The 60,948-nt window shown below is 47.2% G+C and overlaps 2 protein-coding genes across 3 annotated transcripts; one reads left to right on the forward strand and one right to left on the reverse strand.

The window, feature by feature from the left end:
- Positions 1 to 29,515: 29,515 nt before the first annotated feature.
- Positions 29,516 to 52,159, forward strand: DELE1 (DAP3 binding cell death enhancer 1). Of its 2 annotated transcripts, XR_010606939.1 has the most exons (13): positions 29,516 to 29,818; positions 29,949 to 30,060; positions 30,368 to 30,488; positions 30,816 to 30,956; positions 37,427 to 37,482; positions 38,993 to 39,086; positions 39,782 to 39,924; positions 40,672 to 40,830; positions 41,684 to 41,776; positions 45,301 to 45,457; positions 45,675 to 45,933; positions 49,577 to 49,978; positions 51,852 to 52,159. XR_010606939.1 is itself a non-coding variant. In XM_065644014.1 (12 exons), the coding sequence occupies exons 1-11, from the start codon at positions 29,718 to 29,720 to the stop codon at positions 45,923 to 45,925; spliced, it is 1,428 nt and encodes a 475-aa protein (XP_065500086.1). In that variant the 5' UTR covers positions 29,516 to 29,717; the 3' UTR covers positions 45,926 to 45,933; positions 49,577 to 52,159. The 2 variants fall into 2 exon arrangements, 1 of the variants encoding a protein (XP_065500086.1); XM_065644014.1 differs by having other exon boundaries at positions 49,577 to 52,159.
- On the reverse strand, positions 49,166 to 59,757 carry PCDH12 (protocadherin 12). Its single transcript, XM_065644016.1, has 4 exons — positions 56,675 to 59,757; positions 56,109 to 56,203; positions 54,554 to 54,705; positions 49,166 to 49,953 (listed from the first exon to the last, which is right to left on the reverse strand). Exons 1-4 carry the CDS (start codon positions 59,561 to 59,563, stop codon positions 49,589 to 49,591), a joined length of 3,501 nt encoding a protein of 1,166 aa, XP_065500088.1. The 5' UTR covers positions 59,564 to 59,757; the 3' UTR covers positions 49,166 to 49,588.
- Positions 59,758 to 60,948: the final 1,191 nt, after the last annotated feature.

Below are 60,948 nucleotides of genomic sequence, written 5' to 3' on the forward strand. Positions count from 1 at the left end.
TAGTCAGGAACTACATGTATCTCTATTATACATGGATGTATTCTGCACGTTTACCTGCTCATATCCTCCATCCAGGAACAGCACAGCAGTGTGAGGAGCCTGGTGTGAACAAAAGATAGAATCATAGAACCATTTTGGTTGGAAGAGACCCTCAGGATCATCAAGTCCAACCATAACCCACGCCTGGCACTGCCCCATGTCCCTGAGAACCTCATCTCCGTCTGTCCAACCCCTCCAGGGATGGTGACTCCAGCACTGCCCTGGGCAGCCTGTTCCAATGCCCCACAGCCCTTTGGGGAAGAAATTGTTCCCCAGATCCAACCTCAGCCTCCCCTGGCGCAACTTGAGGCCGTTTCCTCTGGTCCTGGCGCTTGTTCCTGGGGAGCAGAGCCCAACCCCCCCTGGCTCCAAGCTCCTTTCAGGCAGGTCAGAGATCAGAAGGTCTCCCCTCAGCTCCTGTTCTCCAGCTGAACCCCTAGCTCCCTCAGCCGCTCCCATCACACTTGTGCTCCAGCCCCTCGCCAGCCTTGTCACCCTCCTCTGAACTTTCTCCAGTACCTCAATGTCAGTTTTGATAAAGGAACGATGATCTCTGACATAGGGTGATGAAGCACAAGGTATACTAGAATCTGGGGAGCACAAATCAATTCTGAAAGAGAGGGCAGATTAGCCACCTGAACTTCATAATCCATATGAATCCACCCTAATCTGCAAACTCTCTTTTACTGCCTGCCTCACCTCCAGCCCGGCTGAGCTGGCATCAGAATCCCTCTGCAGAGGGAGGGAGCTCAACGGAGCCCTTTCCCACATACTGCTGCCGATGGAGACAGCATTATGGGTCCTCATCCCCTTCTGTGGCCCGGTATCTACAAATAACAAGGTTACTGATAACAGTACGATGTTGTCATCCTTTATAAAGACCTTACGTGTGCTGGTGGTTTCATGTATTGCTGCCAGCACGGCACAGTGCTGGGCTCCGTTCCACATTCTTAACAGGCAACATGCTTGAATGAGCACCGATCTTTCCATCTCTGTCCTGTGGACTTTCCCTGGCCCCACCTGTGCCAGTCCAGCCATTTTTCCTTCTCTTCCTACCTTACATCTGGTTACCTGCCTTGCCGCTGAGATCTGCCGGCACGTAGCGGCTCCTCGGACAAGGTCTCTGTGCAATATGCAGCCAAACGCTGGCACGTCTCAGCTGAACACACGTGGACTGACATGGTGAGAGACTCAGGACACCTCAGATTTCAAAAGAAAAGAAAAAATGCACATCTTTCACCTGGGTTATTCCTTTCCTAAATTTCAAGCCTTTAATTCAAATATTAAGACTCTAGTTTGTCAAAAGTGGACTATACGGCATTGCTGTTGGGAGTTTTATTTCTATATATACATTCAATATTAAACATATATTTAAAAGATACATGTATGTATTTAAAGGATTGGGAAAATGGTATTTTTTCCTAATACTTTTGCCATTTTATCCAACACTTTAAAAAATGTGAAAAATACCAGGCTGAGTCAGACGCTCAACACAAAATCTTAAAACAGTTGACTCATGCGGTTAAAGTTTGGTAGTGATATCAGCAAAGAAAAACAGAGATGTCAAACACTAGTACTGCACATAACTATTTGTAAATTAATAGCCAAGAAAATTCCTGACCTACATGAACAGAAGCGTGAAACAAATAAACCTCAGAATAAAATCCATGGCTGATAGAGCTTAGCACAAGAAAGTTGTGTTTGCAAAAGAAATCCTAGCAACGGTACGGGGTCACTGCTCGGTGCAGACAGGAGAATTGTGAAGGATTATGCAGAAAATGCAGAAGTGTTCAGACTTTTATTCGGTATTTGGAAAGAAGGATGGTTTGCTTTCATTGCTTGAAGATGATGAAATACTTTCCAGTCTATTAGTAACTGAGAGAGATGTTAGAATCTATCAGCAATGAACATTTTTAAATCAGCAGGCTCAGAAGCTCCAGCGTGGTTGGCAGAGAAGCTCTTGGGTCCACTAATACTGAATGTTAATAGCAGCAGATCTGTAAATGCCCAACTTATAAAAATCTATTAAATGAGAAGGGAAGCAAAGGGAATCAATGAACCATCAGAGGAAAGAGCAACTCTGGGTCAAAGCAAAGGAGGGTTTTTTTCCATCCTATCTACCGTTAGGACTGTCAAGGGTAACGCGGAATCTGGTTCTCCTAACGAACTGAAGCTGTCATCCTTCCTAAGCTCATTCAACCTGATGGCTCTGAGATACCAAGTTGTCACTCGGCAGTCAGGCAGATCAAAGTTTTCTTCCTGGTAAGAAACCTTTGACTTCTGGGTTAGCTTGAAACCTTCTGCCTGAGTTAAGAGAGTCAAACGAAAAAGCATAAAGCGATATTGGCTCAAGCCCCGCTCCCTGTTATTGTCCACATGCAAGAGATTTCTAACCAGGATGTAGTTCTTTTGTGCAGCTTGTCATGAGGTGTGTGCTTCTCCCAGCGGCTGTGCATGAGAAGCAGTTGGTTTGTGGCCACAAAACGTCCCAAACGGGCACAGAGGAGGTTGGGGTGTGCGGTGCCATGACGTGGCTCTGCCTCCCAAACCCCGCAGGCGCCTGCACCTCTGCTGGCTTCAAGTGCCAGCAAGAGACTTACTTAAAACAAGCTTGACTCCCTCTTCTTTGTAACCAGTTGCAATTAGAAGTGAATTAAATCAGTGTGTACTATGCCTTGCACCACTATGTAAGCTGATTCAAACAACTGAGTGGGGCTAGAAAGCATTATCAGCTACTAGAAGCCATTGCTGCTTCAGGATAGCACCCAAATACATTATACATACGCAACTCTGCACAAAACTTTGTCTTTATAACTTACCGGTGTTTTCAACCCCCCAGAAAAAGCGTTGCAGTAAACAAGCTGGTGCATAATGGAAGTTGTAATACACTCTGTTTGATCTCCCATTTAATGTAATGAGGCTTCACTGAAAAAAAGAGGGGGGAAAAAAAAAAGATTAATCAAAATCCTATGTGAATTTATTTATGGATCACAAAAAAATGTTTCTAGAATATCCAAGACATGGTGGAGGGATAAAGTTAGATGAAGTTAGGATTTATCTCGATTACCTAACCTGGCATTAAAATCCTTTCCACTGATCAGCAAACAGAGGGATAAAAAGATTTTAGAGACATTATGTAGTTCTGGAATAATTCCCAGTACGAGTTCCTATAAGAAGAGGAATTGTGGGAGGAATACAAATATTAATCAGAAGAAAAGGTTCTAAATTGGGAAACTGTTCTGGCAATGAGACAAAAGTCTAAGTCATTAGTGTAACAACCTCTAATCCCTATCAGAGCAGCTAGTCTCATGACAGAGATGGACGTGAAATGGCTTTCTCCATAAATATTTTAGTTTTGATTAATTCTAACATTCTATGTCTGGACCTAACAAATATGTTGTGAAACATATCATGAAAAAACAGAGATATTTGGCTGAACAATCCGAAACCGTGTAGGAAACTCATTTTCTAGGAAATGAAGAAACAAATTTTAAAGCTGTTTTCTTCTTAATTCAATGCAGAAAATTCCCCAGTGTCCAACTCTTTAAAATAACATCTCCCAAATAAAGCAGCCTATCTAATTAAGTCCAGAACCATGCTACCATTTTGACCCTGATTTCCATTGGCAACTCCCTGACAGGCACCAAAATACCTTATTAAATTTTTCAAGGGACAGCAGTTCTGATTTATAAAAAAAAAAAAAAAAGTAAATATTTTCTAGGTCAGAACCAGCAAGAAATGCTGGGAACAGTCCTGCGGTCACAGAATTCAAATGGAGCATCAGGCAGTAAAGCTCAAAGTCCTGCTCTGGTGACAAGTACTCATGTAAAGCAGATCATCCCTACCCAGAGACGCAAGAACATCCATATGCATACCAAAGCTTGGAGATTATTCGGAGCATTCTCTTTTTTGCATGTAATTACAAATCTTTTCCTTTCAGAGGCTCTGCCAGTGTAAGAAGCTCCTGTGACAGCCCCACAGTTGTGACAGTGTTGGGGCTGAACACCAAAGTGCATCGAGGTGGATCCCAGGTAAGAATTGCCCTGTTTTGGGAAAAGTATTTTTTAGGCAGCCCCATTCTCTGAGCCCGGATCCTGGGCAGCACCACCGTGATCAAAAGCGATTTGGGACAGAGAGGATGCAAACTGCTGTAGTCTCGTGCTGGCGCTGGAAGAAATGCACTTGTAATTATGGTTTTTGGTTGAGGTGTTCAATAAAGCAGGAATTTGACATGGCTGTTCATGAGGCTGTTCCTCTGCCAGGCTCAGGGACACGAGACTTGGGTTATTCTGGCTGAGGACGCTGCTTCCTCAACACGCAACAGCAACTCCCACCAGAACTTGCGTGTTTTTACAGTAAGTTTCACTTTGAGCTAATGAATAGTTCCCGACTTTAAAAAAAAATGTATAAAAAAAAGTCCACAAAGTACTAATGGGTTTTACCATGTTGCAGCTCCGCACGCTTTACAATAAAGGATATAAAGTTGCCATCAAATTTACACTCATTTAAAGGTTTCCACTTCTGATGTTATTATGGGCTTCTTATGTAATACTGAAGGGTGTTTTAAAGACAGCTGCATTCGATTCCAATTTTGCTTTTCAGTTGTGCTACCAATCTAATTAAGTCATCATCCTCCAAGTTTGCACCCTGCAGACGAGCAATCCCGCTTTCCAGAGTGCTCTGAGACCTTCTGAGGGCTGTGGAGCCGCATTCCCGGCTGCCTGAGCACACAGAAAATACCTGCAAGCGTTTGAGAGCCAGGTGGAAACACCCTGGGGACAGCCAGCTGAGTCACTCCAAACACAAATGAGGCTTTTTCCTCAAGCACAAAATGAATGATGAAAATATATCCAAACAAAACGGAAAACTGAAAGCAGGATTGAAAGAGGAAAGTTTGGGGCCACTATAAGCAGCTTTATACTAAACTGAACTTAACTACAGCGGGAGTCACATTCATAATTCAGTTCTTTCCCAGACCCAAGAGCTGGAGATGTTCTCCAGCCCTGCTCTCCACAGCCCTGTGGATCGTGTTGGCTGCTCCTCTGAGAGAACCCATTCAAACTCACCACGTCTGGACCATTACCGATTGCATTTGGGATCTCATCTGCAACTTCAGAAACGACTGAAATGCCACTGGTCAGTGAAACCCAGGGAGTTTGGACAGAGCGAGATTAGCTGGGCTGAAGGTGGTTGTTAGCAATTTAAGTCTTCAAAAACCACTAGAGCATTGCTGTAGTAAAAACTAGACTTAGCAAGTGAATTCTAGAACCTATATGTCAAGTCCCAGGCAGGAGTGACCAGCCACAAGCCCTGGAACAGCTGTACTGCTTTTTTGTCTCCATCCAGTCAACTCCAAGGTGCTGACGATCATGAACAATGAACGTGGCTGCTTGTTTCCACGTTCCGGACATTACCTTGGACAAGTGGTGGAGTCACCATCCCTGGAGGGGTTTAAAAGGTGTTTAGATGAGGTTCTCAGGGACATGGCTTAGTGCTAGAGTTAGGTTATGGTTGGACTCGATGATCCTGAGGGTCTCTTCCAACCAAAATGATTCTATGATCCTATTGGTTTATGGCTATCGTCAGTCTACCTCTTTCCTAAAATTTCTGTGCACGATTTCTTTCCCTCTCCTTCCCCCAGCCTATGCTGGAGTACGTCACAGCTTCTACCCCTGAGATCCCAGTTGCGGTTCTCCATGGTGTCCCTCCATCCACAAGAAGAGCTGTTGGTGGGGTGCACACCAGTTTCTCACTCATGCTCTCCGTTCTGGCCTAGAAATTGCCTTTTTTGTCCCACTTAGCTGCCTCGGAGTCCTTCCCATGCACCTCTACCTGGCTTTTGACAGTTGAATGAGCCTTCGTAATTCTGTTTGGCAGGACATTGGCTTCCCATCAGCCTCCCAGAAACTCTTAAATCATTTATACTTTTGACCTACACAATAGCCTCTGGCAATAAGTTCCACAATTTAATAATACGCTACATGAGAATGTATGACTTTCTGGTTTAGACCTGATGCCTAATAATTTCGTAAGGTATTCTTAACTTCCCCTACTCTTAAAAATAATATAGCCATCCCCTCCTCATTGTTTCCTACCTAGCTACGAGGTCTAGATATTTCTGTCCTATGCCTATTTTCTCTGCCTGATATGAAAACCATTCCATCCTCATCCACTTTCTGTGGGCGGAATTCAGATTAAAAAGCTTTGATTTAGTGTTGGAGTTTAGATATCTACCTCATAGATTGACACCTACAAGTAGAAACCTAAATTTAGGTGTCTAAATCTCTGAGCTAACTAACTCCCACCCATCCTTTTTAGTTCTATTTTATTCTTTATGGAGACAGGATGAACAGAGCTGCACATATTAATCAATATGTGGGTTTGCCAAACATTTATACAGTGACATAATCACATAATCGTGTTTTTCTTTTCCTTTTTTCCTTTTCTAAAAATTTCTCTCGTTCGGTTTGAATTTTTTTATTGCTGTGGTCACTGCATTAATGTTTTCACAGAGTTATCCTACAGTAGCTCTATTTCTGAATGACAATAATGTAATGTTCAATCCGCAATTGAATAAGTATAATATATCATTGAATATGTATACTCCCAGACAAACTACTTTGCATTTATTAGCATTGACTTTCACATGCTGTTTCTGACACAGTCACTCACTGCCATGAGAACCATCTGCTTCTCTTCTCAGGGTCAGATCTGATTTTCTCAGCTAATTTTGTGTCATCCACAAACCTTGTCGCTGCAACATTCATCCCCCCTTTCCAAATCATTTATAAAGATACTGAAAAGCACAGGCCTTAAATCAAGCAGTTGCACGACTAAGCTGTAGAGCTCCTTTCACTGGAAAAACTGGTCTTTTCTCCCACTTTTTGTCCCATTTTGTCTCCCTCTTATTTACTTACAAGAGGACATCTTATTATCTCAGCTTAACTACTTTAAGAGTCTTTGCAGAAAGACTTATTGACATTTGTTTGGAAGTCCGTATACACTTTATCAACTAGATCAGCCTTACCTACAAGTTTGTTGACATCTTCAAAGAGTTCAAATAGATTTACGAGACACAGTCTCCTTCTGCAAGAACTGCAATGACTTTTTCCAAATAAATCACATTTATGAAATTGTCTGTTGGTCCTCTTCCTTATTATTGTAGTTTTTTACCCACTTACTCAGTTTAGAAGTGAGATTTACTGATCTGTAGTTTTCCACATTTGTCCTGGAGTCCTTTTTCTCAAGGCTGAAGACACATTTGCCACTTTCCATCCTTCTTGCAGTGTGGTCAACTTAAATGACACTTTTCATGCTACATTTAGCTTTCTCTTAATCTAGTGTTTGAGGTCTTTCAGAACTCTTGATTGAGTATCACCTTATCTTGGTGCTTTCTCACTGTTCATTTTATTGATTTGTTCCAAAATGTCCTCTGCTGAAACTTCATTTAGGGACAATCCCTCATACTTTCTTCTGCTTCACCACTAATGTACCCCTTTCCAGCCGTCCTCTATAATTTGTTCCCTATTATTACAGTTTCCCACCCTTCTGCCAAGTTTCTGAGGCATTTATTATGTCAATAGCTTCCTTTAAAATCAGACGTTCTAGTTCACCTCTTTTAGGCTTCAGAGTTGCAGCATTTGTATAGATATATTTCTACATTTTTTTATTGATCTAGTTGCCCATTTTTCATGGGGCCTGCTTAGCTGGGACTTTAATTGCTGAGACCATTCTTTGCTATTTCCTTCCTCAATGTTATTGATTTCAGTTCCTCCCATTTTTCTAAATTACAAGAATTTTCTTATTTCTCTTGAAGAGGAGTTGCGATCTTGAACCGTGTGCTGTTGCTTATTTGGTGAGTTTCCACAACTGTCAACTATAAAAATACCTCATTGCTTTTCAATGCTAAAACCTTGCAATCCAGTTTCATATTGATTTATATAGCTTATCTCTCCTGTAAAAACTATCTCACCAATGGCTGAGAATCTGCTTGTCTGGTACCATGACAATTTATAACACTGTGATTCCACTTTCAAAACTTCTTTCCTACTCATTCCTCTGCCACGGGTACTCACATCATTCACATCACCGGCTCCCTCTAGCACTTAAATGTGGACACAAAAGTCCAGCAAAGGTCTCAACAGCACTGCAGAAAATGAGACTTTCTCCCATGTTTTAATAATACATTTCATTAACACCTCCTAGTATGAGACTTTTGTGATTGTTCACTCATGTTTAATTTTTAATTTTCTCTAATTCCCATATCTTTTCCTGGCATACTTCAGGCAGTCAGTTTTATCTTTTTTATATTTTAGTATTCGTTTCCTTGTTCGTACATGCAGCATGCAGCACTTGTTTCTTTTTGCTTCATACTGTTGATTTCTGGGTCACTTTCTCCAGTTTCTCAAGATCATCAGAAGACTTATCTTGACCTTCAAAGTATGTCTGTTTATCCACAAATTTTCTGAGTGAGTTCTTTGTTCAATCATATAGGTCATTAATTAAAAAACTGAATAGAACTGGGGCACAGGACATGTGCCAGCAGGACTTCGGTCAAAATAACCTCCCAGTCTGAGAGGTTTTATCACCTTACGATAATATCACGTACCTTCTAAATGATAAACCTCCAGCTATGACCTGCACATGGCCTGCCAGGACAATGAACTTCGCCGTGGTCTTCCTTGCTGCCTGCTGGACAGACTATTTTGAGTGCACCGCAGGCTGTCTTTGCTGGGAGCCCGCTCAGTGCCTCTGATCGCGGCAGCGCATGGGTCTGTCTGCACATCTGCAATAAATCTCATTGCCCCAGGAAGCACTGGCTTTTCTGCACTTGCACAGTACAGTTACGCATTAGAGGAAGGGCTGCAACATATGGTCTCTCCCTTATACAGAAACAAGGTAAGTGCCTCACCCAGCCAGAAACACTGGGCGCACTGATACAGACCATATTTCTTTAGTCTGCTTCTGAGAGAATCGTGTGGAACAGTTTCAAAAGCTTTCCTAAAGCAAAATATGTCCCATCTGCTGCCTCCTCTACTAGACATTATTTTCTCAAAGATGGAAATTAAGGTAAGATCGCATGATTTATTCTTGGTAAATCTTTTTTGTTTTGTTTTGTTTTGTTGTTGTTTGTTTTTCTTTTTATCTTCTATTTGCTTTAAATTGCTCATGTAATATTTTTTCAGACTTATTTCTAGGAAGAGTATCTCTAACTCCCTGATTTCTCTTTTTTCAAAACAGTAAACTGTGTTTGCCTTTCTTGAGTGCTCAGTGATCTCACCTGCCTTCCCAGAGCTTCCAGGGTAGTTGCTAATGCTTCAGTAATTGCTTCAGCTACTCTCTTCATTGCCCACATGGCTCTCACAGCACATACCCAGAGCAGTTTGGGGCCAGAGCTTCTAATCTGGAGAAACAAAGAGAAAACAAATATAAGGAGGAAAAAAAAAGTGTAAACGGGTATGAGGGACTAGGCCAGGCTCAGATTTCTTGCTCTCCTCTCACCTTTGAGGAAGCTCAGCCTCCTCTCGCAACGGATAGTTTAGCATAGCAGAGCACAGCGTAGCATTAACATAGCAGGAATCTGTCTTCCAGCTGAGGAAAAGCAAGCTGACAACTCCAGGAAGGCTGTATCTGAAAATACATTTTCAGTTGAGAACTTTTATTCTGCTATGCTGATGGGAATTTAAACACCAGGAGCACACCGGCAGCCATGCATGCGATGACAGAGATTTACTGACTTGTAGGCAGAATATGAAGGGGTCTTTTCTGAGATGCCAAGGTGGGTGCTGGAAAGTGCTGGGGAAGAACACAAGGTCCTGCTGCATGTCACGGATTTTAAAGGGAAACGCAAGCGAAGGATCCTGGACGGCAAAGTCAGGCTGCTGGCTTGAAGATTTAGCCCCAGGGTACTGTTGACAGTTTGTCTGAAATCCTTCCAGTTATATACACAACTCCAATTAGGCAGAGGGGAAGACGACGCTATCCGGAGGTGATGGTCTCTGTCAAAAGTCAAAAGTGAAATCAGACTTTTCATAAGGAAAACATATACGATGTGTTTAATTAAGAGGGAGCTGGGGGAAATCTGTCATGAGCTACGGCAAACAGATTGCTCAGGGTTGGTAAAACAAAAATACTCTGTGTATCCAGCTAGTTCAGAGAAAAAGCTTAGTACGGGGATAGGAACAGTTCATAGAGGAAATTCTATTATATCAAAATGACATTAGACTAAGAGGCAAAAGAAAGGTGCCCCCAAATTAAGAACTATAAATGCATGTATATAAAAACATTTTTTTAATTAAACAAAAAAGCTAGATGAAGTAAACCACAAGTAATATAATCAGATCTTGACACAGTAAAACATAGTAAATCCCAGTGACAAAACCAATGCTATACCATAGTATGCAGCCAAAAACTACAGAAAAGAGAGCATAAGTCCTGAAAGTGAAAGAATCTTTGTTATGTCAAAGAAAAAGTTTTAAGGAATCTAGTCAGACTAAAATTCTTACTGGAAAAGACTATCCACTGAAACTGCCTGGCAGTAAGAACGTAAATATGAGTAGAGTTATCCCATCTATCTCCACAGAAAGAAGACTGAGTGCTTAATGCTGAGAGGTGAAATACTAAACACGGGGACCTCTATTATTCATAAATAAAGCAAGAGAATGGCACAAAGGAAAAAAAGGTTAGAGAACCAATTTATAGAAACATAGTATGACTGCTTTTCAGAACTATTCGATCCTGAACATCCAAGAGGAGAGGCTGCTCTCTACTTAATATTATTCGAGGTACAGCAGGAGTAAGTTCAAGAAGAGGCAGTTCAATGAACCAACAGCAAATGTGGGCTGCACTTATGGAACAGGAAACTCTATTTTGGAGTGCAACGGTTGTGACTCGGGAGGTCTTAATGGGCCAGGAGCTCCCCACACACGCTCAAGGTAAAAGTGTGATAAAATAGGTGAAGTGATTAGAAATCAGGAATCCGTTCAACCTCTGGGTACCGCACCACGGAAACCGCTAGTACATCTAATTCTGATGTTCACATTTAAAGCTGTTGAAGGATTAGACTGGGGGCAGAAAAGAGCCATAAAAAGTATATGAGGAGAGAAGAACATGTAACTGACAAACTTAAACAGCTCAATTGTGGGGCAATTCGATAAATACTTTCACAATGGGGAAATATCAACCAGCACTTTTTAATCTAGCAGAGACAGAAGAAAGACTACAAGCTGAAAAATGAAAGTGATTCAAACCAGAAATGAAACACACATTTTTTAACAGCAGTGATGATTAAATTTGGGAACAAACTACCACCTGAAGTGATGGATTTTGCAACTCTTGACATCTGGAACATATGTTCCTGTGAAAAGTTCAAGTTTTGATAAATAAGATTTTTTTTTCCCTAAAAACAATTTTGTCAGAAAATTCTTAGCCACTACTTGGATTACTTGTCTATTTTAAAGTGCCAGAGAAAAGCTTTGTACACTGAAAGTTGGTCAAAATGATAATTAGAAGGAGAATAATGGAATTCCTAGATAAGGAGCACAGTACGGTAGGAACTAATTATCTCAGTGTCTGTAATGAAAACTTTGCATCACTAATATTTGAGAATTATTTGAACATATCTTTATAATAATGATCAAAAGAGAACTGCTTGACATAATCTACTTGCCTCCTGACAGCCTTTTTGAGGCCTGTTCCAGAAGAATCCAGCATGGCCGGGTCCCGCGGATGCTACCGAAAGCCGAAGCGCAGACCAAGATGCGCAGACGCCCCCAACGGCCAGAACGCTGCCTGGTACCACAAACTGATATTTCACTACAAGCTCTGGCTCTTCTGTGGAGGGAGGTGTGAAGCGGCATTATTCCAAGTACAATTTTTGTAATTGCAATCAAGGCGCCGAGAACTCTTGCATAAGCGCTTTTAATACACTGCAGGAATGAAAAATGACACAGAAGACACTGACAACTTGTAGAGCATCATTAAACACACCACGATCATTAACAAATGTGCCGAGGAAGGTTAGTACATCTGTATGTAATTCGAGCGGAGGAGTTGGGCTCCACATTATTTTTTTGAATAAAATACTTTCAAAGACTCCAGCTTATCCTGAGTCAATAGAATGTGAAGCATCACTGAAAAACAACATCCTCTTGGGATTTTCACTGGACTGAGAATTGCAGCGCTTCTCACTAAATGTCAGGCTTATCAGTGTTGTGAGTAAGCATCAGTTACTCTCAAACAAGCTGACTCTGTTCATTTTTCTCAGAACTGTATGTAACATTCTCCTGGCAAGGAATGGCTCCTTTAGTAGACTGCAGCACAAATTTGTAAAATAAGCTCACTTCAGCTCTGATCCAAAAACCAAAAGAGATCTGGAATAGATTAGACAGCTGTAGAAAGATCTGCTTTGTGACTACAAACCGTGGATGATTTGGAGTTAAAGGGATACAAGAAATACCAATTTCTCCTTTTCAGATCATAACAGATGCACTAATTGTAAGAAATTGTTCTTAATACTTGTTTACCTACTTCAAATCACATCAGTATCTTCAAGTGTATTTTTGACCTCCGAGTGGTTAATGACATCAATATTTGCAATACATTTTCATCCCTTTATAAAGATCCTTTCTTTATTTCCACCGTGTAGCTCTTCTCTTTATATTGCTAGACGAGACCTAGCAGCATCGTGGTGAGATCTTCATTAGCATTCAAATAAAAATTCATTGTTTGCTTGTATAGCAGGGAGATGAGTTCAGCGTTCACTGTTCAGTGTTCACCGTTACCATCAGAAGTGTTTACATTCATATCTATGTTTCATTTTCTTTTGACAGAACATAACAAAGCACAAGAAAACCTGCACTGGGTCAGATCGAAGGTTCCTCTACTGCAGCATCTGGTTTTCAATACAGATGCCTGGGGAAGGAGTTTAAAAGCATCCCAGGCAGCGGTGCTTTCTCAGAATATTATTCTGTTTTCCAGCAATACATGTCTTGGGACTTTTTGAGCCACAATCCTTGGTTTTACTATTTAACAGGTTACGCTTTAACTTCTCTCCATTAACTTTTCCTGTTGCCCCCAGAGCACAAGTAAACTTTGAGCATCCATTATATCCTATGGCAAGGGATTTTACAGCTTAATTACAAGTTTTGTAAAGAACCATCAACCAGGTTAAATTGCTTTCTAGTCATTGCAGTGGAAGAGACACTAAAGGGGCTTCTCACTTTGGAAAGAAGGTGGCGAGGGGGATATGAGTGAGACTTATAAAATCATGGTCACAGGCAGATGGACGCTGCTCTGACCCACTAGAGCATTTATTGCGTTGTTATGACTAACTCATCTTAGTTGCATCTTCAGGACCCTTTCAAGAGCTCTAGCAAATTTGGGAAATGTGCTTTCTCACTAGAAAAAAAAGCCCCAAACTTTCCCTGATAGGTTGGGTTTTATCCATTTCATCATTTTATTCTTCTAATTTCTACTCACTTGCTCCACACAGACTCCAGTGTGACAGTCCACAGTTCTTCGCTTCACTCCTGGGGACCTTCCCAGGGATTGTTGTCACATTTACCATCTTCCATCCCTCCTGCAGGGAAACTGATTTAGGTGACGGGTTACACACTATAGTAGCTCCATAATTGCATATTTGTTTTCCTCCAGAGCTCTTGAGTGATTACCATATGGTCTTGGCAATTTCTGACTCTTCATCTTACCAATTAGTCCTAAAATGCATTTTAATGTCATTTAATTTCAGACAGTTCCTTACACTTGTCCCCGTAAGTTTGGCTCTCATGGGAGAATAACCTGCCCCAACCATAGCAAGCACCAACACAAAGCTTCAGTTTATTTTCCAGCAGCACTTTTCCTCTCTTACAGCAATCCTTTGAGAGACTGGTCATCTGTTGATTAAACCTCTGGAAAAGTACCTGACTTTGGCAATTTTGAAAATATTTTTTCTAGTATTTTTACTATTCCTTTAGTGAATTTGCACCTTAAAATATTCCCTTGCCCTACAGATTTAGCTTCACAGGTAATGCTTTTTTTTTTTTTAATAGTTTCTTTATTTGCTCAGAAATCCCACATTTTGAATACTCTCTTCCACTCTGCTGTTAGAATATTGCCTTTTTGGTCCCTTGTAGAATTATTTCACTTAGTGATATATTGCTCTGAGCTTCAGATAGGGTGTTTTTATCTAGTTTCTCATCTTCTGCATCCTTATAGCAGCTGCTTTTAATTTCCTTTTAAGAAGCTCCTGCACTTTTGAATAGGTCCCATTTTTAAATTAGTTATTACTGTGAGGTAGTTGTGGGGGAAAATCAAATACTCCTAAGACGCTCTGTCACGAATCCCTCTGAAAAATAATAAAAAAAATAGGTATCTACTAAGATGTTTTCAAAGAAGGGAGGTTTTGGAGGAAAGAGAATATCTAACACCTCTGGCTGGAAGGGGAAGGATGGGGAGGACTCTGCCACAGCGCTGCAGGGAACAGGGAAAGGGATGGTGGGTGAGGAGGGCAGAGGAACCCCTGACACCGAGGAAGCTGTGTCAGGGCAGGTAAAAAACAGGGAGGGAATGTGGAGGAGCAAATCGCAAAGGAGGATTTTTGTTCAAAAGCAGCAATCCACCAGTGTCAGCAGAACGAGGCGAAGTCACTCATTCAGAGACAGGAGCCGGAAAGATCCTTCGTTATTACAGGCTCTCTGTACTCACGCAGGCAGTGTGTGTGGAGCAGAGCTGTCACACGTGGCTGTTCTTCTGCCAGGCAGGCTCTGGGGAGGCCGCGGGGAGCTTGGGGTGAAAGTAAATGTGCATTTCCCTACACCATAGAATAGAATCATAGAATCATTTTGGTTGGAAGAGACCCTTAATATCAAGTCCAACCGTTACCCCAGCCCTGGCACTGACCCATGTCCCTGAGAACCTCATCTCCGTCTGTTCAGCCCCTCCAGGGATGGCGACTCCAGCACTGCCCTGGGCAGCCTGTTCCACTGCTTCACAACCTTTTCTGTGAAGAATTGTTTCTCATTTCCAACCTAAACTTCCCCTGGCGCCACTTGAGGCCGTTTCCTCTGGTCCTGGCGCTTGTTCCTGGGGAGCAGAGCCCGACCCCCCTGGCTCCAAGCTCCTTTCAGGCAGGTCAGAGATCAGAAGGTCTCCCCTCAGCTCCTGTTCTCCAGCTGAACCCCCAGCTCCCTCAGCCGCTCCCATCACACTTGTGCTCCAGCCCCTCACCAGCTCTGTTCCCTTCTCTCAACTCGCTCCAGCACCTCAAGGGCTTTCTTGGCGTGAGGGGCCCAAAACTGACCCCAGGATTTGAGGTCTGGCCTCACTGGCACCAAGTACATGGTTCATACCTCTGCTGCAGTGCTCAGTACCCTCGAGGCTTCCAGGAATTACTGATTCATGGGTGATGGAAAAGCTGTGTTGCTTTTCTAGGTGGCTGGCACCCGGCTCTCATGGAAGAAAGGATCTCACACCAAAAAAAGAGGGGCCAGTCCCCATGGGGTGCAGCGTGGGCTGTGCACCGTTCTCTGCAAGGCAGGACAGCTCTCTGGTTGCTTTGTCACTGCCTGGTGTCATCCTGCACTTGGATGTGACCGTGGCTGGTCACGCTTAGGGTACTTGGGATACTGGTCTGTCCAGGCAGCTCTCTGCTCACGGATGGGGGTGTCCTGGCACAGCAGCACTCTGTCCATGGGGACAGGGTCCATCCTGGCGCAGACTAGATTTACAAAATGCAACGCAAATGGCATAGAAATGAGGCAGCTGGCAGAACCCAGGCAGGCCCGCAGATCCACGACTCACAGACAAATCTACCAGATGTTTCAGGCTCACAGGGGAGCCGCACGCCTGTCCTACTGCAAGAATTGTGTTTTGCCTCCTGTTGTGTTGGCTTCCTGCAAGAATGCTGGAAAATGGTGGCTGTTTGAGAGTTACTTTCCCTTCCTAAAATTGGTGCTACCATAGGTTCGTACAGTTTGTGAATATTAACAAGAAATAAATCAGAGCTTGGAGAAATGCTGTTCTCCACTCTTCCTCCAGCGTGGCTTGTATCCACTGCTGCGCTGCAATCTGAAAAATGCCATCTATAATGAATACTAAATAGTGGGAGTCGTTTTCTCAGCAATGTGTTACTAAACCTGATTGCTGTGCAGTATAATATGCTGGGAGAGAGCAGGGGCTTGGCTGTGTTTCTGTTTCATGCAGTCATAGAAACTGTCAAGCTTAGATGCCTCTGTGATCTCTGAGCAGCATGTCTCCCTACACCCTTTCCTAGCTACCCATTTATTTTTAAAATGTTCCATTGTTACTGTAGCTCAGTTCTTCCAGCCAATTTTAATGTCATTATTATTTCTGTCTCTCTAAAATTTATCTACTTATGCAATTTTAATCTTTTTTTTTTAAACCGATTCATAGTAATGTGTTAACAGCTGCCTTGTAGTAGAAGTCACCTAGAGTTATTATTAAAAAGTCCTCACTGTTAAGAAATGACTCACCTCTGTGTTATAAAATCTGTGCTGCATCGCCTTGCACCCCGTCCTCAATATATTCACGTATGTCTCCACTTCATCACCAAGGCAATCCAAGCTTAAAGGACCAGGAAGCAGAAGGGGATCTATATTGCAGAAGATGTTGAAAAAGTGGTGAAAGAAGAAAGAGTCATAACACGGCCCCCAGACACACTTCAAAATTCCTGCAGCCACCACAGAACACATCTGCCTCTGTTTCGGGAGTTTGACGACACTTTTGATTTCCCTCCTCTGCCAGCAGTTCTGCCTTCCAAACAGGTCAAGGCACAACCATGATGATAACTCTATACATAATAACAAAATGCACAGTGGCAATGGTGCTGACCCAAAGGCTTGTTAACACACAGCATCGGTAAGAGTTTGTTGGTTAGTATTTTTTACCCTTTAGAATATTGAATTCAGGCAAACTCAAAGTTTCTGAAAAACAGCGAACCGTTCCTACCAATGCAATGCATATTCCTTCTTCCTTGACTCAAACACTGGAGCGTTCATATAAATATACACACACACCTCTATACACACAGCATCAAATGCTCCAGCAGATGTGCTGCAAGATGAAGGATTAAAACACCTTGTTTGGGGAAAATCAAATGTACAGTCACATGGGTGTCTTGAACAGGAGATCCTAAAACTCACCACACATGCGCTTCTCATTGAGCTGTGCAAAGGTCATCCTGTTCTGCAAATAAGCCCCTGTCAACAGTGAGTATATATTAGAGTTCACAAAACACTCTGCTGAGGAGATCCAGGCTTTCCAGGTTAAAAGGTTATGAAATTTAGGCTAATATCTGTTTTCTTAGATGCTCACTACCAATCTATTATAGGCAAAGACATCAGTACAGCCCAAGATTAAGGTTTCCCAACTTCTCCTTTTACATGACCCTGACCATATTTCTACAAGACTGTTCAGACTCGTAGTTCAAACTGTTCAGAATTCTCTCAAGCTAGTCTGAAATTTCTTTTTTAAATTAAGCTTATTTGCACCATTAATTGCTCAGACTGAAATAAAATAATTTATTTTTGTGAAAACGTTCCTTCCACCATTCTCTTGAGAACCTTTTGTGTCCCTGTGCTTTATCACAGGAATTTTATATTTGGCACAGGGTTTCTCCTCATGACAGGTCTATGTCTGTTGCCTTCACAACTGTCACCAAAGTTCTTATACGTTCAGACAACTGGAACCACTAGTGATCATCTTCTACAAGTCAAACGGAATAACTAAGATACCAAAAGATTTAACATCCAGGAAAAGAAAAACACCAGAATAATCTGAATGATTTCTAAGTGCATAGAAACTAATAAGGAGATGAGTACTTGTCAACATGAATTCCTCATGAACAAAACAAGCGGAGTCAATCTAATGTCCTTCTCCGATGGATGAGACACTGTGGACAGGGACGAAGCAGCAGGTACCACATATCTCAGTGTCACTGAGGTTCTTGACATTGTCCCACATGACACTTGTGAGCGCAAGAATGCCCTGGCTGAAGTCCTGACACAAATCTGGTTGGAATCCACACTCTGAGAGTCGTTTCCAAGGGCTCACTGTGAAATTTAAAGGACAAATTGGATGGTTACTCAGCTGTTCATAAGTTCCATTCAATATTTTATTGATAGCCTGGATCAGGGAATGGACTGTGTGTTTATTAAATCTGCCAAGATTAAATCTGTGAAGAGTGGCTACAAATACATGGGGGATAGCAGTATTAAAAACTTTTGACAACTTGGACAAGTTCTCTGTATGAGCCGTCTCAATTGTAAAAAGCATAGTGTTTTAACTTAGGCAAGAGTAAAGTGCACAAATACAGGATAGACATCAGCTGGGCAGAAAGCAGTCTGGAAAAAAATAAAAAAAGATCTGAAGGTTCTGCTAGATCACAAGGGTTATTGTCCTGAGCAAAGAGAAAACACTACACAGATATATTAACAGAAGAATTATCTGCAAGACATCTTGCAGGTCCTTTCGCTGTACTCATATTAGTAACGCCTCACTGCAGAGGCACATCCAGTCCTGGGTGCTGCTCCTCAAGAAAGGCTGACAGGGTGAGCAGCAAGAATAACAATAATGGTTAGAGGGCTGGAAAACATGACCTGAAGCAGGAGACTGAGAACAAGAGGTGCTCAAAAAAGAGAAGACCATGGACAGATGCAATGACAGTCCTGACAGAGTCAGGATTGGTGCAGTAACAGTCCTGCTGCAGACAAAACTCTGCTACAAAATGGAAGAGAAATAACAGTTCTGCATCTGCCAAGAATGTCGTAAACAGATCTGATTCTGTTGTGGGAGGAGATAGACTAAGTGCTCAGCTGAGATTTCTTCCAGCTTCACTTTTCAATGATTCTGCGCTCAGCTGATGCTGATTAGAGTTAGTACTCAATTTGTCCTCGTGTACCCCAGTGACTTCATATAGTAATTGCTCATGCACATTTACATCATTTCAGCATTAACATCAACATTAAGGTTACAGCGTTTTACGTTAATCTTACCATCTTAAGACTATCTGTCTTACAAATACCTTATCAAAATGCTATTTGCCAAAGCAGCTTGACTCGCAACTCATTAATCAAAAGCCATTTTAATAATTAGTCCTCAAACAGTAATTCAATAAAATCTCTGTATCTTGATTTCCCTTTCTAACCAGTGCAATGAGCAAAAGGGTTCATAATAATTTGGCGCCACTACTCTCAGACTCAAAGAATCGAGATTAGAGCTGCTGGTGCCAGTCTCCCATTCCACTGCCATAATTTTAGAAACTACTATAAGTTTAGAAAAAAATGGTATATATCTTCGCCTCTCAGTTCCAGATTCTTACAGAAGACACCAGATCACAGCTGCTGCCACTAGCAACCAGTCCAGTCCCTGGTACAAAAGCAGGACCAGCGCTGCCTACGTTCATTCTGACATTGGGAGAGATGTATTTAAAATCTTCCCCAGATTACCCATTTCAGTGATTTTACATCCTATATTAACAACGTATTCCTAATGTCGCTGTTAGTGCAGTTCAGCCTGTTATCTCCAGCCATGTCCCCACAAAAAACAGCTTGAGATGCAGCAGGCAGGCAAGGCAGCTGACTGACACAACTGCTTTGTAGTCACAACTTTTTACTCAGGGTGCCCCAGGAAAGCTGTGCTGCCTTATCGAATAATTATTATCAATTATCAATATTGATCAGAGCCAGCTATACTTCGGCTTCCCATAGGATCCATCCCATTAAATGTTTGTGCTGTGTTACTGTTGGAAGGAGAATACAGACCCTTGTGAAGTTGTGCAGGTTGTGAGATTTACGAAAATACAGCTCAACTTCACTGGCATGCAATCAGTTAAATCAACATCACGTAAAACCAGAAATAACACAAGTCACAGACCTTGTTAGCTCTGTATAGCCTTATGCCATTGTTAAACTGAGTTGATATGTCAGAGTTGAAACTCAAAAGATTCCAGATTTATCATCTTAATTTTTTACATTTCTTCTCAAGAATTCACACTGCTGTCATTTTGTCTTCCATTCTGATTACCTTCTTTGTAACATATTTGCTTTCTTACTTTCACTGAATAATTCCTGGTCTATTATATCTATAATTATACTAATAATTAAGCATGCCTTTTCATCAGCTAGCAGCTAATTAGTTCTGTTCCTACCCAGCTTGCTCCGAAAACAGTCAATTCATCTGTATCCGTATCACTCTCGCTGTTGCTAAGCAGTCAGCGCCAGGCAGCAGTTACACTCGAACCGGTGGCGTTTGCTTCACCCTGGATTTAAGTGTATTTTGCAGCAGCTGAGTGGTGCTGCCTTTCAACCTCGGAGTAAATGCTCTTCCCCAGTAAGCAAGCTTTAGTCGTACGCTCAAGTGCAGCACCTGCTTGGCAAAGACTGCTTATCCCCACCGGTTTCAGAGCATTTTTGGAGCTGTTAGTAAGCAGCTAACTGCAAGGAGAGACCTGAAAAGAATTGGTGAGCAAACCTGCCTCTGCCATCTACAACTGTTAACAACTGCCTGAAAGGAGGCTGGAGCATGGAAGGTGTTGGTCACTTCTCCCAAGTAGTAAGTGATAGGACAAGAGGAAATGGCCTCAAGTTGTGCCAGGGGAGGTTTAGATTGGATATTAAGAAAAAAATATTAATGGAAAGGGTCGTCGGGCATTGGAACAGGCTGCCCAGGGCAGTGGTGGAGTCACCATCCCTGGAGGGGTTTAAAAGGCGTTTAGACGAGGTTCTCAGGGACACGGGGTAGTGCTAGAGTTGGGTTATGGTTAGACTCGATGATCTTCAGGGTCTTTTCCAACTGAAACGATTCTATGATTTATCTGCAGTCTTAGTCCTTTTGTGGTCAGACCTTACCCCAGATTTTGTTACCTGCAAACTGAGGTCATGCACTAGTCTAAGCTCTCGTTCTCCAGTTCTGTCACAGTGAAGAACCGTCAACAGAAAGGGCCCAATTCTTCACCACAACCAGCACTTCAGAAGTTAAACAAATTGGGCTATGAAGTCTTGCCTCATCCACCGTATTCACCTGAACTCTCGCCAACCACTTCCTCAAGCATCTCAACAAGTTTTTACAGGGAAAACGCTTCTACAACCAGCAGGACACAGAAAATGCCTTCCAAGAATCCGCCAAATCCCAAAGCACAGATTTTTACACTACAGGAATAAACAAACTTATTTCCCATTGGCAAAAATGTTTTGATTGTAACGGTTCCTATTTTGATTAATAAAGATGCATTTCAGCCTAGTAATAATGATTTAAAATTCACGGTCCAAAACCACAATTCTTTTTGCACCAACCTAATACTTGCATTTGCTGTCCTTCCAGATGTTTTACTACACCAGCTCATTCCTGTGTCCACTAACGTGGGAACTGGACGCGGTCAGCACGAGCGCTGTCTCACTCTGGTTCCCACCAGCCCAGCGGAGACAGCTCTGCCCAAAAACACTCCAGCTATTTAGTACCAAACCTCAGTGATGTGGTGACAAATCAGCCCAGATTGCCTTTTTTTTTTTCCCCCAATTACCTGTCATTTTATCTCTTGTAAGGTGGAGAGAGAAGCTGATGTTCCAGGGCAGCAATTCCCATCTCCAGCCCTGGCAAACGACTTCATTCCCTGTTTCTCAGTTAATGAAATTAGTGACATTAACATTAGTGACAGGTTAATGGCTGGTATGTCTCGCCTTCCTAGAGACCGGGCTAGGCCAAAACTCTTAATCCTGTTATCTAACTCATGATCACACGCTCTGAAATGAAGAAATGTCGGCAAATGCAGCGGTTGTGCTTGATTCCAGAGAAGGGGGATTCAACAATGAGGAAATTTGTTTAAAAAAATGCTCAGAGTGGCAGCCAGAGAGGTAAAATGTTTTCAGATGGCAGGTAGACTATTTTAGGATTCTATATTGGAGGCTCAAAGCAAATGCATATAACCTGTCAAAAAAGACTTGAGAGAAAAAACAAAAAGCTAGCATCATAAAACAGCAGGATCGGCGAGGCTGTTGCAAGTTAAAAGGTATCCTGCAAAAAGCTGAAGTTGTGTCTGAAAAAGGAAAACTAAAAAGAACATAAATTCTGGCAGACTAAATGTAAAAGCACAATAATGCAGACCGAAGAAAGAGTTTAGAAGCAGTTTGCTAAAGAAATAAAAAAAAAGGTAATAAATCCTTCTTGAACACATCAAGAGCAAGAAGCTTGCAAGAGCCGGTGAGCTGTACAGGTATGAAAGAAGCACTCAGAAAAGATGATGCCATCACAAAAAATCCCACACTCTTGTTTTTTAAAATCTCTGTTCACCTGGAGAATCTCAGGGAAATTCTGAAATCAGCACCTTGTTTATAAGGCATCCACAGTAAGGCTTGTCTTAATTTAAGGTTGTTAAGGGTAGATTACAAACCAGACAAAATGAATAACGACGTCTCACTGGGCGCAGAAGATATTCATACAAGATTTTTACAGAATTTTCAGTATGAATCATCTGAGCTAATACCCTTAGCATGTAACCTTTTGCTGAAAACTGCTGTGATTATCAAAGGACTGGAAGGTAACTAATAAGAAAACAGTTTTTTAAAAAATAAATCCAGTAGCGATTCAAGGAACCACAAATCACTAAGTCTAATGTCCATATTGGCTGAAGCTCTAGTGAAGACCAGAATTAGAGAATACATGAATAAAAGTAACACATTAAGGAAAAGCAAACACAACTTGTAAAACGAATCTGAGCCTCCTAAATCTGCTGGACTTCTTTGAAGGAGTCAAAAGCATGTAAATAACAGAGATCCAGCTGAGAAATTTTCCCTGTATTTCCAACTCACTCCAAGCTTCCAGAAACCTCAAACACTGAAGGTCTCATCAAAGGCTCTTAAATAAACCAAACAGCCAGGGACTACAAGTAAGGACCTCACAGAGTTAAATAATAGTTTAATATTGGCAAAAAAAGATAAGACTAAAGGGTGAGTTTTCACAGGGGAGGATGATCATCAGTGGAGTCCCACGGGGATTAAGGTCCATGGTGTTCAATGTGTTCAGAACTGACCTGGAAAGGAGGTGGAAGAGTGAAGATTTCCAACAAAAACTAAATTAATTAGGATAATATTTACTACCAAAACTGAAAGATCTCATGACACTGAGCAGGCTCACGATACAGTAGAAGATAAGTTTCAGCCCTGACAACTATAATCTGGTTCTCCACTAAAAGCAGCGCTTACTTTACACACAGAGTGATGGGCTCTGAAATGGTTTGCGCAATTTAGGAAATGCATCTTGACGTTTTAATAGCTAGTTCTATGAATATACCACCTCATTGCTCAATAGCAGTCAAAAAAAAAAAAGAAAATCAGAAGCTCAGAATTCTTGGGAGAGAAAAGTATGATTTTGCCACTGTATGAATTCATAGTACATCTGCTTCTGGAATACCAAGTACAGCTCTGGTACCCTCACCTCAAAAAAAAAAAAAAAAAAGAAGAAACTAAAAGTATAACAGGTAAAAGAAAAGACACATGGCAGAATGACAAACACGGTAAGAAGTACAAAACTGCTTCCCTCTGAAAAACAAAGTCAGCTTGCAGAAGTTGAATAGGACGCGATCACTTGCCATTTGTCTTTCCCGATTGCTCTGAGCAGGCCGGGTGCCAGGAAGGGGAGACGGACGTCGGACAAGAGCTCTGGCTCCTGCCTCTTTGTTCAGCTGCTGAAGCCTTTGTACTCTGTCAGATGAGAATTTCAAGGGAAGTGTGAGCATTGTGACAGCTGGGTTTCATGCACAATCCCAGTATGTTTGCAGGCAAAAATATAAGGGGAAAAATGAGGAACAAAGGACTGCTGTACTTGCAAAACATTTTGTTTCCATTACTTCTAAATCATAATTCATTAGAGGTCTCCACTTGCTTTCCCATCTGCCCTCCCCGTGCTACAATTTCAGAATTAAAATAAATAAAAAACCACTTAGGCAGCATTTGCTACCACCCGACTATGTAAATCCAGCCATGTTGCTCACCAGTCTCTACAGTGCCGCATTTTAACACAGCTCCTCTCACCTTTTTCCATTTCTCTCCTTTTTCAAACTCCTTTGAGCACTGTGGGTTCAGGTTGTTAACCTGGCTCCTTCAAGGACAGCACTACTTTCCATTCAGTTTTGCAGCGGCTAATTCCAACTGGTCCCATAGCTGATAACAGCCTCAGACTACTGGTGAGCTATTAATAATATGCAAGCAATCATTTTAATTGCAAGCGGGTGTCTAGAATTTAGGAGCTGTACAAAGAGTTCCTTCTATCTCAAATATTATTGTCCCATTGTGCATTTTGGAGTTTAGCTCTCATTAAAAGTAATAGAGGGAAATAGTGTGTAGCAAACTGATGTGTTTGTTTTCACAGTTCACCTCCTGCTCCTCTCCACTAAAACACCCTCTCAGTCAGTGACAAGACCACAGCTGTTGCCATCTTTTACATACCTGCTGAGTGCAATATTTAGCTTGAGGGACACTGAAGTTTTCTGTTTGTTAGTTATCAGGTCAATAACTCTCACCTTATCACTTCAGTTTCCATTCTGTTGATAAAACCTGTCAGCCTTCCTTGAGTGGTTCCTGGCCCTCAGAAGAAATCACATTAAATTGGCACAACCAAGTGAATCTGTAAGGGATGTGCTCCTGGCTTACTAAAGGGAAGGGGGGAGGGCTTCAACTTCTCTTCCTTTTCACACAGCTCCAAAGTCCAAGCGCTTCGAGCTGTGTTGAAATTCTCCCTATGGATTCAGCAGTTCAAGTCAGCTCAGGTCCCAGAATATGGCCCAGAGGAGATGTCTGTGGAGACGAAATGGATACGTTTAAGTGCAAGAGACAATAATCAGTTCTTCAAGTATAAGCTAAAAATACCCAGAAGAAAGTGGAATTCATAATGGAGATTTTAAAGATCTGTGACATACCAGAGTCTGCATAAGGGTTTTAATGAGAGGGAAGCCCATTTAACTGGTAAGCGTGAGCAGATGCTGTACTGGGTGAGTGGGCTCTAACATCTCACATTCTCACTTAATGCCAGGAGCGTCACCACTGTGCTGAGCGTGACTGTGACAAGCCCGTGTCAGAGGAGCACATCGTCAGGATCAGGAAGAACCTAGATAATCAACGTCGCCGCGTTGTCAGATCACGGAGCCGAGCCACGAGGAGAAGGCACTAAAGAGGAGGCAAAAGCTGTCAAAAGAACGTTTCTAAAGGTAATTGCATGACTGACCATCTCCAGTTGTCGTTTTGTTTAATTATTACGCTAGGCATAAAGCTACAACAGCCTGTTAAGTTTTAAAGTCTATTAATGCTGTGTTAACAGGGAGATGCTGAGTACCTGGGTTAAAACTCGCATGTTTCCCCTGCGCAAACGCTTCTGGAGCGTATGTCAGCGCTCACAGGAAACCCAGAAATAACTCCCGTGGACCATTCAATTATAGGCAATCACCACACAGCGCTCCCTCTACTCGTGGCATGGCTCATCAATCAGGTTTTCTGTCACCACGTCTCTTCTCATAGCAGTCACCAGAAGGCTCTGAGCTCCCTCCGAATCCATGTGACATTTACTGTCAGGGTCTGTCAACACCACGAGATTCTCCCAGGGCCTCCGAGTTCATCACCAAGTAACAAGATATATCCCCAAAACGCGCTCCCAGTTCCAGCTCTGGATTATAATGACTGACTGAGGGGCTTTGCAGCCGTCAGCGAAGAGTGAAACGGCCGCGCGACCTACAGCTTATGCCCAAATACCTTCCCTTTATTTTCTTGTTAGAAAAATACAACCGCATTAAGAGAGGTTTTAGGCCCATGATTAATTAAGACTTCCTCAAAAATGCCCCTTATACACTTATTAAGAGAAAGATGAGATTGCTTACTTTGAAATTCAGCCTTCCTGTCTTCAGCATTGATCCTACATTCAATGTCTGTTTGGTAATACAGTGACCTAGTGGAAAAAATTTATAAAACTTAATAAATTGCAGTTGGCATTATTGACAGAGCGTGTGTACGCACATTTGTTTTTGTATGAACATATTATAAGAAATCTAATAAAGTAAACCAAACACATTTTCTTTGTCTCTGAGCTGTGAAACTAGATCATCTGTAATTACAATGTTTCAAATACACTTGGTCAAAGTCGCATGGTGTTTTTAGCCAGAAACTTCTGGCTTTACAAAAAAACCCTGTTGTTTATCAAAGCTTATGTGTTCCATGAAGTTACTTCGCTCAAGATGCAGAAAAAGAAAAATGCAGATGGAAATCTCACCTACAGAAGACCACTATGAGACAAGAGGAAACAGCTCCAGCATCCAGGGAACAAAGTTCCAGTGACAATCGTGCCTCAAAGAAACAATGAAGGACTCGGAGCTATGCCACTTTTGCCTAGACCTTAGTGGGGGACTGGCATTAGTGAGTGTTCAAACCAGTGAATTAAATAATGCTTTCAATTACAAGGTTTTTAGAAGACCCCAGAATGTGTATAACCTCCTAGGACTTTGATGTTTGTTTTTAACTTGCTTTCTGCAACCAGTCTGATTTCCTTTTCCCACTAAAATAAATACATTTCTTAAGGAGCACAGCATTTATTTCCCTAAAGAGCAAAGTATTTATTTTCCTAAAATTATTGTGCGATCACAAAACCAGTTTTCTCAGTCTCTTCTTGTAGGCTCTGTGTGCCAGCCCATCAACCACCATCGCCTGAGCCCAACGGTCCAGGCAATTGTTCATCCCATTTACCCAACCCACACCTCACCAGTTTGGTAAGAGGATCCTGTGGGAGATCACGTCAAAGGCTTTGCTAAAGTCAAGGTTAACAAAGCCACTGCTCTCCCCTTGTTCCCTGAGCCAGGCCCACCACGAAGGCAACCAGGCTGGGTGGGCACGACCGCCCTTGGCAGATCCATGCTGGCTCTTCCCCATCACCCGCTTGTCCTTCGCATCCTTAAAACAAAGCTTCCAGGAGAAGTTGTGCCATCGCCTTCCAGAAACCCAGGATAAATAGAGCGTTTTAGACTTGCCCAACCCTTCTTCTTCCCCTTCTTGAATCAGTGTACGATGTTCATCCTTGTCCAGCCATCAGAATCCTCTCCTGATTACTGTGACCTTTCAAAGTGGCCCTGCGATGACATCGGCCACCTCCCTCAGCACCCTTGGGCACAGGGAACAAAACACCAACAGCCAGAAAACCTGCAGCAAGACACTCCGCATGTGCAGCAACTCCTTACGGCTCCTCACCCCTCAATGTCCTTTCCTCTCCCTGACCACAAGCTGCAAGGACACGAAGGAGCTGAGACGGAAAGATAGACGCCAGGAACAGCCCTCACACAGAACGCGCCGTCCTCCCATCGGCACAGCTCGAGTCTCTTCTCTCTACAATATTTACTCCTTCAGCCACGTTACTCCACGCTGCACTTCCAATCTCACTTTGAGCTTTGCTCTTGCTCTGGATGGTTCCTTTCCTCGCCTCTTAGAACTCCTCTCTCGTCTCAAATTCACTCAGCTGTTTTCCTTCTGCAGAGTAAAAGACACACAGCAACTGCACAATGACATTGTTCAAACTCCTCTGGCTTCCTCACTATACGGATCACAACAGGTTAGCTCTGCAATTGACTTGCCGGTTGCAGAAAAGACAGAGTATCATGCACCAAATGGCTGGGGACTTGAAAGAAAACTAGGACTAATGGCATTAAAAATACAGTGATTAGCTGGGAAGAGCTTGGATGAACCAAAACCAACAAATGCAGTTTAAGTTTTTGAAGCATTAATTACTGATATCAACTTGATAGGCAAGAAAAGGCAAGATTTTAGAGTGAAGATGCCGATATTTCTACTTTGCACGTAATTTTCAACCCCAAACAAACTCTAGTAGCTTAGGAAATACCTGCCTGCTAACACGAAACAATTACAGAGACACTCACTAAAACAGGCAACTAAACGACTTTGTAATTAAAGGTACCAAGCCAAATCTGGGGTGAAAAGGATGAAGGATTTGTATCCCATGTAACACTACAAGAAAATAAAAGCTATGGAAAACCAAAAGAAATTTGTTAGTTTAAAGCAAGCATTTAGGCTGATGAAAGAGAGAGATTATGTATCTCATGTTAAGCCACACTTGGAGCTAAACTTGCAGGCAGCCAAGCAGAAAACACAGATAATACTGAACGAGAACTACAAGAACTACAACAGGAATTACCAGCAAACAGAAACCCATATTCTGGAAAGAGAGACAAACTGCCAAAATGACCAAGAATTTCTGTGCCTGTGGAACGAATAAATAAACACGAACGTACAGCATTCAGCTGGAATGAGCTCAGGGCGGCAATACTTGTACCTCTGAAGGAAACCTCCAGGGTAAGGAGAATATAAAGCATATCTCTTTCTCACACGGGCACGCCACGCTCTCGCTGGGAACTCTGCCATCTCCTGTTGCAACACCGTGGAAACAAACAGACATTCAGCAGGTGTAAGGTGAGGAAGGTCCCTGCGAGCACCATCAGTCACAGCATCGGGCTGATTCCCGTCGAGACGTGGATGCAGGTTCGTGCACAACCCAAACCGTAACCACACCTCAATGCAGTTTGCACACATTTCCATCCACAAATGTTTTGCATTTATACCCGCTTCCCAAATATAATTAATCACATCGCCGATTCCAGGAGGATTAACTGACTGAGTTTCTGAACACACCTGAAATTACTTTTTTGCTATAAGAAAAGTACTTTGCACTATGCAGTTTTTTGTCTAACCCAACTGCAGTGCAACCAAATGCTCCCCTGTTGCAGGCCATTCTGGGTCAGGAAAAGCCACCATTTATTATGTTTACCAGCTAATCACAGGCTTGGGTATACTTCAGTGCTCCCCAGTTCTAATTTGGTCCCTACATTAAGGCCTCACCCCCAGGGCTCATCTCTGGGCTCAGGGACTCCTCAGAGAAACCCCAAACCTGCAGCACAACCGGCTGCTCCCACCCGCGCGTCCTTTCACAGCCCGGTTTGGGTTGCAGGGCCCTCTGTAGATCCCCAGTCCAACCCAACTGCTCACGCAGGGTCACCAGAGCAGATCACAGGGGTCGGACCAGGCGGGTTTGAATGTCTCAGAGCAGGAGCCTCCACACCCGCTCTGGGCAGCCTGGGCCAGGCTCTGGCACCTCCCAGCAAAGACGTTTCTCCTCATGTTCAGATGGAACCTTCTGTGCCCGTTGCCAGGGGGCCTGTATCCCCCGAGTTACAGGGCATCCCCAGGGGACACCCAGGGACCCCGGGCCTTCAGGGAACCCCCCAGCACCCGCCGAGCCCACAAGGGACCCCGACCCTGAGGGGACCCCAGGGCCCACGCAGCCCCCCGGCGGGGCGGCCCGGCCCCCCTCACGCCGGTCCTCCCAGCCGCAGCGGCCGCGCTCTTCCCGCGCTCCGCCGGGGGCGGGCCGGGCGCCGCTCTAGCTCCTCCCTATGGTCAGGCGCCGCTCTAGCCTTACCCGCGGCACGGGCTCCGGCCGCGCCAAACCGCTCCCCGAGGCTTTGCCCCTGCGGGCTCCGTTCGCCCCGGAGCCCGGTGCGGGGGCCACGGCCGCCCCGCGGGAGGCCCGCCGGGACTAGCCGGTCTCCTCGGCCGCTCCCTCCTCTCTGCGGCCCAGGCCGCCGTCGCTCGGCAACGCGCCCTCTCTATGGTCCCGCGGGCGGGATGTGGCGGCAGCTGCTGGGCCGCGGGCTGGGCCGCTGCTGGGCGCCCCCCGCCCGGCCCGCCTGCGCCGCCGACCCCCGCGACGGGCCCGGCCCCGAGCGGTGAGTGCGGCCCGGCCTGCCGGGCCTGCGGCGGGAGCGGCGTGTCCCCCTGCCCGCGGGCCGCTGCGGGGGGTCGGGGCTGCGGGCTCGGGCCTGGCCTCACGGGGCCGGTGTTTTCTGGTTGTTGCAGAGCGGCCGGTTGCCGGGATGGGCGGCCTGGGGATGGCCGGGAGCGAGGAGGACAGCAGCGGCCCCTGCCCGGCCTGGTGCCCCGCTGCTGTGTCCTGGAGGCCGTCACCTGGGTGAGGAGCAGCGGGCAGCGCCGGGGGCCCATGGCCGGGTGTCCCTGCGCGGGTGTTCCTTTGCTGGTGACCCTTTGCTGGTGACCCTTTGCTGGTGACCCTCTGCTGGTGTCCCTGACTGGCTGCCTCTGGCCCAGAGCGATGTCACCAGGAGCCTTTGGGGATGTGAAAGGGGCTGGGGACAGGGGACACTGCCCGTGGTGGGAGGGCTCCCCGAAACAGAGCTGTGGCCAAGCTGCAGGATGGAAACGGGACACAAAGATGGAAAGGAAGCCGTTTTGCTTGACTCGTGTCTGTTTTTCTTCAGGGAGCACTCGGTGCGCTTTTTCTGCAGCTGGTCAGACAGATCTCGTGGCTGAGATCCTTGCCGGACACCAGGAGGGAGCGCAGGTCTCTCTGGCTTTCGTCGCTGCCCTCGCAGCAGCCAGGTTAGCCGCTCTGCCTTGTGAGGAGGGGTTGTGGGAGGGCCCGTCTGTTCGAGAGGATTTCTGCCTTGTGGGATGTTAACTAAGCTGTTGTGAGAAGCTGACAACCAGCTTTCAAGCTCTCTGTGGAAAGAGAGTGAGGTCTGGTATCTGTCAGTGAAATCTCACTGTTTCTTAACGATTTGGTGCGATCCCACGTTGTATCCCGCATGCCCTTTGTCTTCTGTCCTAGACTCTGCTCTCTGAACTTGCCTCCTGCTTGGCCTTGTGGCCAGAGCAGAGAAGGACACTGCCTGGCTAACGGGAACTGTTTTGCGCTCTGCATTTCAGTGGGGACTGAAGCCTCAACCAGCTGTCCCCGTGCGCAGCTGGGGTCCCGCTTCCTGCAGAATGGAAGTGCAGAGGTTGTACCAGAGATTTCATCCTCAGGGCAAGGAGAGGGCCAGCCCCGGGCAGAAGCAGGTGAAGCAGGTACGTGCATTGTGCTGCAGGGTAGGATACTCGAGGCAGAAGGACTTCTGAGTCTCTGAGCTTCTTCCGAGTATCTGAGTTTCCCCAAGGCAGAGCTGTGAGCCAAGAAGTGTCCAACCATTTATTGACACTCGAAGCGATGGGTTGGAGTGCAAAGACAGAACTTCAGAGAAGTGAATCAGGAGTCCAGAGACAGGAGGAAGAAAGCTCCTGAAGGCAGGGAGGATCCTGCGCTGTAACTGTGCAGGTGATGTCGGCTTTACCTGCCTTAGCGACCTGGTTACAGCATCCAGTGTCTGTTCCTTTACTGTGGACAGATGTTTGCAGTCAGAAGGGTTTGGGTGAATAGTGCACCTTTGGTTTGGGAGAGTTGTGTACGTGGTGTGAAACAAAAGGAATTCTTTTCTTCCTGGGAGATGAGGATGTATTTCCAAGCTGTAGATAAGACAGTGGAAGGAGGTATCAAAGATATTCTTATTAAAATGAGTTTTCTAAAAATAGGAAGATACACTTTAAAAAAATGAAGTCTCATCCAGGAAAGCGTGTCTTAACATGTTAAATTTAAAGTCATGTCAAGGAAGATCAGATGAGGGCTACAACAGGGCAACTCACTAGATCTATGAACATTAATAATGGCTTTAGGAAAATTGTTAGAAGCAGGAAGCCTGGAGCAGGTAAAAAGTGGGACAACGTGTGATCACGGTGTAGAAAAAGCACATAAAAAAGCCGTCCTGCAAATGCTGACTAAATGATGTAAGGTGTTGCAGAAAAAGTCAGGGGGGTTCCCCATTCTTTGCTTACTTCCAGATTTTTGGCTTTCCTCTGTGCTGGTTTAAGCTACTGCCCATTGCTGCTTATCAAACCCATCTCCTGCCAGAGGTTGCCGTTCCCATCAGTTGGCAAATGGAGCATTTTGTTTCCGTGTCTCCTAATTAGCTCCAGGAAAACAGCCAGGTTAATTTACCTAAACTGCCAATTAGGCTGTTTAACCCATCTGCTTTTGCCTGGAGCATATTAAGAAGCACTGAAATACACTGCCTGGCTGGCAGATCACTGGACGTGGACCTCTGGAAGAAGTGGTGGGGAACAAGAGGAGACAGTGATGCCTTCAGTTGGCACAGTAGAACATTCCGGGGTGAACGTGCGTCTGTGTCTGACAAACAGTTTCCTACTGAGAGTCAGTAGGAAGGAGCTTTTAGGCAAACTGAGAAATTGAACAGTGACAGGTCACTAAAGCCACATGTTCAGATGTTCTTCAGAAGCTATGAAATGGCTGAGCTTCTAATGATGATGTGTAATCCAGTGCTTAAATCTGCTGTAGGACCAAAAAAATGAACACCGGGGAATTGGACACTGGCTTTTAAAAAAGGGGGTTGTATGAGCCCCAGTACAGCAAAAAAGGTAATTCTAAGTTGACAGAAACTGTGTTATAGTATAGAGATGTTAGATACCTGGATGAGTGTGCTGTATCAAAGAATCAAAGGGCTTGGAAGGATTTAGGAAGCCATTTCTCAGACCGGCTTGCTCCATTGCAGAGACTTAAGAGAGCTGTAAATCTATTAAGGGTTCTTTGGAGAAGTCAGCGGGCATGTGGAGCAAGATGACCCAGCTTTTAGATCCTGAAAATATTTCAGCCAGGACCTCAAACAAAGCTATCTGGAGAAATAAAGCCGATGTTTAGGAAGACGGAAGGGCTACTCTTGGACTAGTAATTCTTTAAAAGACAAGAAATAGTTTTCACAATGGCGAGTTGTTACTGCTGGATTCACCCAAGTCTTCTTGAAACCTGTTCTGTTCAGCACAGTCAGCAGTGATTTGGACAAAAGAGGTGACGAGTGAGGTGACAGAAGAAGGAAATAGTACAGAATTATTCAGGACAGTCAACTGTGAAAGTCACAGCAGAAGACTGAACAAGAACTAAAACCAGGGTAATCCCAAGGTAGGTTAAACTGGTATACACAGGGGAATGTAGCTGTAAATACACACACAGAATGAGAACTGTCAAATTAATCATTATATTGCAGAGGGAACAGTTAAAGTCACCATGGATATGTTTTTGATAAGGTTAAGTCAGTGCTCAGCAGCAGTGACACCAGTTAAATGTTAATTAATGTAAAGGAAGGAACTGAGGACAAGACAGTATTGTACATTTGTGTAAGTCTGTGATGCAGCCACATCTTGAACACTGAAGGAAAATATACTCTCCCTTAAAAACGGTAACAAAATGGCATAGAAAAGGATGACAAGGAGACAATTACATACAAATAGACAGTGAAGAAGTGGCAGAGAGCGTGCTAGCGCTCTGTGAAACTAAAAGTGTTGAGGGAAGGTGAATAGGGACGATATTTTTCATAATGCACATATTAATAGGCAGCACAGAAATGCTCAGGGAGCGAGTTTGAAAAATGGCAAAAGCCAGCGCGTGTTTGGCCAGGGCACAGGTAAATTGTGGAACTCATTGCTACAGGCAAGAAGGATAAACGGGTTCCAAGAAGTGATTAGGTAAAATTACCCATTCAAATTAAACTTAATTGGTCCAGCCGAAGCCTCCTGCTCAGAAGATCACAGAGCAGCTGATTACTGGAAAGTTCTGCCAGGGAGAGCGTGACTTTATAATCCCTATTCCTTACACTTTCTGCCCAAACATCTACGACTGTCAGTTGTCAGAGATAATCTATGTCAGAAATAATTTGATTTTGCTCAATACAGAAGTCCTCAGGTTACATTCTCACATTATGCAGTGCATCCATTTTGCGGGAATTTATTGAGAAAAGTCAGGGTGAAGAGATTCAGTGATTTTCACTGAAGAGTCGGAAAAAATGTGTAGTGAGAAGTCCTGCGAATCTTTCCATGGGAAGTTATAAAGTGAAGCTTGGCGATACTTTTCTCTCAGAGTGTGTTTTGCCTTCTACAGAAAAAGCTGCCTAGGGTTTGGTATTTTTTTTTTTTTCTGGTGTTTAGCTATGGAAAGAGAAGGAAGCTGGCTAAATCGGAATGCGGCGAGAAGCCGGCGAGAGCAGAAGGAAGGAAAGGCCAGACGCCTGGCAGATGATGCAGGGGAATCTGGTAGCAAAGTCTTGCCATTAGAGAACAGACCTCCAGAACTCGGAGCGGAGCAGAATGTGCCTTTGCTTCTCCAGTTTGCTGTTGGCAAAGGACCTTCTGGAGAGAATTTCTTGTCCTTGCCCTTCCCTTCGGGGTTTCAGTTAATTTCCAGGCTGGGTTGTGCCGTTCGATTTGTACGGCGACAATCTGCTGTTTCTGTCAGCTGCTTCGTTACCTCGAGTGGCGAAGATCTTTGTGATGGATCCAAACATCCTCGCTTTGCAGATGAGCTGTTCCAGTTTTAACATAACACAATATGAGAAAATCTATTACTTGTAGTGTGTTTAAAAAGAAAATTCGAGGAAATTCATTTAAAACTTACTATAAATAGCATTCTGGATAGTACTATCAGCAAGTCTTCAGCTGCATGATTGCATCCTATTTTTTTTTTTTCCATGCAATTCGTGCCTCACTCGAAGCTTTTTTGCTGGAAGTTAAAGGCGCATAGTGAAGGAGGAGGTGATTACAGCCAGTCTCAGTGTTATAGCAGCCGAATGCTGCCTTGGGGAGTTGTATTTTACCCCTGGCAGAACTGTAAAATTCGTTATTTCAATTCTGAGATTACAGACATTTCAAAGCACAATGAAACCAATTGGAAAGACTAAAATTTTCCATGAAGCAGAAATCCTGGAGTTTGTCCAGCTCTTGTTGTGAATTCGTTCTTGTGAAGCGTTTGGATGTTTTGGGATGAGCAATCCAGACTGTCCATGAGAAGATTATTAATTCCCCATTTGGAGCTAGCTTTCAGCAACATTTGATTAGTCCAGGGGAAATATAAATTGTTTATTAGCCACTGAATATGTGAGCGTCGGGCATCCAGTACCTTGAAAGCTGCAAGACTGCATGGAAAAAAGGCTGCACAGTCATGTTACATCACAGCACATGTTTGAAGAAGTAGAAATAAAGTTGCACAGAAAATTCCAGCTGCGGTGTTCCCAGCTTTTGTGTCCTTTGAACACACAACCTTAAGAATAATTTAATGTGTTTCTGTGTGTGCAATATAGCAATGGATTTGTTCAAAGCCTGGTTCCCACGAAGTTCTGCTGAAGCTCAACAATTCTTTGGGAAATAATAAAACAGTTGGGGTGAACTTGTATTAATTAATGTCAGGTTGAAGGTTAATCTAAGCTGGTCTCATTCTGCTGAAGTGGGACGGGATTCTTTGCTGCCGGGGATGCTTTTATTTCTCTTTACTGCTGAAGGAACGTAAGTGTTGGGTTTAGCTTGTGTGCCTGGTATTGAGGGAGCTGCTCGGAAACAGGCGAGTCTTAAAGATCATGATATCCATGAAGAATTTGATTTGAGCTCTGCCCAGCCTCAAAGGCGACATCCAAGAGAATTCATTAATCTGGTCCTCGGGAGGCAGCACTGGGTGTCGGGATCCATCGGTCCCTGTGTTTTCTCCTGAATAACCTTATACTCTCTGGGAATGATAACTCTGATCCGGGGAGATTTCTGGAATTCAGGCGAGGAGGGATTTCCAGTGGGAGAGAGGCATGAGGCTGTTCTGCAAGCTGCTAAAATTCAGAATTAGTTTCTGTTTATTTTTTTCATGGGGTAATGGTTTGTCCAAATTACAGCATGTTTTCTCAATAAACGATGAATCTCTGATTGAGGAGTAGTTGTCTGTGCCAAATGTAAAGTTTCTTGAAAGCATGAGTGTACTAATGTTGTTTAAACAAATAGTTGGGAGAATTTTTAATACAGATGATTTTTTTTCATGAGATTTGCTGCTGTATGCATGGCAAAAAAACCCAAATTGCATCATGAGGGAGATACCAGAATAAGAGAGAGAGTCTTATGGTGAGAAAGATCAGATAATTTTATGCCCCATCTGAAAACAAATGTAAAGCACAACTAATAAATTCACAGATTATATTACTTTTGATGGAATGATGAATAGAAATCTTGCTTGTTGGGTGAGTGGGGCTTCTTCAGATAAAAGACATTTTAATACAGCCAGAGGGGAGTCGTTTGTCTGGGAATCATGATGCTGCAGTTGGAACAGAGGTTTCATGTGCACTGCAAGAAGAATCCTGCCTGTTGCACACTCATTTCTGCTGCGGTGCCGGCACAAGTGCTTGTGTAGCAATACAGTGCCAGGAATCAAGGAATTTAGCCCCCAGAAGGACTTTTTTCACTCGTATTAGCTCCCTGCTCTAGTCACACAGCTTGTGAGGGGGACAAGGACAGCACAGCTACTTCTCGTGTTGGCAGCGCTGGCTTGAAGTGACCCAGGCTTCAGGTATCGGGTGGGATCCAGCTGCTCGTGGAGATTCAGGGTAAAATATTAATAATTGGCCTCAGTCAGCCCTGGCCTGTTCGTCCCTTTGCTGGAGGTCACCGTCCTCTTAGAGCCGTGGGCGTAAATGCCGCATAATCGCTTCCAGCGCAATTCCGTTAAGAGCAAAGTGGCTTAGCTTCTGCTGGAGATGTTTTTGTTGGATAATTCCGATTGAAACCGGTCAGATAGTGGCCGAGCACGTGGCGGTGCCGGCGTATCTAAGAGGGCAGCGATGAGCAAGTGGGTGCTCTGGGGTGATAACCTGAGCCTGCACGCGGTGCGGGCAGAATAGCACATCTGATCATCCCCTTGCAGCAACAGAACTGTGATCTGGGAAGAAATTGTCTGGAAAAGGAGTTAGGGACACAAGTACATCTCAGTGTGATGCCCTGGGCAATGGGAATGGGAGCACAGTTCTGGTACATGCAAACGAGGCAGTTCCAAATTTGAATAAGGAGGCAATTTTACCCTTCCTGTGACACTGGTGAGAGGGTCCACGCTTCAGTAACAATGTTGAGAACTTGGGAATAGTGGCAAAAAGTCATAAAATTAATCAGCTCGGGCAGAAAAGTACTTCAATTGAAAGACGTGAACAGCACAATCTGTTTAGAGCCACAGACAGGAATCAAGAGGGGCTGATTAGTCGTATCGGGACTTTGAAAAGGAGAATGGGCTTTTTAGCGAGGAGGCAAAAAAAAAAGCCTGGGAGAGAAACCAGCTGTATTTTAATTTGAAATGCAGCGCAGAGGTTTAAAGCAGCGATGACAAGTTGCTGGAACAAACTTTCGGAAGAAGTGGGAGATTCTCTTACCTTTTGGTGCCTTCAGATCGAGACCGGGGGCCTTTCTGGAGGGGGCACGTCAGCCAGGCGTGGGTTCCAGGACTGTTCTTGGGGCACTTGGTTGCTTTTGACACCAAGGTCAGGTTGGTCGGTGTTCCTTCTGTTCTTAATGTCTCTGACGGGGTGGGCGATCAGTCCTCTGGGAAAGAGCTGTGGAGTAGAGAAGATGGGTAAAGGAGGAAGAGGTGAAGATGCAGCATTGCTTAACCCTGCTTTTTGTCTTCTTTTTTTTTGATGTAGGGGAGTTCCAAATCCCTGAGAGCTCCAGCCTGGGGCCGGTTCTCCGTAGCGCAAAGGTACGTTTTCATTATTCACACCCTCCCTCTGCACCTGAGGCCTCTTCTCTGCGGCAGAACATCTCAGTGCAATCCCAAGAACGGCCAGAGCGATCCCCTTGCGTGCAAGGCTCTTTTCTGCCCTGCGCAGCTGGAGGCTGGGAGAGAGATGTGATGTGCTGCTCTCTGCTTTAGCCAGAGGAAAGTTCCAGGAGCTACAGACTGGCATCCCCATCCTATAAGGTGTCTGTGGGACAGGGGTGCTAGTGGAAAGGAAAGGAAAGGAAAGGAAAGGGAAAAGGATCTATCCAGTAGCCCTAACCTGTTCTTATGTATTTGCATTTTGATGCAATCTTTCACTAGGTGATTACATGCTGTTGGTATTTTGGTTTTTACCAGACAACCCATGACTGGAGAAAGTGGTATCACTGCTCCTAAAGCTGCAAATCGGGACTGACTCTTGTCCGTTATAGGGAGGAAGACACCTTCAGCTTGAAGAGAGTTTGTCAGCTTGGGAGCCACAAGGCCATAAATTATATTATTGTTGTTATTGTGATTAAACCTGCTAATTCCTTGCAATTCACAGTCTCAGTTGCAGACCGTTCCCCATGTGAAAAATCAATCAGCTGAGCAATTCTTCAAGGGCGCTGTGACCAGAGTGGAGATAAATTTACTATTTAAGAGAGCGGGATCCTCTCTTTGACGTGGCCGTGACCTCTGCCACTTTCTGCAGGGCCTGTAGGAAGAGTCTGTGGCTCATTCGTAGGCCGTGGGCAGGTCTGAGGAGGCTCTCGGCAGAGGATCGGTCTGTGTCTTGTCCCGTCATGAGCAGCTCTGGGTGCTGGCCGAGCAGCAAAGCTGTTGGGTGACAAGGGACATTTTTGCTGCATGAGTTCCCCGAGCACCGCGGCTCGGCCCCCGTGCAGTGTGCGCTGCTGCCGCTCGATGGCACTAAATTTGTGCGCAATCTGGGAAGCTAAAGCTGCATGTCAGGCTAATCCTCCTCCCACCTCCCAGAGCCGTGGTAAAGTGCAAAATACTGCTCATTACTGAGAAAGAAAGACATCTTCTCTGCTGTGCAGGATTTTATGAGGAGGGTGCAGTGTTCAGTAAGCTGACGGTGTGGGCTCAGCTCAAGTTGTATACAGCGTATACAGATATGTCAGAGCATGTTTGGCAGAGGCTGTTTGTGCTGTTGACATGATGCGGGAGGGTGAACAAGGGCCAACGTTACTTTTGAAGAGGAGACTTATCGGGTATTTGCTAAATTCTGAAAGGTCCAATGATGTCCGAGAGGCTACACCAAGCTCCTGGCCAGAGGGGAGGCGAGCAGCATCCGTACAGCTTCCCAAACTAGATGGCTGTGTAGGACACGCAGATTTTTTTGTGGACACGTGGCACAGATTACATCACCCTCCTGATAACTATAGTACAGCACAAGTGTGTCTCACTGCTCAGTTTCCAAGCAAGAATCTCCTGTAGGGTTTGTGTAGTTTTGCTGTCTTAATAGTTTTCTTCTTTAACTCCACAGGGTGACCCAGCTCAGCGAGGGCATTTAGAGGAAGCCGCTTTCCAATTGCAGCAGATTTTCCGGATCGACATTTCCATTGCGTTGAATATCCTCGGTAATGTGGACTTGGATTTGTTTCGTCCTTAAACCACACATTTCTCTTTTTGGAGGACCTCCAAATTGTTGCAGGTCTTGTGTGAAGGCAGAGATGGCGTGTGCCCAAGCTGAAGCCTCCTTTCAGCAATTTCAACTATGCTTTGAGAGATTTATTGCCCTTTGTCCCATCCTGCCAGCTGATTTATATCAGCATATTTAAATCCAGGCTTGGTTGAAGCCTGCACTGTTGTCCTGACTTGGAAATTAAGCCATCTCTGTCTCTTTTGCAACACGGGCTGTCATATCCTTGCATCCTTTTTCGTTGTCTGAGATCTCAGTCTTCTTGGAAAGCTGAAAGGGGAATTGCAGGATTGCAACTCTGAGAAGAGCTGAAGGAAGGTGCAACGATCTAAGAAAAGTCCCTGCTGTATATATACACCACTAGTTGCAGCACTAAAAAAGCAAGCTGCTTTGGTGCGAACCAAACGTTGTGTTAGCCCATGAGCCTTCTTTGCGATGAGACTAGAAAAATTCCTAAAAGGCAGTGTTGCCGTTTTTCCTGGGGCAACTTTGGTGCTGTGGAGTGAGGGCTGGTGAGAGCGGAACCCTTGGCGTGGGCCAAGGGAGGGCCGGTAGCTCTGGGGAGGTTGCTGGATTTGAGTTAACGTTCTGTCCGTTTTCTTTTCCCCTGTTTTTACATTGTGTTCTTTTCAGGGATTGAAAGCATGAGAGCAGGCCATTACAGGATGGGCTATACCTGCTTCAAACTGGCGGCAGATCGAGGCTACAGCAAAGCCCAGTTCAATGTGGGTCTGTGTTACGAGCATGGCAGAGGCACGGAAAAAGACCTGGAGAAGGTATCCACGGCTTGTAGGCTTGTGTATGAGCGGTACAAACTGAGAGAGGTGTCTTTTTTGGGTCCACAGGCGCTTTTCTCCTTTTGCGTGGGTGTGACGGTCTCTGAAGTCTCGTTAGAAAATGCTGGAAATAATATAAACTGCGGGTTTGCAGTGCCAGAGATCCCCTCAGAGCTGTGCTCCTGAAATCCCCTTGCTCGTAGCTTCTGAGGTCGTCTCGTAGGTCCGCGGCTGTGCCACTAGCGCTCGGGAGCGTACCGAGGAGAAACCTGTCATGTTACCGTATTTCAAACACACTGCACATCTGAGGGCTTCCGTACATCTCGAGCTGTCCAGTTTGGGTACGTAGCCACAGCCTGCCACCTAGTGCGTGCCAGCCACGGCCAGCATCTTCTGCAGCCAGGGAGATCTGCAAAGGCGGCTCATTTTGAGGAATTGTGCAGATCCCTGTTGGCACGGAGGAAGCTGTGGTATCGTTGGCCCAGTGCCACCCTCTTCAACACAGGGAGTTTTGACTAGAGGAGGCAGCGTGGTTGCAGGGCTCTCGTACGGTCGCGGTCACTGTCTCACTTTAACAATCTCGCATTCTTCAGCAGGGAGATGCGGGAGAGCTGCCGGGGGAAGCGCGTGCAGCTGATGATAGATCGAGATAGAGAGGTTAAGCTTGTCCTGGCCAGAGAGGAGTCATGTCACATTTGAGGGCATGTATTTACCTGAATCACACAAGTGTCTGTCTCTTTTTTCCAGGCAGCTTTTTACTACTTGCATGCGGCCAGCAGCTGTCACCCCATGGCACAGTACCGCTACGCCAGGTGCCTCTTGTGCCACAGACCTGAAAACGAATGGGACAGGCATGAGAAGGCAGTGACTTTCCTGGAGCAAGCAGCAATGGCCGGGGTTACAGAGGTTAGTCCCCACAGCATGGGAGTTCGTAGGAGAGGGCCAGCAGAGAGCCCTGTCTAATGGATTTGAACCACAAGACATCCTAGAAAGCAGCATCTGTGGGACTGGAAGCAAAATTCTTCTAGTACGTGTATACTCCTGGCAATGTGTGGGAGACAGCCCTGCCTGCACACAGGAGGCAACTTGATACCCATGTGTCTTAGAGTAGACACCGAGATTAGACCTTTGGCTTAGGAAAATTGACGTACAGTTGAAAATGTAGTTCTGTGATTCATCTCCTCTCAATTCTGAGAGCACAGGTCGCTGTGGTGGAGGAATTGCCATGAGGCGCTTGAAGTAAGAACGGATCCTCATTTTGTATCTGTGACTTTTCAAGATGATTCATCCGCATGGATCTGCGTGCCCTGCCCTCCTTTCCCACTCGTCAGGAGATGCATTTAGGCATGTGCCACCTTGTTGCAAGCGCCAGTCGCGGCAGCGACTGCTCCTCACGTAGCACGCTGTTCCAGGCGGTGCATCTGCTGTGTCGTACACGAACAGGAGCCGTTCTCTGGCTCTGACTTCCACTGCACCGTTTGAAACAATATTCTGGGTCTTGTGATGTTAGTATGGTGATGTTACTGCACATATAGTGGAGTTCTATAGATCAAATGTGATTTTTGTGTTTACCATGTTAGCCTGATTTTTCCTAAGACAGCCCTGCTTCTCTCAACAGGCTCTGCAGCAAGCAGAGTACTTTGCACACCCGTCTTGCCACAGTGAACGCAGCATTTGAACAACTTGTAAAATCAGTAAAAAAATAGAGTAATTAACGGGGACAATCCTGGCTGATTTGTACCCTGTGCTTTTGTTGCAGGCACAGGCTTATCTCGGAGTGTTCTACATGAGGGGGCTGCAACCTGAGGAAAAGAAAGGTCTGAAGTACCTGCTACTGGCAGCAAAGAACGGCGTAAGTAATCCCTGTGCAAACTATGACTGTGCTCAGTTTAGGATCAGTGTGGGTTACAGGTGGCAGATTTTGGGGCTTCTTGGAAATGGGAATCGAGTGTCGGGACTTCACCACGCTGTCTGTGGAGCCTCAGTGCATCTTGGAGAGGAGACGGGCCCTGGGGCACAGACTCCACGAAACAGGGATGTAGAAACAGCCCTGTTGGGCTGGAGTAGGTCTCACAGCACCAGTGCTTGTATTAATCTAGCGTAATTTTACAGGCTCATGTTATGGAGCATCTACACCCTCTTCAGTCAAACTCCTTCACTGCTGTATCATTTCGAGAACTCAGCTGTGTCTATCTCACATCTGTTCTTCAGAATTTCTTGCTTTCTGTAGAGAGGATGAAAAGTCCATTTCTGTTTCTTTTCAGGGACCTTTAACATACTTAAATACTTGAATCTCCATTCAGCCTTCCTTCATTTTTTGAGTTTATCCTCACATATCATATTGTCCAGGTCCCCAACAATTTTCTGGCTTGCTGTTCAACTCTCTCCAAGTGACTTAGACTTATTTTTTCAGAAGGGCAGTGCCACAGTCTCAGCAGTCCTGCCCCTGAGCCCTTACCAGCACTTAGTCGAGTAGCGGTATGACATCCCATGTCTTGCAGCCAGGTTTCTGCATGCCACCGTTCTCTTTCTCTCCAGCACTGTGACACTGTTCTCTCATTTTCAGCTTGTACTGCATTGTAATAGCTAGTTTTTTTCTGAAAAATGTGTTCGTTTTAACTTCAGTTCCTACAGCTTTTGTGTAATGGAAAATAATGAATAGCTATTCCGTCTTCTTCTCGCTAATACTTCATATTCTGTCACCCTTTAGTATGTTCTTGGAGTCATTTCTTTTGCAGCCTGCAGAACACTGGTTTAGTTTGTCTCTCCCTGTAGTTAAGCTGTTCCATTTTGCTTGTCAGTCTTCTATTTTTCTGATTCTCCTTTGCCCATTTTAAGATGCTTGCACTAAAACTGGACTCAGGATAGAAGCAAGCCAGGGATCTGACACAAGGAGATCCTCTGCTTTCTTCTGTATTCCCTTCCAATAATTCCTAATATTGTTTGCCCTTTTGCCTGCCACTGAGCAGTGACTTGATGGTTTCAGGAAACCATCACAGTGACTCACAAATTTCTTTCTACAAGCACTACTTTGCAGTTGTCAACACTAAGTTTCCTTTGTTACTGTGTTGCCCACTCTTAGTCTTCTGAGATCTTCTCTAATGAATTCTTTACAGTAAGATAGATCACTCCAAATGACATTACGTCACTTGCAGACTTTGCCACTCCAGTTTTCACCCACTTTCATGAATGCAGGCACTGTCAGATCACTGGTGGGACTAGACCTGATGAGCCACAGCAGCTCAGACATCGTGATACAGTATTTCACTCCAAATCTGCTGAAGATCCCTCATAATCGCATCATTGACTCCTTTCTTCCAGCCCGATGTCAGATGCGTATGCCGCACAATAGAACAAAGAATTATCTCATTAAATACATGATTGTCATTTGCTGAATGCCTAGTAAGTCCTTAACAACCGCAAATCTCGCAGGTAACTGCAGTTCCCAGGGGTACCTCACAGTAGATCAGTGTTTGGCATGTTTTGGTCACAGCCAGGACAGTTCTCAGAACCCAGTTGTCTTGCCCCATCTGTGCTGCCTCGGTGTCAGGCTTGTGTGTCACCTTCCTGGGATGTCACCCCAGTAATGCGGCTGAGAGAAGGGTCCATGAGTCCATTCTTTCCCCATTGCCTTAGAGTAAAGTTTATGTTTAGTCAGTTAAAAGAATACTGGATATGGGTGAAGCAAGGATAGCACCATTTAGCTACAACTCCAACAAAAAGGAAACAGGCACAAAAAGTCATGGGTTTGGTGTTCCAGGGTGTCGCTCTGTGTTTGTGCCGAGGAGGGAGCTCTGTGTTTGTGCCGAGGAGGGAGCTCTGACAAGTGTTCTTCCAAATACGACTCTTGAGAGAACTGCGTTTTACTTTGGTTGCTGCTTTTTATCCTCCTTTATTTTCTGTGTGCACCGATAGAATATAAAAACCGTATTAAAGAGTGTTGTTGGAGAACTGAGTCTGACCTTCAGATGTCAAAGCCTGTTGCAGTCACTTATGCCGTGCTAATTTGGGGCTCTCTGCTCCTTGTGGTCTTGTCTCTGAGGTGTTCATCATGTAAGGGACGGCTGGTGGAATACTTCATACTTACTTAACCCTGTCTCTTGTCACATCTGAAGTGCCAATCCTTCAACACGTTTATCTCGTCTCTGAAGAAGTTTATTGCTGTCATAAACTGAGACTTGCAACATTTTGCAAAGCACCCACTCATTGAGTTCCTCGCTTTCCTATATCAGCTACATCCCAGACAGCAACGCTTGCAATATGTTCTTTTCTCCTGGCTTTATTAAAACTTACTTCCTTTTTTCTTTTTTTTTTTTTTCCTCTTTTCTTTCTGTTTGGGGGTTTTTTTGCAAAGCCTTGTTTAGATCATGTTTCTGGCAGTCATACTCCTCAGGTTATATTGCTGGCTTTTTTGGTGGAAAAGGTCTATGTGACCCCTAACCCCTGCCATCTTTCCAGTGTCTTCTGGACCATCACCTTGCTTCCTGCTGTCTGTGACCCCCTTTGCTTCCTATTGCATCTCAAAGATAACACATAAACATATCACGGGTCCGGATTTGGCTTCACTGCAGCTCTTAGGGACGTGGTTTAGTGCTAGATTTAGGTTATGGTTTGACTCAATGATCTTAAGGGTCTCTTCCAACCAAAGCGATTCTATGATTCACTGACCCATCTACAGTGACATCCTCAACTTTCTAGTTCATTCTCAGCAATTGGGTTATGTCTGAGGAGTTCAGGTGCTTTTTCTGACGCACTTATTTGCTTGTTGACTTCATTTCCGCTGCTTGAGATTTCTTCTGAAATACAATCAGGTCGGGCTGAGCGAGACAGTGCTGCACTGTTGTGTTGAAGGCCTGATGCTGCCAAAGGGAATCTTCCAGCCCTTGGCAGCAAGTACCCCTGGCATTTGCTGTTCAAACAAGATTTCTGCGTGACCTGTGATAGGGCACCCGCAGGGCGTGCTCAGAGCATGGGTGTGATCAGGATGTGGGTGCAGTCGGGGCTGCCCAGGTCCTCTTTGCTCTGACCCCTGAGACAATCGGGATGCTCTGTGGAGCCAGCAGTTCCTTTGTTCCCGTGACGCAGACCTGGTTGTTGAAGGGAAATCAGTGAATTTAGTTGGAAAGGGATAGGAAGGAGCAGAGTCAGAGACAGCCAGTGAGAAATTCTGCCTCACTATGTGCTCAGAGCAAGGACTAAATTACTGAAGATATGGCCTGAGGGACTAAAGATGGAGGAGTAAACTTCGGAGAAAGTGACCAAAGATAGAGCAGTAAACTTTATAAAGAAGGTGTTAAAGACTCTGTGCTCTCCTTTCGTGTGTTGTCATCACTTCTGCATCGCGCGGGGCTGATTGCCGTGCTTTCTCCTGGCTAGGATGCCCAAAGCAGGTACTACGTGGGCGTTTGCTATGAGAAGGGCCTCGGAGTGCAGCAGAACCTGGCAGAAGCGATGAAACACTACCGGCAGTCAGCTGCTGCGGGGAACAGGGACGCCCGGGAGAGGCTGCGGGTGTTGGAAGAGGAGGTGGAAGGTACCGCGGGCAGCAGGCTTGAGGGTTTGTGGGATTGCGTCATGTTTTGACCCCATAAAAGCGGGGCTGTGGCAAAAGGGAGTCCTCTTTACTGAACGGGAAGGAGCACTTTTCAGTGCTTTCCACTTTTTACCACCTATTTCCAGTCAAGCCGAAGTGGAGAAGCCGTTCCCATAGTATGATGTGTCATTAATACCTTGTTTTAATGTACTTTCAGATGCACGAACAAAGCATCGATTCCCCCCTGGAATAAGAGCGTCTTCCTCCAGCCCCTGTTTCTGGGGTGTTGAGCCTGCAGACATCCCCACCAGCCGGCCCGGACAGTCTGCCCTCGCCCTGCCACACTCCTGGAGCGCAGATGGACTCCACATGATGCGGCTCGACGGCGCAGGATGGAGCCGTGCCCTGGGACACCGGGTGGTGACACTGGAGCTGCAGCGCTCGGAGCCCCACCGCTGCTGCTCTTAGGGTAGTGGGTAAGTGAACGGGCAGGCAGAGGGGAAGGCAGCTCTTCTGAGTCTGTGCAGGGCTGGAGAAAGGCTGGCAGTGTGGGGAAAGAGAAAGCTTTCTGTTAATAGAACAGGAGCCATTTTTAAGTAGCAGGGTTTTGAGAATAAACTTTTTGGTATCTCCTACACCACTGTGTTGTCTGGCCCTCGACTTTCTGATACAAGAATGTTTCTTATCATAGAATCACAGAATAGTTTGGCTTGCAAGGGTCCTTCCCAGCTCCCCCAGTGCCCCCCCTGCCATGAGCAGGGACATCTGCACCAGCTCAGGTTGCTCAGAGCCCCGTCCAGCCTGGCCTGGGATGTCTCTAGGGATGGTTCATCCACCACCTCTCTGGCCAACCTGGGCCAGGCTCTCACCACCCTCAGGGGCAATAATTTCTTCCTCTTGTCCAGCCCAAATCTCTCTCCTTTATTTTAAAACCATCACCCTTTGTCTTATCACAACAGGCCCTGCTAAAGTCTGTCCCCATCTTTCTTATTGGCCAAGATTTAAGTCTGGAAAGACCACAATCAGGTCTCCCCGGAGCTTCTCTTCTCCAGCTGAACCCCCCCAACTCTCTCAGCCTGTCCTCCCAGCAGAGCTGTTCCAGCCTCCGATCATTTCTGTGGCTCCTCTGGCCCCTCTCCAGCAGGTCCATGTCTGTCCTGTGCTGAGGGCTCCACTGTCTCGGGTTGGAGCAAAGAGGACCTGGACAGCCTCGGCTGCACCCATGTCCTGATCGTGCCCTGCGGGTGCCCTGCGTTTCTATATAGACTCCACCATGCCATGGTGATGTGATTTGGGGCTATAATTCCAGTAGCCCTGCACTTTTTGCAGATGGTCCCCCAGTGAGGTTTACAAGCCACCAACCATATGGTGATGATGGCAGCTAATCGTGATGGGCCTGTCCTGCACTCCCTGAGGCCATTTGACCTCGCTTCAAGGCTAGCTGTTCCCACAGTGGCTTTGCCGCCAGTGCCATCTGGGCTCGTCTCTACATCGCCATGGTGGCACTTTAACCTGCTTTCAAACCTGTGCGAGCGAGAGAGTAAATTCTGATTCTTAGGGCCCAGGTTTTTGTGGGATACGGCTTATGGATCCACCTGTACTGGTGAGAGTAAGGGCTGTCCTCAGTTGTCAGTGTCCTTCAGTCCCCTGTTGTTATTCCTCCGGCTCTGGCAGCAAGCTGCTCCCATGGGAGCACCCCTTTGAGTCACAATCCGCAAGGTTTGCTTCAAAATGTATGTTGTGCGTGTTTGCTAAGCACGCCGGCTCATTTTCACTCAAGTGGATAAGGGATGCTCCCAGTGGGCAGACAGCGGCAAGCAGCTGGGATGATAATTTTTTCCACTGGGGCAGCTGGAGCCGGAAAAAGACATTTGTCCACACCAGTTTCAACTGGTTCAAGGGCATCTGTACAAACTGTCGGGCTTCCTGTAGCCGTGGTGCTTTGTGTAGATCAGGCTCTGGAAAACAAAGGCAAGGGCCCCATCCTGAACTCGCCGTGGTCTCCATTCAGCAAGGGAGGGAGGGGCACAGCCAGAGCTCAGCACATCTGATATTGTTCTTCTAGTCTGGTCTCTCTTTCTGCTCAGACCAGACTTTCTTAGACTATTTCCTTTATCAAGCAGGATACGATTAGCAGGAAATTCCTCGGGTGGATTTCCTATGCTGTGATAATCCACAGCACGCTTACACGTTGGTCAGAACAGGACGGGGGGAAAGGGCTGAGGGGGTTGAAAGCATTTTGCAGAACCAGGAAACTGAACTAAGAGAGGAATTTGTCTCCTTTTTCATCTTATTATAATGTATTTTTGTGTAAAGGTTGTACTTTGACAGGGACATCAAAGCGGGTTTCCAGAGGAAGATGTGAGGTTGTGGTGTGTGTTTGCCCTCTGTGTGCGTTCCCAAGATGCAGAGGAATCCCGTAGGGCTGCACCTACTCCCTCATGGTTTGCACAGCTGCATCTCAGTGAGAATTTGGCTCATTGTCATTGTTTTGGTGCAAGAGCCCGTTTTGTTTGTGAAGCAGAACAGCCAGACATTTCTATTAGCAGCACAGCAGTGTAAGCAGGCTGGGGCAAACCTATCCACATCGTTTATTGCCAGTCATGGGGTCACCTGTAAAGCATTTTGAAGACTCCAAATACAACAGTGGATATTTCTGTTATTAAAGAGTCTACCTGGGGAAATCTTACTCTGTTCCTTTTGCTGTTTGATACCAAGAGCAGCACAAAGGGATAACTTTCTCAATTTACTCTGTGTTAAATTATCTGTGTGATTATATGGCGCTGTGGCTTGTGTGTGTACACTGAAAGCAGGGCAGTGTCACCTCTGGGTGCATGGAAAAGGAATGCAGGTAAAATATCCTTGAGATGCTCCAGGATCACAGTTACTGGGTCCTGCTGCATATTCTTTTTCAATGTAGCAGTAAAGATGAAAGGCAAAAATACTGCTGTCCTCTCATCTGCACAGCCGCTTTGCCAGCACGCCCCACATTTGTTCTGGTGTTTGTGTCAAAGTCAGGAGGCACAAACTAAGGTACAGAAGGGAGCCCTGTGTGTGCACGATCCAGGAGCACTTACCCGCGCCCCGTGCACTGCTGCGTGAGCCTCCGAACGCGCCCCAGGTGCTTGTGCCACTGGTTCCTTCCATTCTCTGCGAGCGCAAATCCCCGTGGTTAACAACACCCTGTGCTTCTGCCTCTCGCTAATATCTGTGTCTTAGTTTTCCTACACGTACTATTATCCTAAAAATGTCTTATAGCTCATGTACATACATATAGCTCAACGTGAAAACCCACAATATGGTTGAAGCTTGCAAGTGAATATTTCAAAACAGCGTTTTCACGCTTCCCTTTTCCCAGGTTACCTTTGGCAGACTCCAGCCATCTGCTGTCTGCGTCTGGGCAAGGACTGGGCTCCAAAATCCAACGGCCTCCAAAGAGCGCATGGAGAGGGAAATGTGGGCACCTCGTGCAGCCGGAGCAGAGATGCCAGAGCAGAAGTGCTGGTTTTAGGGTGTTTTACAAAATGCCAAGTTCACAGTGGTAGAACCACAACAGCTGAAAGGATCAGAGGGAGACAACAGATCTCCCTTTCTGAGCTGCCGTTTTAGGCTTTCTGCAAATACATCATTACATCAGCTACAGTGCACCTCGTTCCAGAGATGGTAGTGTTAGAAAAAAAACAATTTTATTTAAATAAGAACTGAGATCCTGGAGCCAAACTCTGCAGCATCTTGCAAAGTCCATGACTGCAGTATTTTTTCGTCCGTGTTGCGCAGTCTACAATCACGTGGCTGTAGCTGTGTTGTGGTTAATCTAACAATGCCTTCAAGTCATCCTACTCTGGGTGGAAAGGACCCTCCTGCTGTTATGTGACACGATGGTGAGGTGGAAGATGAGGGTGGAAGAGGAGGAAAGCTGGGAAGGCAGGAACAGGCAGGGAGAAGGAAGTTAAACAAGGTGAAATCAGTTGTGGAGAAATTTGATGGGGTGAGGCAAAGGAGGAAATACGCCTGTCGCAATCAGTCGAGATGCGGGTGATACAGTGACCCCGCTAAAGCACACGTGTGCACCCTGAACGCTGGAAGAAGCTCTGTCTGACTCTTCTTTCCTTCCCACAGCCGCCAAGCTGCCTACAGAACAGGAGCACTGTTGTCCAGCCCAAGGCTCTTCCCACGTGCCGACAGCTGCCGCAGGAGCCCTGAGCTCATTTCGTTGTGGACTTGGACCTTCTGGGACAAAATCATTTCAAAGAGGGTGCTCATTTCTGAAAGAAAGGTGCTGGCCAACCTTGTCCCGGTGGCGTTCGAGTCGGCCCCAGCGCCTTTGCCGAAGGTCTCAAAGGTCCGCGGTTTCTCCTGCCTTGCAGCGTCCTCGTCCTGCGGCAAATGTGGCGAGTCGGGGCAGAAGACGTTGTCCTTGTAGCTGCCGGCGAGTGGCAGGGAGAGCCGAGCCACCCAGGCTGGGTCCGCGGCCGTCAGCCTCTTGAGGGCCAGCTCTGGAGGGAGAGAAAACAACTGCTGGTGAGACACGGAGTAGAGGAGAGCATAGGAAAGATGAGAAAAAAAATTTTAAAAGGGGGGAAAAAAAATCTTGAGACACGAGGAGACTTCCTGAAATCAGCCGTGAGAAGGCTAATTGTTAGCAGGTCTAGGGATAAGCCACCAGCAGCAGCATTCAAACCAGCAGCTTAAAAACCAAAGTAGAACTGTTTTAAAACCCCTGTGTTTTTTGTTTTATTTTGGAGTTTCTTCATTGCTTTCGTTTGTTTTTTTAATATAATAACCATTAGGATCACTTTGCTGTTTCATTTCTTGCAGCCTCAAGTGGCACTTCACTAAATTGTTAGCAAAGCCAGAGAAAGTGAGGGTTTGGGAGTGGCTGAAGGGGAGAGGACAATGGAAAGCTTTTGGGGGGAAGTATCAGAGGGAAAAAAGGTCACTGGTGGACTTCCCTTCAGGGTCACTCTGGGGTGGGAATTTGCTGCTAAGCAGGAATATTGACACACAAAAAAAAAGGGTTATTGTGAAAACAATAATAACAGCAGTAGAATGAAATTCTGCATTATAAAATGCACAGCTGGATGGTTGAAGTCTAGTAGCAAAAAATTGAGCTATAAAGTAGTTGTTCATCAACTGGGAGCAGCTGAGGAGCAGCAGGAGCCTGGTGTGGGTGTTGGCTGACGGCTCATTAATGTACCAATAATGTGATTCTGCCCCAAAATGAGCAAATGAAATCACACAATGTGTTGGTCAAGGTATTCCCTGGTGGCATGAAGACATATCCATGGTATTGTTACTAGGTCTGGCGAGACCTGATGAGGAGTGTTACATACAAATCTGATTATCCACCTGTAGGAAAGAGGATCCGTAATGACAGAATTGCAGAGAAAAATGTCGAGATGAAAACAGGGGTGAGTCCAGGTTTATGTGCTGGAGACCCCAAAAGGCAAGGCTCGCTTAGCCTGAGGAAGCCAGTCCTAACTGGGGATCTGACTGCAACCTGTCGTTATTTTGATGAGATAAGCACCGACAAAGGAAATATTCATGCTTAAAATAGTGCTGGCAAAAGAAGAAGTGATTAAAACTGTCCATGAATAAACACGCTGGAAATGAAAGGAAGGACCCCATCGCAGGATGAGCCTGGAATAGCGGCAGGGAAGGAAACGGGGGTGCTTGTTTTTAAGGTAGAGCTTTGCCGTTGGTAAACAAGCCTCCGTGATGTGTCGCACAGACGCTGCTGTGTCATTGTCACAGCGGAACAGAGACCCACGGGCAGGCTGGAGGCCACCACCAGCTTTGGGAAACACCTTGAGCCAGAGAGCAACAAACAAATAACAGGTGTCAAAACGTGAAATGCCAAATATCGCAGCAGTCCCAAGCAGACGGCAAGTGCTGGGGTCTTTATAATAATTATGTGGCTCTGACTTATAAAGTGACCTCCAAAAGGAGGGTCCCCACACTCGTGCTGTATCCGGAGAATAATCACAGAATCCTTTTGGTTGGAAAAGACCCTTAAGATCATTGAGTCCAACCATAACCTAACTCTAGCACTAACCCATGTCCCTCATAGCCTCACCTATACGTCTGTTAAACCCCTCCAGGGATGGGATAATCAGTGCGCTGCCACAACCTGGGACACGTGGTCCTCAGTCAGTGCCTGGTCAATCACCGAGACAGGTCTCCTTCCTCAGCCAACTAAGAATTTAGTCCTTTTTCTCTGAAAAGCAACCATGTCCCGGGGTGGGTAGGGTGAGGGTGAGGGCTGGGATTCAAAACCTGGTCAGGAGAGAAAGGCAGATCCAGCACTTTGATTTTGTTTTGGCTGAAGACCCAAAGTTGTTGGTGTTGCTTGACTTTCAGAATTTCTTTCTACAATCTCAGTATTTTCTTTCAGTCGCAGTGACTGTTCCTTAAGAGGTCTCCCAAGCCTGCTGAAATCCCACATTTCTGCCCTAAAACATCCACAGTTCTCTCTTCCTCAGTCTGCAAGAAGCTGCTGCCCCACTGCCTTCCCCGAGTATCTGATGCTGCAGCCCCGGAGCAGCACACAACAGTCTGAGCTGAGACTGTAGGCTGCTGGTCCTGTGACCATCAAACCTTGTAATTAGCTATGTTTAATTTGACCAATAACTCTTTACTGCCTTACTTTAATGGCGTTTGGGGCCTTTTTTGTTTTTATAATGAATAAAGTTCTATCTCTCCGCTGCTGCTGCGTGTCGCTGGTGGGGGACAGGTGTTAATGGACGGTGCTGAGCGCTGGGAGTTCAGCCCGCAGCTCGATGCTCCGCGCAAACAGCCCGAGAGCTGCCTGGGACGCATCAATCGCGCAGTTTCCCCCGCTGCGAATAGCACAAAGACCCAGCCAGCTGTTGTGATGCTCCTCGGCACAAGCGGCGCTTCCTTCCTCCCCCTCGTAGGATGCAAGTCTATGGCTCTGTTTGTGTTTGGAGAGGAGGAAGGAGCCCGGCAGCTCCGGCGTCTGCGCTCCATCGTCTTTTTGGGAGGTCTGGGCTCGTGGTTAAGATTGTTTTTCACCGCAGGGCAGCCTCTTTTGTCATGTCCAGCACCACCGCATGGGCAGAGAGCCACACCAGCATCGCCTCAGCACGCACCACTGGTGTTCACTCTGGAATGCCAGTATTTGGGCAAAAGGGTTGGTTGGTTGGGTTTTTTTTCCTATCAAATCCAAGCAGCATGGGAGATGGCACTTCATGACTATGCCTGGCCATAACACAGGTTTTCTAGGGTGCTGCCTGGATCCAAGACAGATCTGAGCAAGTCCACCAGTCCCGTTACTGGGACCAGTGCACCCATGGGATGGAGCTGGGCGGCCTCATCGCTCCCTGCTTGTGGCTGCAGGGCTTCAAATCCAAGGAAGCTTGCAACTCTCCTTTCACCCAGCCTGCCCTTCATTTGCTCCTTGCTAGAATAAAAAGGCAGGGAGGCAAACGGAGAGAAGCAGCGTGGTTCTCTAAGAGAGAACACAGAAAATGCCCAATTCTGGAATTAACCAACAGCAGCAAACCTCAATGAGCTCCTCTCGCCGTGGAGGAGCACAGAGGCTCCACAATGAAATTTCTGCTACAGGACATGAGTCAGCCCAACTCTTTCAAATTGAAATGCCAGTAGAGGAGATTATTTAGAACAAATCAATAAAAGGAACATGTAGAAAATGTCAGGCCCAGATGGTATTCACCCCAGAGTGCTAAAGGAACTCAGATATGAAATTGCTTGGTTTATTAACTGCTGTTCGTTAACTACTGCTTCAAATGAATGTGGTGTCAAAGGAAGGGAAGGTAGAAAGTGTGACATGAGTTTTTAAGTGTGTGAAGGTGAATCTAGTGCAGACCCATAGAAATCATTATATGCAAGACTCAGCAAATCGCCAAGTCCTTGCTATTCGAACATGAACTGGTGTGGCATTTGCAAGGTGAGGAATTGAGTTTTGCAAATTCATTGGTGTCTTTGGAAGAGGAAGGTGGAGGGTCCTGGTTGACGGGACATCTGAGCTTGCAGAAGAGCCCCAGCCAGGCACGCAGGGGACCTGAGCTGTCCCCGAATTAACAGCCAGGTTCTGTCAGGGACCAATATGTGTTAAAAGCTGGGAAGCAAGGGTAGGAATAAATAATCTTCCCTGCAAAGGGAGGTCATTAGTGGAGTCCCAGAGCATCTGTTCAACATAGTGATAAATGATGTGGAGAAATGGCTGAGGTTGGTGTTGACTCCACTGAAACACACAACGACATAAAAGCAGAGGGTTGCTGAAGGACCTGATAATACTGAGGGGCATGAGCGAAATGTAGCCATGGATTTCTGTGTCACCAATTGTTGGATAATTGTCGTGGGGAAGGACACGTTGCATATTGGTGACCCTCCCACCATGCAGAGGAGGGATTTGGGAGTCACCATGGACAGTTTGGTAACATGGAGTTTGGGCAGGACAGGAATGAAGAACAAACCAAAGACCTCCTTATACCACCAGTGCTGATGTATCCTAAACACCATGCACAGTTCTGGTCAGCACATCTCAATAAAGATAAAATTAGTAACAGAGTGGTCAGAGGAGATGAGGCTGAACTAGTTCAGCCTGGTAGGAAATAGGACCCTGATGGGGCTCAAAGGGTGTGTAACATCTTGAGAGATTCGACAAGGACAACTCTTCACCTTTCTCACTCTGCATGGACCAGGACACCATGAAACAAAGGGGCTCGAGTCAGCCTGGGAAGCAGTTCACGTGGTGCACAGTTAAACTGGACCTCACCCCTACCCAACAACACAGGTCAACCTCACAAATCAGCTCAACAGCAGCAGGTAAACCCATGGGAAAGATCTACCGAGAGTGATTTAACACGTGAAACAAATCCAACGTGAAGCTCAGCAAGTCTCTTTGCTGTAAACTGCCTGGTTACAAAAGCAGAAGAAGGTCCACCCATGCTGTCCCAAGTATCTGCCACTCTGAGAGCCACCCTAGGACGTGAGATGTCGCCTGGCTTGCCACAGGCCAGCCAGTTTTATCTTCTGAAAATGGGATTAGTGTGTTATCTGAGGAGATCCCGCTGCTGGAACCTCCCACCAGCCCCAGAGAGGCCACCTCACCTGCCTGTGGCTCCAGGAGGGTCTCCAGCTCCTCTCCCACCAGCTGCTGCACGGAGAGCTCGAACCCGCTCTCCGAATCGCGATCCTCCGCCTCGCTCTCGCCGTGCCCGCTGTCCTTCGTGCTCAGGCAGTCGGCATCCAGCCCCGCAGCCCTGCCGGGGGCCAGAGCACCCACGTCACACGTCAGCCCTCAGCACCACCCTGCCCCGACCATTACTGTGAAGGTGGTTTTCTTCATTCCCCAAAGAAATGACCCAGAGATGGAGTACGAGCTTCCTCCCAGCACCAAAGGCATAATTATTTAGTCCTCGCCAATTAATGAGTTTTATGGGGTTTTTAAAAAACACAAGAACAAAAGAACTGGGATCAGGAGTGCCATGGACCCTCTGAGGACTGACCCTGGCTGGGTGCTGGGCTACACATGGGGCTGCTTCACATTTCTTTGGTTTTTATCCTTCTGCAGGGAGTTCCTGAGCAAACAGGGAGCTGCTGGCTCTTCTTTGTGAACTCTGAGGAGCTGCCCATGTGCAGGACCAGGCCAGAAGCATCACAACTCACAACAGCTCTCCCTCCCTCTCCATCCTCAGCAGATGGAGATGACGATGAGGAAGGTGGAGAAAAGCGTGTCTGCCCATGGCCTGGGTAGCTGGGGACTGGGGGGCCATGGTGAGGCGGTGATGAAGCCCTGGCATCCTCAGGAGCGTTCACCCAGAGATGTCAACAGCATAACGTAGTGGGAACACCATAAAGTTTGTCTGTGGGAACATCTTCAGCACACAGCTGGGATATCTCAGTCCTTCCCATCCCTGCTAGCACCTCCCTCACAAACCTCCTGGCCCAGGGACAGATGACCCGAACTCATGTCAACAGGCAACAGCATCTCTAAGAAAGCACCTGGAGCCATGAGAAAATGTGTTTTTCTGCTGCCGCCTCCAGAGCTGGAACCCTCTGTGCTCATGAGTGTGTGTTTCCATCGCACGTTGGTGTTTCCCCAGCAAGGCTGGCCAGGTGCTTCCTGGCTGCAGGGGAGCTCAGGTGGGTATGGAAGGAGCTACCGAAGGAAGGACGCAAAGAGCAGCCCTGGATACCAAGAGGGAGGCAGGACCAGAGGAGCCCAGCCATCCCCTGAAGGGAGGACCCACCTCCCCAAATTCCAGTCAGCAACACCAGGGATGAGGTTTTGCTGTGTGTGTCTGCTGCCCTGGTGTCTCCTGCCCTTGGAGGCTCTTGGGGCCAGCAGGGCTGGAGCAGAGGGGCGACGGGCACAGACTGAAACACGGGAGGGTCCATCTGAACACGAGGAGAAACGTCTTTGCCGGGAGGTGCCAGAGCCTGGCCCAGGCTGCCCAGAGCAGGTGTGGAGTCTCCTGCTCTGAGATATTCAAACCCGCCTGGCCCGACCTGTGCGACCTGCTCTGGTGACCCTGCGTGAGCAGCGCTGGGCTGGGGATCTACAGAGGGCCCTGCAACCCAGCCAGCCTGGGATTCTGTGAGAGGCAGCAGAGCCACGGAGGAACCGGGCTCAGGGAAGGGAAGGGCTGAGTCACAGCCTTACCTGCTGCCGTTCTTGGCCGTGTACTTGTTTCCCCGGTGGTTGGTTTTGGGCTGGAACTGGCCCTGGTGCAGCAGGGAGAGCAGCTGGGAGATTTGCTGTAAGGCAGGAAAAGCCTGTTGAGCCCCTGCGAGCGCCGCTCAAGCTGCTTCCTGCCAGAACGTCCCCTCCAAACCCCTCCGGCCTTTTTATAGTGTTTCCTCCTCCCGCAGATGGTTCAGCATCCCCATGTGGGGGGAAAAACAATGGCTGGGCAGCCCACCTGGCGCTGCCTGTCATTCCTTGCCCACACGCTCTCCTGGGGAAGTGCCCACAGGGTTGTCCCCTTCTCTGTGTGACAGCCATCCCCACCCCATCCTGGTGGGCACGGGGGGACCCTGCCCGTGGTGGGGTGGCTGTTCATCCCACCCAGGCCCCACTCCTGGGGCAGCTCTCCCCAGAGCTGGGAGAAGAGACCAACCAAGGACCATCAGGTCACACGTTCCCACCACCCCAGGGTGCGCAAGACCAGGGTGAACAAGGATTCAGGGGGGGTCCACACCTTCAGCAACATGTGGGGCAGCTCCTACCTGCACTGGGGGCGACTCCATGGCGAACTCCCCGGTGGGGCTCTGCTCCGCCAGTGCCACCAGCGACAGCCGGACCAGGCTCCTGAGGATGTGCTGGTGGGGCTGGGGCTGCTCGGGTCCCCCCGTGCCCCTGGGCGGGCTGGGTGGCAGCGGGGACGGGCCCACAGGCCCCTGCGGTGGCTTCACCAAGCTCCTGCAGTGCGGGGGTGCGTCCGGGGGGCGCGCAGCCTCTCTCCCCAGAGTTTTGGGTCTGTGGGGCTGGCAGGGCCGGCGCTGCGGGATGGGCAGGCTGAAGGTCCCCTGGGGCTCATCTGAGTCTTTTTGAGTCCTCTGGTTTCTCAGGGTCCTGTAGAGAGTGGGGGTGAGGTGGAGGGGAGGCTGCGGGGACCCCCCCGGCGCGGGGGCGGCTGTGCCGGGCAGATCGCCCTGGCACGGCCGGGGGGGCTCGGCCTCCCGCGAGCGGCCCCGCAGCAGCGGGACCAGGTGGATGTCGGTCTTCTGGATCTGCCCGTGCGGCTTCTTGAGCTGCGGCTGCCTGCGGGCGTCCTCGGCCTCCCGGCAGTTGTAGGCCATGCCGTCCTTCTTCTCCTTCTTGCGCAAGGACAAGGTCAAAGCCACCAGGAGGAGACAGCCCCCCAGGAGAGCGGCCAGGCAGATCACGGCCACCACGGAGGGGCTCGGCCATGCGGGTCCCCAGGCCGAGATTTTGGAGAACGCCCCGTGATGCCGGAAAACCAAGCGGACCCGGGCCAGGGCGTGCAGGGGAATGTCCCCCAGGTCGCTCACCCGCACCACCAGCTCCCGCTCGCTGCCGGCGAGGCTGCTGGCGTTGCTGGCGTTGAGGAAGAGCTGCCCCAAAAGAGGGTCCAGGATGAAGAGTCCGGCATCATCCCCACCCACCAGACTGTACCGGAGAGCCCCATTGATGCCAGAGTCCACGTCCCTGGCTGCGATGGTGAAGAGGAGCGGGGCTCCGGTGCACGATGAGAGTGTTGCATTGGTCACCGCTGCAGTCCCTTGAGCGCTCCTGTTCCTGGGAGCCACCCAGAAGCACCCCGTCTCCGCATTGACCAGGACGGAGAGCGTGGCCGTACCTCCCACCAGCGCCGGCGCGGTGATGACGGGCGCGTTGTCGTTCCGGTCAAGCACATCCAGCCTGATGGAGACATTGGACGCCAGCTTGGGGTGACCACCATCTTCCGCAGTCACCAGGAACTCCAGGCTCCTCACCTGCTCATAATCAAAAGCCTGGAGGGCAAAAACATCCCCGGTGGTGGGGTCGATCGAGACCAGACCCGAAGTGGAGGAATCCAGGATGCTATAGGTGATTTTTCCATTGAAACCCAGGTCAGGGTCAGTGGCATGGACGGTGAGCAAGAAGGCAGGTGCTTTGTTGTTCTCGGCAATGGCAGCCTCGTAGGTGGCCTTCTCGAAGGAGGGAGCGTTGTCGTTGATGTCGCTGATGCAGATGGTGAGGTGCTTCAGCACGGCCAAGGAGAGGTCCCCATGGTCCCGCACCTCCAGCGTCAGGTTGTACTCGGCGCGCAGCTCCCTGTCCAGTGCGGCGTTGGTCATCAGCACGTAGCTGTGGCTGTTGGTCCTCTTCAGCCTGAAGTGCTCGTACCCCTGACTGAGGGAGCAATGCACTTGCCCATTGCTTCCTGAGTCGGGGTCACTGGCCGTCACCAGAGCCACAAAGCTGTCTTTGGGGAGCGCTTCGGAGAGCACGGGCACCCGCGCGGCCCAGGTGACGTGGACATCGGGAGCGTTGTCGTTGACGTCCAGGACTTTGACCAGGATCTTGCAGTGCGCTGGGATGGGGTTGGCACCCAGGTCCCGGGCTTGCACATCCAGCTCGTAGGCGTGAGTCTCCTCGTAGTCCAGCGGGTGCTTCAGGATGATGCTGCCTGTGCGGGCATCGATGTCGAAAGCGCTCAGCACCTCTGGGGGTGCGTGTCTGCTCAGGCTGTACTCGATCTCCCCATTGGGGCCCTGGTCGGGGTCGGTGGCCGTGACCGTCACAAGGAGGGTCCCGGGCAGAGCATCCTCCTGAACCTCTACCATCAAAGAGCTCTCTGCAAAGACGGGGCTGTTATCATTGGAGTCAAGGACAATGACTTTAATTAAAGCGGTACCTGATTTTGGCGGCTCCCCATGATCGGTGGCCGTCAGCACAAGGTCGAAGGAGGAGTGCAGCTCCCGGTCCACTTCTTTAACCACAACGAGTTCCGCGTGCCTTGTGCCATCGGAGCTGGAGACGACATCCAGAGCAAAGTGCTCGCTGCGGGACAGGGCGTAGGAGCAGCGGGCGTTGGGGCCGGCGTCGGCGTCCAGGGCTCGGTCCAGCGGGATCCGCGTCCGCAGGGACGCGCTCTCGGACATCTCCAGCTCCAACTCGGGCGTGGGGAATCGTGGCGCATTGTCGTTGACGTCCAGCACTTGAACCTCCACGTGGATGAGCGCCAGGTTTCGGGCGGCCAGCACATCGAACGAGACCCAGCAGGGATCGCTGTGCCGGCACAGCTGCTCCCTGTCTACCCGCCCGGCCGTGCTGAGTACCCCGTCCCCGCTCCCCACGTGCAGCGGGAACCTCCCAGGGGTCTCCATCAGCTGGAAGGTGTCCGCCGCCTCGCCGCTCTCTCCCCCCTCGAAGTGCTCGGCCAGTGTCCCGATCACGGTTCCCAGCGGCACCTCCTCAAACACCCGGTACCGCACCGTGACAGTGGCCACCTCCTGGGCATCGGTGCAGAGGAACAGGCACCAGCACAGGGCTGGGAGGTGGAGCGCAGAGCGGCTCAGCAGCAGCATCCTGCCGAAGAATCCCACCGCCCCGGCGCGCTGCTGATGGCTGCCCAAATGGTCCTTACGGCGACTGTGAGGCCTCAGCATCCTCTGCCATCTCCAAGTCCCAGAAGCACCAGCCACCACTTGGAAAGGAGGAGAAATGGTAAGCAAGTCCAGTGGTTGTCCCTTGCTGTGCCATGGCTAGGAGCCAGCTGTGCCCGGGCTGGAACGCTCAGCCTGGAGCAGAGGGGACGGCCACCGCCGCAGCTTCGGCCGGGGAACAGCATCCGTCCGTCCGTCTGTCCGGTGGACCAGCCGTGTTTCCTATGGAAGCCCCACCTACAGGAAAAGGGAGGAGCGGGCTGGTGTGGGGTGGGGGCTGGTGGGGCAGCTCCCTCCCCAGCTGGGAGAGACGTGTAGAAGTGCCCTTGGGTTCCAGCCTGCAGGGACCATCACTGCTGCCCGCTGTCACCTGCAAAATGCATTTTACAGAAGGTGCGATTCCTGCAGATGGTCCCTGACCCACGCACAGGGCCTCCCGCATGCCCCAGGAAGATGTCTGCAGGGACCAGCGATGACCATGGACTTCTGTTCCTGCGTTACCCCACAGGCTTGTTCCCCACACTGTTTAATTTCTAATGTACTCTGATTTATTTTTATTTTGTCGAAATCCAGCGTGTAATCCCCAGTCCTTGCTCTGCCTTTTGCTGTCTGTTTGGAGGGCAACACGCCCGCGTCACCTTTTCCAGCGCATGGCTTTTGATTATGTCACTGCTTCGTTTTCATCTGGACACATCGAAATGAGTTAATGAGTCACTGGGAGAGTTGCCACATCAAACACAGGCAGATGGGCACAAGGGAAGAAAGGCGGCTCTGGCAGATGCGAGCGGTGTCCTGTCAGGCCTCTCCCCATCCTCTGTGTCCGTCTGTCCTGGCCAGCTCCCCCTATCTTGGCACATGCTCTGTCCCTGACTCAGCTTTGCTTTGGTTTCCCCAGCGTCACTCCTCACCCAGCACTGATTTTGCACCACCGCATCCCTGCTTTGGCTTATTTGATACTGGCCCAGGTTGGCCAGAGAGGTGGTGGATGAAGCATCCCTGGAGACATCCCAGGCCAGGCTGGACGGGGCTCTGAGCAACCTGAGCTGGTGCAGATGTCCCTGCTCATGGCAGGGGGGGCACTGGGGGAGCTTTGGAGGTTCCTTCCTACCCAAACCATTCTGTGGTCTACCCCGAGCCCCCACCTTTGAGCAGCCCCCGTGATGCTGCACATGTGCACACACAGGTAGCACAGCCTGATGTTGTTGTACGTGTTCCTCCCGAGCAGGCGGAGGAGCAGGCAGCTGCCTGCAGAGCCCAGCTACCCCAAGCTGGGCTGTACTTCGGTTCTCAAGGTGCTTGAGGGCATTTAGGACAGGGAAGGTCACTGCAGATGTTTCGTTGGCTGTTACAAAAAGCAGATTATCCTTGTGGTGTAGTTTGAGTCCCAC

This window comes from Caloenas nicobarica, chromosome 13 (assembly GCF_036013445.1).
Source record: "Caloenas nicobarica isolate bCalNic1 chromosome 13, bCalNic1.hap1, whole genome shotgun sequence".
Classification (NCBI taxonomy): Eukaryota; Metazoa; Chordata; class Aves; order Columbiformes; family Columbidae; genus Caloenas; species Caloenas nicobarica.

What these genes read in the sequence shown, in the direction of transcription:
- DELE1 (XM_065644014.1), top strand. Translation starts at nt 29,718, where the DNA reads ATGTGGCGGCAGCTGCTGGGCCGCGGGCTGGGCCGCTGCTGGGCGCCC. An exon ending in GACGGGCCCGGCCCCGAGCG is followed by an intron (nt 29,819 to 29,948) that starts GTGAGTGCGGCC and finishes TGGTTGTTGCAG; the next exon opens with AGCGGCCGGTTGCCGGGATG. An exon ending in GGCAGAAGCAGGTGAAGCAG is followed by an intron (nt 30,957 to 37,426) that starts GTACGTGCATTG and finishes TTTTTGATGTAG; the next exon opens with GGGAGTTCCAAATCCCTGAG.
- PCDH12 (XM_065644016.1), bottom strand. Translation starts at nt 59,563, where the DNA reads ATGCTGAGGCCTCACAGTCGCCGTAAGGACCATTTGGGCAGCCATCAG. An exon ending in TGGAGTCGCCCCCAGTGCAG is followed by an intron (nt 56,204 to 56,674) that starts GTAGGAGCTGCC and finishes CCTGCCTTACAG; the next exon opens with CAAATCTCCCAGCTGCTCTC. An exon ending in CCTCCTGGAGCCACAGGCAG is followed by an intron (nt 49,954 to 54,553) that starts GTGAGGTGGCCT and finishes CTCTCCCTCCAG; the next exon opens with AGCTGGCCCTCAAGAGGCTG.